General features: G+C 41.5%; 2 protein-coding genes across 2 annotated transcripts; one reads left to right on the forward strand and one right to left on the reverse strand.

Annotated features, from left to right (window-relative positions):
* Positions 1-13344: 13344 nt before the first annotated feature.
* On the forward strand, positions 13345-46079 carry LOC134176815 (DNA polymerase alpha subunit B-like). The gene is made up of 11 exons (XM_062643475.1): positions 13345-13382; positions 15657-15812; positions 17053-17115; positions 17174-17216; positions 18600-18757; positions 20020-20093; positions 20158-20254; positions 27676-27776; positions 32078-32140; positions 38229-38355; positions 45702-46079. Exons 1-11 carry the CDS (start codon positions 13380-13382, stop codon positions 45846-45848), a joined length of 1032 nt encoding a protein of 343 aa, XP_062499459.1. The 5' UTR covers positions 13345-13379; the 3' UTR covers positions 45849-46079.
* Positions 46080-57095: 11016 nt separating this feature from the next.
* On the reverse strand, positions 57096-70640 carry LOC134177031 (omega-amidase NIT2-like). Its single transcript, XM_062643731.1, has 10 exons — positions 70188-70640; positions 65595-65715; positions 61350-61438; positions 61199-61292; positions 60918-60992; positions 58409-58487; positions 58333-58348; positions 58180-58262; positions 57542-57597; positions 57096-57425 (listed from the first exon to the last, which is right to left on the reverse strand). The coding sequence occupies exons 1-10, from the start codon at positions 70638-70640 to the stop codon at positions 57325-57327; spliced, it is 1167 nt and encodes a 388-aa protein (XP_062499715.1). The 3' UTR covers positions 57096-57324.
* Positions 70641-72089: the final 1449 nt, after the last annotated feature.

The raw sequence follows: 72089 nt of genomic DNA on the forward strand, positions 1-72089 counted from the left end.
AACATTCTCTGCAAGCGTTTAGGTGCTTCATGAAGCGCTTTTTCTCACTATCATCTCGAGAGGTTTGTGGTCTGATTTGACGGTGACCGGTCTTCCATAGGTATAATAATGAAACCGCTCTATTGCAAAGACTATGGCGAGTAGCTCTTTTTCAATGTAATGAGTGTAACGGCATTCTGTGGGTGTGAGAGCACGGCTTGCATATTCCGCAGGGCATCCGTCCTGTAACAATGCTGCTCCAAGTCCTGTACTGGACGCATCGCATTGCACTGTGACTGCAATAGTTGGATCAAAATACTTCAACATCGGGACTTCACACAAGACTGATTTCAATCTGTCAAAAATGCCAGGTCGTGCCCCTTTGACCATTTCCACTCCACATCTTTGTGTGTTAGGTCTCGCAATGGCTTGCATAAATCAGCCAACTGGTCTGTGAAGCGTGACAGGTAATTCACCATCCCCAGAATTTGACGTACTTAGTGATGTCAGTACGACGCGACATCTCTGTAATCGCTCTGATTTTCTGAGGGTTTGCCATGAGACCATCACTCGTGAGCAGGTGCCCTATATATGCCACTGTCTGTCGCCGCAAGCGAAATTCTTGTCTTTGTTGAGCTTGATCCCAGTCTCCTTGCATTGGTTCAATAGAGCATTTAGTTTCTGATTGTGGTCTTGCTCTGCTACAGCAATAGTTGGTTCTTCACCTGCATCCAGTTTGTCCTCCACGATGACATATACGCCAGGCAATCCTTCCAACAATTGATGAATTCTCATCTGAAGTAGCTCTGGTGCCGGTGATACCCAAAAAGGCAGGCACTTTCACCAGTATCGCCCAAAGGGTGTACCAAACGTTGTAAGCTCTCGCGATGCTTCATCTAATTCTATATGCCAAAATCCGTTGCGGATGTGTGCTATGGTAAAACCTTTGCTTTCGCTAGCGAGAGCAGGACGTCGTCGTGAGTTGGCACCAGATAATGGCTGCATTTTAATACTCTATTCAATGGTTTAGGGTCCAGACAGATTCGGACAGTTCCGTTTGGTTTTTCGCTAGTACTAAACTTGAAACTCAGTCAGTGGGTTGGTCCACCTTTCCTATTACATCCAGCCGCTCTAAGCGAACTAGTTCTTCAGGCAACTGCTGCTTCGTAGCAAGAGGAATCTTTCGTATAGGTGCCTGCACTTTTGTGACGACGGGATTGACATTCAGGTGGAGTTGCCCTGGAAATCATCCCAGTTCACCCTTAAAGACTTCCTGATATGCATCCACTATTTGCTTCATGTCAGTACAACCCGACGACGACGTGCTAGCTCCTTCAGTGATGAATTGAATATGATCAAATTCAACTTTGACCAACCCATTGCCTGCACGCTCCTTGTGCCAAGAATTGAGGTTTGAGCCTTGTTAACCACTACAAAATTGCTGACATACGTTTCCTTGGTTTTTGGGTTTTCTATTGTAAGTGTCCTTACCCCGAGCGGTCGCATCTTGTGTTGACTATATATAGACAGCATCTGTTTGGTTGGCCATATCTCGTGTGTCTCAGGAAGGTCTACCTTTCTAACAACATTGCATGTCGCTCCAGTATCTAGTTGAAAACGGACGGGCCTCGGATTCCCTTTCATCAACAATGTTGCATAAATCCATAAATCTGGCGCTCAAACCTACTAGTAGAACGTGAGACTAAATTTACAGCTTCCACATCAGGTGTCAGTGTAACTGTCATTATTTGTTGTTTGTCAGCACTGTCGTCATAGAGCTATCTTCATGTGTCGTTTACTCGTTGTATATTTTCTGTGTCACTCCTAGCACGGGAACTTCCAGATCTCTGGCACACATGAGCAAAATGATTTTTCTTTCCACATGATATGCACGTTTTCCCAAAAGCTAAGCGTTTGCCTCTACCCCTACCATGCCTCAAACCACAATATCTGCAATCAAGAGAAGAGATCGTTGCTTTGGACTCCGGGTTCTTACCACATTTTGACTCAGTTTGACTAACTCCATGGATCTCTTGTTCTTCAGTCATAATTTTTATTTGCTGAACAGCTACTTCGCTAGTTTGACACAAATCAATACAACTGGTCAACGTGAGTGTTTTCTTCTGAAGCAGCTGTTTACACAAACAGCTATCACGGATGCTACACACAATCCTGTCACGTAAAAGTTCACTGTCCATTGGACCAAAGCACAGCGGCTGACAAGCTCTCTTATGTTTGTCGGATATGTCTCAAAACTGTCATGCGCTACCTAATCTCTTCTATTGAATACGTAGCGGTCGTAAATTACATGAGACTCACCAACACAATGTCATTCCATTAGAGTCAGAATCATGGTCATATTGTTCTTGCTTTCTGGATTGGGAAACTGCAAGCTGTTGTAAATTTTCAACGCATCTTGTCCCAAACACGTGACAAACGTTAATACTCTGTATGTTGCAGGCGCCTCTACGAGATTCGCAATGACCTCGTATGCCTCCCAGATCTGCCGCCAAGCCTTCCAGTTTTGCGCTAGGTCACCTCTTACTTTCAGAGGTCCAGGTGGCGGGAAGTACTCTGAGTCTGATGGGGCGTCGTTCTGCCATTCCAAGTGCAGGTGAGGCCTCCGCCTTTATACCTTACCGCCATCCATAGTCTTGTTCAGTCAAATTTTTTCAGGTTACGACTCACTTCTGACACCATGTGTCATTCTATTGTCTACACACAGAGGGCAGAGTCTGCGCATGTCCATTACCCAACAATGTGATTTTCCTTTGTTTTCTCTCTGAATAGATTAAAAATGCTCAGCTAGTGTTTAGCATCTTCAGGTATTTTCTGACCCTGTGAAGGTACTCGTCTAAGCTATGCGTGTGTGGAATGTCCATTTCGAAAATTGATAGTTGAATACAAAATTTTATTTTTAATTTATCAAAATTTGACATTATATGAAATTTCTAGAATATCTTAGAAAGAAACAGCACAAATTGCTATTGTAACATCAATTAATCAAACTTTAAAGCAATGAATAATATTTGAAAAACAACAAGTTTAGTGTTTTGTGTTCATTTTCATTTTTGTTATAAAATTAAAATTAAAATAGTTGACTTCCGGTTGGGTCAGGTAAGCACCTTGGCGGCTTCTTCTTGGTGCTTCTGTAATGTATTTTCACTACTGTTCGCATACACTTTGACATTTAATATACTCTTTGACATTAGAGTACACTCTATTACATTAGGGTACATACACTTTACTTTAGGTACACTCTAAGTGACAATTGACAACAAACCACTCAAATACACACTGATGAAATAGGTGTTAATAACTATGCAGCAGCGATGTAGGATTCTTTGCTGAAGCAAATTCTTGTTCAGTTGATGTGGCGTCTTTAAGTTTTCGATTGTACACTTGCGCTACAGCGATTTGGTTTGTATAACACACTTGCACTGATTGCAGGTGTAGTACAGGTGCACTTGTACGTCTGCCAAAGGGATTAGGGTTATGGCACAGGTGTACGCATAGCAAAGTGCACCTGCACTTGTGCTAAGCGCTAAGCCTATTAGCTTGTTGCAGCACAAATTACACTCAGATAACTAACATGTTAATTAACTGATGTATTAATTAATATATCTACAAATTGAAACATGGGTCTTTCTTGCCTTTACCATTTGCTGAACTACTGTATTCGCCCGTAATAATGCTCATACCGAAATAACACTCTTGCCTGTATATACGCCCGTGTGCGACAGGTCAGAACTTTCAGCCCGAAAAATGCCCATGCCCAACTGTACACAAGGATACGCATGTGCCGACAAAACAAAATGGAGTTCGCAGAACATTCGTTTCCGTCTGTGTGCTGATGTCAGTGTTGAGTGAAAGTGCTTACCGCTAGACTCATTTCTTTGTTGCAATTACCGATCCTGATGCTTTTGACGGCTTCAGACTGACCACTCTGGTTTGTGTGTGTAGTGTTTAGTTTCTGTGTTTATGCTGATGCTGTATGGATGCCAGTACTTTTGATCTTGGACCAAAATAGCGCCCATGCCCTAGTATACACCCAGAAAACGTTTCTTTTCTATATAGCCCAGGACGTTATTACAGACGAATATGGTATTAAAGCCACTGCTTCTCTAGATGCCTAATTTCAGTGATTTTAATGTAATTAAAAGACTAGGTGTTACCGGGTACACCACTGATTGCTACACTACCAGTTGCCATTTTAATGAACTAAAATGTTATTAATTATTGCAAGGCGCCATTCACGCTGTCCCCGGATGTTAATCTATTATCAATTGCAAACAAAAAAGTGTTCTTGATACTGTTCTATTATACATAAGGAGAACTCTCACCAAAATCAACAATCTCTCAGATGAAAGCTGTCACTTCATGACACAACTCTTTACAACCGTTTACTGCAGACGTTTACTATAACAGATAAATAAAGCATTGAAATTACTTGTGTAGGCGTGTTTAGTACCCGTATGATGATGATGATGGCATGTCCCCTGATAACAGTGATGACTCTCTTTAGTGTCCTCTGTGTCTCTGGTGGGATTTAACACCTGCTTTCGAACGGCATTCCTTGCCACAAGATTGGCAAACGAATGACTTGTTGGTAGGAACAATTTGTTCTTTCCGTTTCTGACGTTGAGCTTGCTGGTTAGCAAGGAAGACCGATACCTGTGCAGTTTTCAAGGCAAGGATCATGAGACATATTGAATCACTGCGTTTCCGGACGACTGCTACGGATATATCAAGAATGCCGAATGTGAATACGAATATATTATGAAGATCTGCCTTCTTGCCGTCAGTAGTTCCTCTCTAACATAAATAGTGCCGGAACGTAAAATGGTGTCAGTAGAGCTGTTTTTCATCAGACTTTCTAACAGAATTCCTCATTACTACGGCTTACCTAGAGAATGCACTTTTGCTTGAATATTTGTTTATCCTTGTTTATTTTAACATCCGAAGAGAAACGTTCAGCGCGCCATCTGGCATGTGCAACAGAAGACAATCCTTTTTTTACTTCCAGGATTGTAACCTTCTACCGATGAGTGGCAAAAGAAAGTGGGCAGATAGGATCGCTCTCATTTGCACACGCCAGGAAGTGCTCTGAACGTTTCTTTTCGGATATTAAAAGAAGAATGACAGACAAATACTCAAATAAAAGTCCGTTCTCTAGGTAAGCTATAGTAATGAGGTGTTCTCCTAGAAAGTCTGACGGAAACCAACTCTACCGACACCATTTTACTTTAGAGAGGAACCACTGCCGGCAAGAACGCAGATCTTCATAATATCTTCATATTCACATTCGGCATTCTTAATAAATTCATAGCAGTGGGCAGAGCTTAATCAACGAGGAAGCAGAGAGTGGGCGTGTGGGCGTTGCACATCACAGAAACATCACCCATTCTCATTTACGAAAGAGAAGATTACTTAAACTGATCGATTTGTCAACAAGTTATGTTTAGTTTTGTTGGACTTTTCCTTCAAGATCTAATAAGGCTGTGGGAGTTCAAAGTCATCATATAGAGGAGCACAATTGTGGAACAATATGTCTTCTACTTTACACCGATCTACTTCAATGAATTTATTTAAAAGACTGTATTTTATAACTTATGAGATATATTAGAATTTTGTACTGTATATAATATTAATCTATTTTCATTTAAAGACTTTTTAGGAAGAACAGCTATTGGTTGATACGATATTTCCTGCATACCTTAATATATCTATCTATTACATTAATTACAAAGTATTAGCTGACATTGTATGTAGTTTGTGGTATTTATCTAATGTCATTGTACTGTAAGTATCTGTAAGCAGCTGTGGTCACTGGCTCTAAAGAGCAGTTTACTAATTTGGGGTTTTAGTTTTCTGGTCAGCTTGCTGTGTCCATACATTTTGTTTGGCATGTTGTAGTCTTACACCTGTCAACATATAGCACGTACCGGAGGAAAGAGTGGAATCAGTTCTGCACACGCTCATTTCACTATAATCCATTCTATTGTGCAGGTTCTTTTATGGTGACTTGTTTTGTCTGTGTCTTTGTCTATTCTTTTCTTCAAGTCCAACGGCGATGGGTAAGTGGTGACGGGGGCAGTTGTAGAATGACAATGGAAGCCTTTAGCTACGACCCTGCATGTTGACGGCTCAGGTGTGATGGCCGTTCTGTTGTTGAATTGGAGTAACAGCACAGTTCATGTCCTACTTGAGTGTCTGAGCAGCCCTATTCAGGAATAGCACTGCTTTCTCCAATAGGAGAAGGGGAGAGAAAAGGATCTCTAAAGAAAGCTTACTCCATACAAACCTTGCTGGCTTACCGCGGTCAGCGGGCATTCGATTTTGCGGTCGAAAGAAAGAAAAAATGAATGATTGAAGTTGACGATTGCAACATGGAATATAAGAACATTACGAGATAGCAAGAATAATGTCAATCTTGAGTGTTGATCTGCAGTTATCGCTAGAGAACTAAAACGGTGTAATATTGATATTGCAGCACTGAGTGAGACCCATCTTTCTGGTCAACAAAGTTTTGAAGACGTTGGTGCTGGCTACACTCTTTTCATCAGGTGTCCCCGTTGGTGAACCTCAACAAGCAGGTGTTGGTTTTGTAATAAATCCAGCATTGTACTTAAACTTGAGTTCCTACCTATGGGTATCAATTCTCGTCTAATGTTGCTACGTCTAAATCTTTCTCATGGACGATATGCCACTCTCATTAGTGCATATGCACCGACTTTACCAGCTTCAGATGCCTTTAAGGAAGAGTTTTATGAAGAATTGACAAATGCTATTGACTCAGTGCCAAGAAGAGATAAACTTTTCCTTCTTGGAGGTTTTAATGCTCGCGTTGGTCGGGACTATACATCATGGTGCGAAGTAATTGGTCCTCATGGTGTAGGATGTAGGAAGGGAAAAGTGCAATGGGACACTGCTTCTCAGTACTTGTACTCAGTACAATCTAGTTATAACAATCACCATCTTTCAACAATCCAACAAGTATAAGACAACATGGATGCATCCACGTTCACATCATTGACATCTTCTGGACTATGTCATTGTGTGACAACGTGACCTGCGTGATGTCAGACAAACTCGAGTGATGAGGGGTTCTAATAGTTGGTCAGATCATTGGCTTGTGAGGTGCATGACATCTCTTGTCATCAAGCCCAAGCAACATCGGCGACGCTTGATGTCTACTAAAAAGTTGTGTGTTAAACGACTGTTCGTCAAAGACATTAGATGTCAGTTTCAAGATCAAATAGAGTATTCGTTGGCTGGTATGACAGAATCATCTGGCATTGACTGCTTTTGGATTGATTTGAAAACAAAGACCTTTCAATGTTCATCTGACGTTTTAGGTCATACCAAACGCAAACATCAGGATTGGTTTGACATGAATGAACCTACAATTCAGCCTCTCCTTGACAGCATGAAGGAAGCACACCTTGGGTGGATCAGGGATAAATTGACTGCTAAGAAAATAGCTTATACCAGCTTGCGTCAAAATGTGCAAGCTAAATTATGTTTTACTGAAAGAAACTGGTGGATGAAGAAAGCAGAAGATCTACAAGCAGCAGCCGACGAACATGACATGAAGCGATTTATCTCTGGTTTAAATCAGTTCTTGGTCCACAGTCTAGGAGTACAACACCTATTTTCTCTCATGATGGCTTAACTCTGCTTACTAAACGCGAGGACATTCTTCAGCGTTGGGCTGATCACTTCAATCTAGTGCTAAATCGTCCTTCTGTTGTTGATGATATGGTTTTAGATGACATTCCACAGCTGGCATGTGAAGATCATTTAGCGATGTCTCCCCATCCATGTAGATGAGGTTTCTGATGCAATTCAGCAAATGTCATCTGGTAAGGCACGTGGGTTGGATGGCCTTGCAGCTGAAATATTTAAGCATGGTGGTAGAATTTTGCTAGAAAACTATCTCAATTCTACTGTCTTATTTGGCAACATGAAGCGGTTTCCAAAGACTTCAAAGATGCTACCATAATCTATTTATACAAATGTAAGGGAGACCGCTCAATTTGTGACAATCATCATGGCATTTCACTTCTATCTACTGCTGGGAAAATCATGGCTCGAATTATTTTGAATAGATTAACCAAACATGTCTCTGACAATATATTGCCAGAGACTCAGTGTGGTTTTCGTTCACGTCGGGGAACTACCGACATGATCTTCACTGCTAGACAACTTCAAGAAAAATGTCATGAACATCATGGAGACCTCTACATAGTTTTTGTAGATCTGACAAAAGCATTTGATTCTGTCAACAGAAATCTCTCATGGAGGCTGCTCGGTAAAATAGGCTGTCCGTGCAATCTAGTCAATATCATAAGATCATTTCACCGACAATATGTCAGCTAGCGTCATTGACAGTGGAGCTTCTTCCAAGTCCTTTGCAGTCACAAATGGCGTTAAACAAGTATGTGTTCTTGCACCATTGTTATTTAACATCTTTTTCTCTGTCATGTTACATGTTGCCTTCAAGAATTGTGATAAAGTGTTTACCTTCAAACGCGCTGATGGGAACATTTTTGATCTTCATCGCTTTAATGCAAAAATTTAAGTCAGTGACATTCTCATACGTGACCTGCTCTTTGCAGATGATTGTGTCCTTGTTGCGCACACCATAGAGGATATTCAGTTCATCATGGATTGTTTTTCAAACACTGCACGACGTTTTGGGCTCACTGTAAGTCTCAAGAAATCTGAAGTCTTGTACCAATCAAAACCTGGGTCTTCTTACACATCTTCTGTTGTAAAAGTGTATGGCACTCCTTTGACATCAGTTAACAAGTTTTCTTATTTAGGAAGTACTGTCTCGAAACATTGTTGTCGATGATGATATTTCAATGCGTCTGAGTAGAGCTGGTGCTGTCTTTGGCAACCTGACTAGACACCTTTGGAATGAACATGGCATAACCACAGCCACTAAGGTCAAAGTTTCGAAGCTGTTGTGATCACCACTTTACTTTATGATTGTGAGACTTGGGCATTGTATAGAAGACACATGAAACAGCTCGACCAATTCCACATGCGATGTCTTTCCAAAATTTGAAAAATATATAATGGCAAGACATGATACCCAATACCGAGGTTCTGAAGAAATGCAGCATGCCTGGAATTGAGGTTTTACTACTACAAGCTTAACTTCGATGGTGTGGCCATCTTGTTCCAATGAAGGATGATAGAATCCCGAGGGCAGTGTTTTATGGTCAGCTGAAGGAAGGTTCTAGAACAGCAGGTGGTCAGAAATTGTGCTTTAAAGACACATTGAAATCCAATATGAAATCTTGTAATATTGATATATCCAACTGGGAAAGCTATGCGTCAGACAGATGTCTGTGGAGATCTTATTGCAAAGAATCTTTAGATCATTTTGAAGACCAGCGTTTGAAAACACTCCAACAAAAAAGGCAGGAACAAAAGACTATCTCTAAGAGTGGGAACTTCACATGCGATGTTTACGGACGCTTCTGCATGGCACGCATTGGTCTTTGGAGACACAAGCAAAGCCATAAATGAGTTTGGTTGTGTCGACCGCTCACTCCACCGTGTGTGTGTGTGTGTGTGTGTGTGTGTGTGTGTGTGTGTGTGTGTGTGTGTGTGCGTGCGTGCATGTGTGTGTGCATGTGTGTGTGTGTGTGCATGTGTGTGTGTGTGTGTGCATGTGTGTGTGTGTGTGCGTGTGTGTGTGTGTGTGTGCATGTGTGTGTGTGTGTGTGTGTGTGTGTGTGTGTGTGTGTGTGTGTGTGTGTGTGTGAGTGGGGCGTGCGTGCTTGTGTGTGTGTGTGTGTGTGTGTGTGTGTGTGTGTCAGTGTGTGTGTCAGTGTGTGTGTGTGTGTGTGTGTGTGTGTGTGTGTGTGTGTGTGTGTGTGTGTGTGTGTGTTGCGATAGCTCAGTTGGTTAGAGAGTCATCATACTGACTGTTTACATCCGGGACCTTGAAGGGTCACAAGTTCAAGTCACAGCGATGGCGAGCTACGGCATAATTTTCCAAGAAACTAACGCACTTTTGCTTTCTGACTCAGGAGTATAAATGAGTAGCTGGTCATTGACTGGGGTCTTAAGCGGCCATCAGCTGTGACGTGACATTAGCCACTGGGGTTTTGGTGAGACTTCGTGTGCTCACACCACAGTTGGCTTCACAAGTTGGTGCTCCTGCGAGTGCCTGGCCCGGCTCCAGGAGTTTGCTAGCGCAGGGCCAGAGTTCCATGAGTAGCACGCAGGGCCCAGCTTAACAGCTGGGGGCGTGACCTCTGAGGGCAGCTCCTGACATTTAGGATTTTAGGATTTTAGGTGTGTGTGCAGTGCTCAAAATAAGGAAAAAAGTTGGCTGGACATAAAGCTTGACCAAAGTAGCTTTTGACCAAACTTCCGCCAAATTTGATCAGACGTTCACAAAATGTGCAATATCATAATATAACATATAGTATAATATATAACAGCAGAATATTCAGAAGCAGCTACATTACAATTTTTTCAACTCCTTATTGGAAAATGGGAGTTTAAGAGACAAAGCTCGTCTGAACACAATTTTGTCGAACCATGCGGGGGCTTGGTTGCGGGCATTACCCAACCCCAATCTAGGCCTCACCATTCCTTCGCATGAATTCTCAATTGAGATCTGGACATGGCTCGGCATTCTGATATTTCCTTTTCCACCATCTTCTGTTTTATGCTGTTGTGGCGCTACTATTGATCTGTTTGGTGACCATCTAATTAGCTGCCCTAGAGGTCTGCTACGTGTTCAACGTCACCATGCTCTTTGTGAAGTAATATTCCAAGCTTTGCTTGTTAAAAACAAGCAGGTCAAAAAAAGAACAGAACTGCTCAGGTTATGAACTAAGCAGACCAGGAGACGTATATCATCCAGATTTCATGGATGGTCGACCTGGATAGTTTGATGTTACAATCCGTAACTCTTTGCAGCCTTCTATATATTGAAAGCAGCGATCTGTCCTGATGCAGCAGCAGAAGTAGCAGAATTTGAAAAAGATGCCAGGCATGAAGCCAATGTTACCACAGCAGGTGGTGTATTCTATCCACTAGTTTTTTAATCTCTGGGCTTCATATCATCTTTCACTTTAAAGACTTTGAAAGGGATATGTTCAAAGACACCAGCAATCAGTGGGATACCGTTTCCTCGAGCTTTCAAGAACATATTAGAACAGTTGTCTGTAAAAGCTATGGTGCTACAATGCCAAGATGTTACATGTATGTATGCAATTAGAAGTTTTAGATGTTCGTAGTTGGGATTTACCTACTTGACTTGGAAGAGCTGTTGGGAGGGATTTTGGGGTATTGGGGTATTGTAAAATAATATATATATATATATATATGTATTGATTTTATATATATTATAATTATGTATGCATATTAAATATATTCATAATGTATCCATACACATAAAGAGCTGTTGTCGCTGCTCTGTGGACTTCACGATGCAGCATCATGCACATGTACACTACATGTACAGTGCAACCAGGCATAACTGGCCATCCGGGAGTCCAAAAGTCAAACACGTGTAATTCAAATTTGGCATTCGCAATTGCGTTGAAATTTGGAGACAATGAGGAGAAATAAAATATCTTTCTATATTCAATTTCTTGTTGGAAAGTGATCTTCCTAAGGGACTCTCATTTGGGGAACTGTGATGTCGACGTTTTAAACATGTCGTCGTGTTTCTTGCTGTCAGAAAGACGCACGACTCTGAAATTTAGTCCAAAGCTTTGTTATATTGTTTTCTAAAAAACCATTGAGGCGATTTTAAAATAAAGCTTCTGCTTTGCAGATATTCATTGAAAGGGTCCCCGGAAAGGGTGTTGTTTACGGTCGTGTTTGTCCGTTGAACAGCAACTCTCGACAATGAACGTAAATGAGTACGTTATTCAGACAGTGAGGCAAAAATGATTGAGGCGATTTTCAAAAGACGCTTTCAATACAGAGTTATGACACAATGAAGTTGTTGTTCTAGTTGCTATACCTCTAATGCTAATAAAATAATTATTACAACAGAATCTTCACATAATGTGTAACACTACTTCAGTTCACTCAACCTAGATTACAGAGACAACACAAAACAATAAATTCTTCACATCTAGAGCTTGTCATCCGATCATGACGAGGAAGAGTAGCGAGCCAGTCACGGATCAGCTCGTCAAATCTCTCGTTCGTGCCAGAATCCGCATCTTGGCAGTCCATAAAAGTCGTAGGGTTTGTAAAAGTCTTCACACGATCTTCAGCAGAAGAAACAGAGAGCGACAGAGTGGACGTCTCGACGTCCCTCAAAAGGTGAGCCTGCTGTTTGTCGGCAAAGCCACTATTCGTCTTCGTTTCCACTCAGATAGAGCCCGCCGCCGATTCTTGAATACTTCTCCCTTGCAACTCCTATGCGAGCACTTCGCATTAGCCCGAACATGTAATGCAAATTGCGACTGTTGTGTTGTTATGACCAAGATGCAAACGTCTTTGGGGCAGAGTCGATTATGTCAACCAGTCAGAGATTAGCCACGTCTATTCATCAGCCAATCAATACACTGCATTTCTATCTTCTTTCCAGAATATTCCATAGGCCTATAATTAGATTACTGAAGAGACCTCACGGTAAGGAACACGTGTATGCTGGTGGCATTGCCATAGGTCCTCGGAATTCTGCTGTAGAGTGCATGAAAGTTATGGGCAGTTATGCCTGGTGGCACTGTACCTCTTTGGGCCCACTGCCTTACTTAGCCGTTGTCGTGTTATACAGGAACCGGGCACGACGTCGCAAGAGGGTCTGGTAGGAGGCTAGCCTTACTGGGATAGCAAGGTTGTTTCAGGTAACTTGAATTATTTAACACCTTTGGCACTCTTTCACTGTTTGCATACATGATTGTACTATTATATAATGCAATGAACGCAAACACTTAGAACTGATCAGCTTAATACTCTGTTTTCCTTAAAATTTTATGTTGGTTCTCTTCTCTAAATGCGAAAGCGCTTGCTGACCAAAAGAGGCAATTCCCATCACCTTTCACCATTACTGGTAGGTAACCAGACTGTGCTTCTTCCGGCAGAATTGATGCTGCAACGTTGTCCACTCTGAAGGAACGTAAAACAATTGTTGAGAACTCAAACGCAGCCATCAGAAAACGAAAGACAAGTTAAGAAGCTAAACTAAATGATTTGTGATAGCCCATGGCACCGATCATCAACATGTGAAACTATGCCAAGGGGCAAGCCTGCTACAATTGCACGGAAAGAGATGAACAGTGGCCTAGTTGCAGGACTCTCAACGGATGGCTGACCAAAGGACTGGGATGGCTGCCTTACCTAGTCACATTCAAGACCTGCACAACTGCCAGAAAATTGAATGCAACCTAACTAATACAACACCTAAAATGGTAACACCAGCTGTTTATTATTGTAAAACACCTGAAGACTTAAACCTGTTTTACCTTTACCTGTGACCACCTGTGATGCAGCAGACATAGGATACTGCCTTGTACATGTACATGCTAAAAGTTTCATGCTTGACAGTTTGCCCTAGCTTGTTCTAAGCTGACATTGATTAACAAAATGAAGATCCCTTGGCTACAGTTCAGATTGATTGACTAGGATGTTCACGCATCGATTCAGTTGCCCAGACAAATAGCAATATTGATCGGACATTCTTTGATGTCCGGCCGTTATTTTGAGGTGTGTGTGTGCGTGCATGTGTGCGTGTGTGTGTGTGTGTGTGTGTGTGTGTGTGTGTGTGTGTGTGTGTGTGTGTGTGTGTTTATGGTTTATGTTTTATAAGTTTGTCCTTGTGCTCTAACATTGTTCGGGCAAAGCCTGTGACTTTATGTTCATACATTTGTAGTTATGCTAAGATAAAATGCAGTTAGGCCACACCAAAAATTCTTTGTTTTGGGTAACATGGAGTAGAAAATTACTGTTGGTCGGTTGGATTTTTTTATTTTACATTTTTTATTTAAAAATACACACATTAAATGCATTACGTGGTGGCCGTTGATCATTTACAACGCATGAGCAATGGACCACACGATGTACAGTACACGGTATGTACCTTCACTGTCAAAGACACCAACCGAGAATACGAGTCCAGCAATGGTGACCAGACCATCCATGCCAGTGGCTGTACCGCCAGATCCATGCAGGTGTAGGTGGTTGGAGAATACGCTTCTCCGACGCTTTCCGCATCGGCATGTCGTTTAAATGCATGTTCAGCCGGAACTCGCTGACAAGTTCTCAATGCCGTAGCAACCTTCAAAACATGACGTTTACAAAACTCTAAATGCAATCCACCATCGTCATCCGGCACTGCATCATAGCGAATGCTTGGATCTGATGCTGTCTGCACAGAGTGCTTGCATCGTCGTCTGACGTTAAACCCTTGCGAAAATTATCTTTAGCAGAGATTATTTGACTTGCAGTATCTTAGAATTGACGATGGAATGACAGCCATCCAGAACTGTGACAGAATTGTTATACAGGTATGGCACGTACACTTACATATTGTTTATATCTACAGTACTGTGCAATCTTAGCCTTGTACACTTATGTGCATTGTGCACGACGGGAATAAGTGATAGATGTACATGCATGCAACATGTTCGAAGATACGTGCAGCAAAAATATTCAAAAAAACAGTCGAGGCAGCCTCCAAAGGCAGTTGGTTGGGTTACCCAAAACAAAGAACTTTTTTGATGTGGCCTTTTGTTTAGAAATGTTTGTAATACACAAGTGCAAGATTAAAGTTAAGCATTTTAGAAGGCATCATATGTTGCGCTCCTGCACGTTAAAATTGTTCGTAGGGGCACGAAAGTGTGCCTGTATTTTTTGTACTAGAAATTTTGTTAGAGAGATGAATTTGATATCATTTGAAACCACAGAATCTCTGATTTCTACCAGTGGAAATTTTAGAGATCAGTTTAGTAGGAGGAGCAAGTGACATGCAGGACATGTGCATATCGAAGTTTCCTTTAACCCTATCTTAATTTTTATTGTATTAAAGCTTTATAGCTAATTGTAACAACATAAATGGTCACAAGTGTCAACTGTACATTGGAGCATTGATTCACCCTTTAGCTCTAAGAAAGAGCACTTCTGGATCCTGACCGCTTCTCATTATCTACTTTTGTCATATTCTCAACACTAGGCCTTCCTTTGCTGTAATTGGTCTTTCCACATGAGCCTAGTAACTGGGTGTTTCATGTGACTCTGTCATATTGTAAAGGAAGGAGATTCCTTCTTAACCCTAACCTTAACCTTAACCCTAACTCTAACCCTAAAATTCCTTTGCTTTTACAACCTTACTGCTATGCTTGCATGGAAAGACTGCTGAAAGAGGACAAAGGCCTAGTGTCAAGGCTACTTTTGTCAGCCAACTCAACACAAATGGAGAATAAATGTCAGCAATGATGACAGCTAGAATACATGTGCAGGTGGAATAAGACTATCAAGATGTAGAAGGAAGACCTCGCAGGCGCTGAATCTCTTCCATTTATTGGTATACTCAAGTGCAAACAAAAAGTGTAGGAGCCCAAATTTGTGCCTTGTGGTCACTAATTTCTAATTCTGAAGTGTGTCCAAGTTTATTTTTCAGTGTGTTGAATTGTCACAATTGTAAATGTATATAAGTATAACAAATTTGATTATTGATCTATTTATAGGAGGTGTTAGTTACTGTGGGTCGCATTTGTTGTGATGCTGAAGGCAAAATGAATTCTTCTTCAGTGCTTTTGGAAGGCTCGCTGAAGACATCTGGTGGACAATCTGTTCATCTGAGCTTGTCAGGTGTTGAAGAGTACAGTTTGTTCCCAGGACAGGTGCAAATGAAGCAATGTGTGTGTTTGCACATGTGTGTGTGTGTGTGTGTGTGTGTGTGTGTGTGCGCGCGCACGTGTGGTGTAGCTCAATTGGTTTGACAGTCACAGGGTTGCCACACCTACGAATAAATTTGTGGTGTACGAATTTTTGCTGCAAAAAGCTGCTTACGAAAAATACAGGTGGGCCTACAAATAAATAGATTATCAAATATGCTGTGGCTATCTCACAAGCACAACGTCTCCAAGCTTTGTGTAGAAGGTGTTATTCTTCTTGCTTATGGCCAGTTTACTTCTTGCAGAACAGTTTCAGAATCTCCGAGACCATACTTTTGTGATCAAGCATCCCGTTTACGACAGGGGTGGGGTGGAGAGGTGGGGTCGTTTATGTGCTTCCAGACCTCAGAAGGCTAAAACCAAACCCAGATGTTTTAACAAACCCGGATGTTGTAACAAACCCGGATGTTGTAATAAACCCGGATGCTTTAGCAAACCCTGATGTGTGCGGAATAAATAATGGCTAAGATTTCTTTTCGTGAAGGATCATAAGGTGTTGACCAATGGCGAAATCCAGCAAATTTGACTCAGAAATGAAAGATCCTGAACTTGTAGCAAGTACACATAGCTTGCAATGGCTGATTTGTCTATTGAAATTCTGAACAGTAGTGGGCGTGGTTTCAACATGACCAGGTAGGCATGTCTCCATTAGTGACATTCCCCTACGAATTTTCGGTGGCAAGACTGTGGCAACCCTGCAGTCATCCTATGGAGTGAGTACATTCGGGACCTTGACGGGTTGCAAGTTCAAGTCACAGTGATGGCGAGCTATGGCTTGATTTCTTTAAGCAAGAAACTAACACACATTTTTTGCTTCTCTCGACTCAGGAGTATAATTGAGTACCTGGTCTTTGACTGGGGTCCTAAGCAGCCATTAGCTGTTTAGGGTTTAGGTTTAGGTGTGTGTGTGTGTGTGTGTGTGTGTGTGTGTGTGTGTGTGTGTGTGTGTGTGTGTGTGTGTGTGTGTGTGTGTGTGTGTGTGTGTGTGTGTGTGTGTGTGTGTGTTGTGTTGTGTGTGTGTGTGTGTGTGTGTGTGTGTGTGTGTGTGTGTGTGTGTGTGTGTGTGCGCGCGCGCATGTTCAGAATGTACCTGTGTGCAAATGTAGATGTTTGTGTACAAATGTATGTGGCTGCATGCCAGTTTCAATTTTTTGTTTATTATTGTTGGTATTGCATGTGTTGGTAGGTGGTTAATGTGGAAGGAAGGAATGGAAGTGGGACAGAGCTAGCTGCATCAACAATACAGGATGTTAGAGATTATTTTCTTGCTTGTGAAAGAACTTTGTCATTGTTGTAATATTTTGTAGGATGTGGCACTGGATCGTTTACCTCTTTCATCTCAGTTGACAGGTACATAGTATTGCAGCAATGGTTGATGTTCTAAGGGGCCAACTTGTGTTTGGTCAATTATGTGTATGCTGCAGCAACTCAAACTTTATACTGGTGTTGTGTAAAGAAGTTAATTATTGTTTCTTTAAACTCAAATAGTGCAAGATTAGAACCTTACAAGAAAATCGTTGACTGTAGTTAATGATATGTGATTTTGTAATGAAATAGTGCAAAGTTTTGTATAGAAGTTTTGTATAGAAGTTTTGTACAACGTTTGCTCCAAATGTGCACCAGTACAAAGTGTTGGTTGGATCAAATCATTGGCTGATCGATGTTCAGGAAGTTCTTATCAGAGTGCAGTTTGAGTGCAGTTTGAGCTTTTATTGCTGTGAAATGGAAGCAGTTTGCCAAACTTGGATGCCCATCCATGACTTGATTGTGTGAAAGTATTATATGACGTTTTGTTTCAGGCTGTTGTAGAGAAGAAATTGATATATGCAGAGGATATGATTTGTTTGTAGTGAAGTGCTCTAAGTGCATTTCATGGGTGTATCAAGAGATATGCTGTAATGTAGACATTGACCCTAGGCAGTATGTGTGGGTACAGCAAAGCAGAATACAAACCATTAGAGTCATTGCCGTTGTGGTTAGTGTTTTTTATATTCAGTGAATTGAACGCAAGCTAGATCAGTAAGTGTAGCGTGCGACTATTTAATCTGTGCACGCATGCGTGGACCATGAACGGCCAGAAAAACAAATGGAATGCAGTGCATGCACTCATTGTCGTCACTGGTGTTATTGACTGTGCCAGTCAATGTGATGATGTCTTTGGATGCTTTCAAGAGGTGTATAGAATGAGGTAGTGAATGTGTCCAGCTTTCTTCTCACGCTCTTCATGATGAATTAACAATGATCATGTTAACTAGCAGGTGTCAGTACGTGTGCAGCAGCTGTTCATTCGGTAACTAGCTAAGCTAGCAGCGAGGGTTTATCACTTTAGTGTTTTTATATTATAGTTAGAACTGACTTGGGTATGTAAAAGAACAACGTACAAGCACTAGAGTGCTTTGATGTATCAGCATTCTAAAAAGACTGAAATTTAGTTATGTTTGGTGAGCTACAATAGTTGAAACTAATGTTCTACATACCTAATTACTAATGATATAAGGTAGAGCTCGTTGTTTGCTTTTTGTCTGTCTTCGCCAGTTAGATCATTACTAGATGCTGAGATATTGCCAGAAAACATTGTAGACTACTACTATAATTAAACAGGCTAGGTTGAAGCTATTCTAAAATTCTAAACACATTTAGCCTGAGCTCAGTAGTGTGTGTGTGTGTGTGTGTGTGTGTGTGTGTGTGTGCATGTGAAGCAATTTGTGAAAAGTAGTTTTAGTTGTTGTTTAGAGCCTTTATCTGTTGTGGTTTCTTGTGGTCCATTTTCAACTTTTGACAACTTACTTGATGAACCACTGAATGAGCTGATTGGAACATTGGACTCTCAGCCACCAGATATTCTCATTCTTATTGGACCGTTTGTTGACGCAGAACATCCACTTATCAAGGTAGAACTATGCAGTGTCTTACAACAGAGTGCCATTTTTTATCCAAACAAGTTGGGACCAGATGATGTTCAGATAAGTGATTTGTTTGGATAACATGTAGTGCTGTCAGTACAGATGGCTACTATGACATGTGTAACATATAAGCCAATATCTGCTATGATCATAGCAAGAATGAAAAGCTTCTTCCTGACTTTTGTTTGTATTGTAGCTTCAATTTTGTCATGTTTTATTTTGTAACATACCACTGATTTTTGTTACCATTTTGAGAGCATGATAAGTGGTGTCTGGATAAATAATGCTCTACTGTGTTTTCTCCTCCTCCTTCTGCTCCTCCTCTTCCTCCTCCTCCTCCTCCTCCTCCTTCTCCTCCTCCTCTTCTTTCTTCGAATTGTTTATAGTGAATATTGAATATTGAATATTGTTTGAATTGGAAAAAGATTGCTGCTTTTATCTCTACGGATTTTGTACTGGTTTTAGTTGCTAATGGAATCAGGATGTAAATTATTTGCATTTGGTGGTTTCAATTTGTCAGTCATTTCTTATGTGCAAACTAAGATATGTAATGAATCAATTCAGGGTTCTCGCTACAGCGTGGTAGCGTGGCGCTGCACCACGCCCCAGTAGGAGTGCGCCTCGCTCAGAAATGGTAGATAGGAGTCCAAAGTCCTACAGCTAAGGAATGTTTGAAATTCCATACTACTGAAACTTGTACAAGATACTGTAGTACTTAGGAAAGGTGACAATAGCCACAAATCTAGACTCTTAAACATAATGCGGGAAAATAGCCGCGTTCCAAATGTACGCACAAGTGTTGATTGCAGCCCCGGATGGGCTGTCTCTGCTTCTAGTCTCAGATGCCTTTCGAGTGACCAGGAAACTCTTGTTCAGAAGTATGCTTAGCACCTAGAATCTACAGTACTCTATGGCTTTATGCGAAGCAACAACAGTGGTCCACGTCAATCACTGCCTGACTAGACAGACTTTCTGCAGTTTTGTCATCGCAACCGACGAACATCGCTATATTATAAGAAGGGCTTATTGCAATTGAAGTTGATTTCCTTGCCAGAGCACTTGGACAATGTAACACGCAATTGCGACAACGCAAAGTCTACATCACTTGAAATCGGCTCCAGTGTGCATGTCTGACTGTAAAGAGCAGACTGCATGCGTCGTGGATCCACCCATCCCACCATGCTCCCAGCGAGAACCCTGCAATTAATGTAGGTTTGATTATTACTCATACTGCAATCTGTTTCTTGCAGGACTCCAAAGTAAACAAAACATTTGATGAACTGTTTAAAGTAATGGCCAAAGACAAACTGGATAAAATGTTAAAGTAATGTGTCATGACAAGCTTGTTATGCGTAATGTGTGTTTGAGGACATCTTTAAATGTTTCAGGTGGAAAACATCTGTTTTGGTAGTGCCTTCTTTACGTGATGTTCACCATCATTGTGTATATCCACAGCCACCACTTCAGCTGGAAGATAAATATGAGGTTTAATCATTGGTGTTTTTTGTTGTAGTATGCAGCACATGCACCATAGCACTGTATGCAGCATGCTCCAATTCACACACACACACACACACACACACACACACACACACACACACACACACACACACACACACACACACACACACACACACACACACACACATCTTAAACTGTAAACTTTAGACCTTAAATGCAGCCATCAATACCGACGATGCTGTTTCATTAATAACAATGAGTTTTAGCAGAAATGCATGAAGACTGCTCACTGTAACATTTGTGTCTTTTGCGCTTCTGAAACGTCTGTTACAGTTTAAACAGACAATTTATTTGTTTCTGTCATAAATCAGTGGATTTCTTTTGCTTTCTCGTTTGTCTCTTTTTTCCTGTTAACCTCTTTGAATTTATTGTTCTATTGGAGTTTCACGAGCAGATGTCAAGTTGACAATATTTTTATTTGTGAACATTGTAACACCAAGAATGGAACAAATGCAGTGCAGGTGAAATTTAGTCAGCTTTCTGTCTTGTTGGGTTACAGCCCAAAAGTCCCAAGCATATATCATAGAACCGGGACGACGAGTGTACAAAACACTCTATCCTTTACTCAACCCATGATTTGCAAGTACTCTTTTTTCCAGATTGCAAATATCTTGCATGCTTTTTGAATATTTTCAATAAAGTCAGAATGGCAGTCTCCTGAGTTAGTCACAATTCTATCTAGATAGCAGAATTCAGGAACATTCTCAAGGATACAGCCATCAACTGAAATGGTTGTTGACCCAAGGACGGTTTACAGTAATGCCTCTGTTTTTCAGTACCAACACTGAACACTTTCGTTTTATCAGTGCTAACGTGCATTCCCCATTCTATTTATTCATGGATGATAAAAAGCATTTACCATTTGCTGCAATTCATTGCTGGAGGTATAGTCCAGGAAGAAGTCTGAAAATCTGCTCAGAAATCGACATCTGTTACCATATTCATCCAACAAGCCATTGATTCATATGTTATTGGTATACATACGTATAATCAGACTGCGGTTGTTGGCCATGGCCATCTATCAGGTGAAGAAGAAAACGTTCTTTCTGAGCGACTCGTTCTTTACTAAGGCACTTTGTCTCAGGTTACCAGTGTTAACTGTATGTGCCACGTATTGAGCTAAGGAACAGGCGATATGACAATATTGAATGAGAGTAGCTAGTTGGAAATAGTTGTGGAATGCAGCTGATGTTTGTCGTGACCATGACTGGAGAAACTTGGGGCACATTTCTTTAGTCTCTACTAGCTAATCCGGTTGAGGTTGAGGACCTGTACTGGATGAGGCAGCGTTCTTATGTTTCAACCAGAATTGGTGGAGCTCAACCAGCTAATCCAGCCATTTACTGGATTAGCTGGTGGAGTTCGGTTAAGCTTCACTGATTCTGGTTGAAGACATAAATATAGAAATTCTAACTTACCAGTAGATATCCACAACCTCAACCATATCAGCTGATAAAGAATAAAGAAAGCGCACTTGCAGTCTTACCAGGGAGATAGAGTGTTTTCACACCGACATCTGGACTAACTATGATTAGGCTAACTATGATTAGGCCAACATTTACGCAAGCGTGCTCACACCGCTAACTATGATTAGTAAGTCACGTGGGCACGTGAGTGTAATTAGCCTCCACAGTTTCATCCGCCATATCTGGCAAGAATTCGCGTGAATGGTCTGACGAATCCATTGCTTTTGGTTTTGAAGAGGGAAACATTTAGTTTTCTTTTCCTGGCAGCTCCTTCAGATGGCAGAAAGTTGTCACATGTACAGGCACGCACGTAGTAGACATCTGCCTGCACTTCTGTATACGTCGCCATGTCGTTGCTGCATTTGTACGTTTAAACATGCAACACTACATTAGAAACATCGACAGCATGCTCTTCTTGTATACTACCTTGTGTGCTAAAGTCAAGTGCAACCACTAATGCCACTAATGTGGTTGTAATACTACTCTTTACAGCGTTACATTAATCATGATTACTACCAGTGTGAACAAGTGGCATTAGTGCACTAACTTCAAACTAATGATGATTAGGCCCGGAGTGAACACGCTCATAGACCGATGGGAAGCTATCACAGATGTTGCTATCAGACCTATATCCATAGAAAGACTCTGCAATGCATCTCGAGCAGACATTCAAGAGTTAGACGAGACCGTAGTGACAGCAAGTCTACTGATAGTGATAGTGACAAAATGATACTCGATGACACGGAAACTTCTTGTGCCTGCTCCAGAAAAAGAACTCTTAAAGCTACTGCAGAAAGAATATACCGTTATCAGACTGCATGACTCTGCAGGCGCAATGGCAATTAGAGATGTTGCTACTGTCAGAAATGACGAGTGTATATTGAGAAAAGTGTCTGGACCAGATGCTATTGCAGCAGTGGCTCGTTACCACGGTTCCTGCTACTCTGGATTTACAGATAGATGAGGTTTGAAAAAGCTTCTAGAGAATCACATTATTGACGAAGACAGGCAACAAGGAGAAGACGGTCCTTATCGAATGCATTTGGACACATTCAAAGTGAAATTCAGATCGAAATAGTTGACAATGCTTTATCTGCTGCAGCGGTCAAAATGAGTGATTCCCAAAATTGCTACGTGGCCCTACTGAGAGAGGAAGGCATTAATGTACCAGACTATCATCTGCTCATTTGAAAGCAAGCTATACTTTCACTGTGTTTCAGTGACAAAATTCAGTTTGCCCAAACGTCAGTATGGAACACAAAGTTGTTGTTGCTGCTGCTGTACTGCGTGATATTCTCTACCAACAGCTTGTTCAGATGTTGAAGAATGGGTGTGCAATCTGACCAGTGAACAGAGGATGAACTAAACACCGAATTTGATATCGCAAGCGAACACCAACTGCCAGGCGAAGTTAGACAGCTACTTGATCAAGAGGGCAAAGCGCAGTGATGGATGTATCCAAGCGTATCTGACCTCACTGTATTGTTGGAGTTCAACTGTTTGAAGGATATTGTAAATGCTGTGTCTCCCTATGCCATGGCGACATTTGGGACTCCTATTTGGAAATGGTATGTACTTTGCTTCACTTTATTATAGCTACGTGCGAAGGAAATTGGTTGTGCATATCACGTCTGTCAGGAGTACGTTGCCATTTTCTTTGCGTACAACAGAGTCAACAACTGCCGCTACTTGATCGTTTATTGGTGGCCTGACACATGCCTTGACGCACACAAACAGCTCATGCGTGGAGAATTTGGAGTACAGCGATGCCATTTAAGTTCCTTTGTTTAGGTGGCTGGTGACCAGTACATTGAGCAGACAATAAATTGTGATACAAAGGCAAAAGTAGGCATTGTTGGATATAGTTTGAATTCTGTTGCCGTTCAGCATTGGATCATGACTGTGCACGAGAGCTTCTGTAGCTTGAACATGCACTCAAGTTCAACTTTCTAGGGTGAAACCATTACATCACTCTTAACGATTTACAAGCAGCTACTTTGAGCAGGCATAAAGCTTCATCACCGTCAAGAATTCAGCGAGATGGGTCTGGTGTTGAAGCTAATCAACATCGTCGAATTTTGGACAAATCCATTCATTGCCAGTGATAAAAAGAATTATAAATTTGGCAGCTGGAATTGTAGCTATGAGTGACCTTCAACAACATCTACTGTCTGTTTGCGACAAAGGTTGCTTAGCCCTAAACAATTTTTTCAAGGAGCAATTGGAAGTTTAAGAGTGTCTTTCTGTGCTGTCATAGTGCGCTTGAATTTGAAAGAATTTTTTGTATGAGTGCTGTTCTACAGTCCGCGTCAAAACTATTGACACATTTACGCTTGGAGGCGTGGCCATGGTAGTGTGAGCAGAAACGCATCTGTTTTCAGGTCATGTACGTTTTCTAGATAAAGAGAACTGTTGTGTATGCTTGTAGGTTTGCTAGACTTTAGAAACTCACAAGTGCGCATCAATAGCTTGTGTCCTACTTTCATTTTTTATAGCATTTTCGTAGCTAGCGTAGCTCTAGGCAATGGCGCTAGACGTGCGTTTGATGTATGCGGCAACAGATCACAAGGTGTGAGCAAGTGTCATTCCGCCTGGATTGTGCCTTCAAGTTCATGTACGTTTTGAGGCCTATGAAGTTCAACACATCCCTTGGTGACCGCCTAGAAGTTTTCTATTGGTGCAAGATCTGGTGAGCTAGCAGGCTAATCGAGAAACCATGATGCCCAGGGTCTCAATTTTTAGCTTCACTAGCTAGCAGCGGAATTTTCTTGGGCATAGTGTAACGATACTTGCGTCATGAAGTTCTCTTCTGCTGGTGGAAGAACTGACAACTTCCTATGCTGCCAGCAAATTTGTTTGCTGATTTGTTGTTCCTTGTTGCGTCATGTTCACTAATTGAAGCTGTTTGAAGGCTTTCAGCTAGATTTTTGGTCTTCCACAGGAAGCTCTGCATTTAATTCATTCTCTAGTATTCAGTCTTTTGAGAGTTCAGTAAACAGTAGAGCGAGAAACATGTGAAAGTTGGCAGATCCTAGATGGCTTCTTGGTACTGGAGCGGTGTAGTAACAGAATATTGCGGCGTTGTCTTTCATGACTCGTTTGATGATGGAACAGTTCTCTACGCGGATGCTCAGACCATGGAATAGCTTTTGCAACTGCTTTTCAGCTGTTTGAGAAAAATTTGGTGCAGTTTCTTAATAAATAACAAAACAAGAAAACTTTCCAAAAATAGTACAGGTAAACCGGAAATATGTCAATAGTTTTGACGTGGACTTTAGTGAAAGTTGGCAGCAAGGACATTATGATAAAGACGAACCGAGGAATACTTGCTCGTCTTGTCGTTCTAGCACAAAGGTGATCTATTGACCCTTGCAAGATTTGAGTTACTCGCTTGGTCCTATTCCATGGTGTCTAGCTAATGCTGACAGTATAGATTAGTGCCACAACTGTGAAATCGAAGGTATTGAGTTTACTTGATGTCGATACTGCTCCAGCAGAATGTGTACTTACCAAAGTCTGTGGTTTATCCATGGAATGGCTTTGCTTCAAGCTCTGCTGTCTTTCCCTAGCAACTCTCTTTGCTTGCAAAGCAGAACGAGAATTTTCACTTGCACAATGCAATGGAAGCCATTGGATAGCATTTGTAGTGGACCAGTATTACACTGTCTCCATCAATAATTGCAAACATGCCAGGATGTCTCGCAATGGATGTGTTCATGCTAACATGCTTTGTAGTGATCAGCCCATTCCATGGCAATGGTTTAATCTGAACTCTTCGTCTGTTGTTCCAGTGTTTCACAGGTATTTCTTTGTCACAGCAGGAAATGTGTGTTATTGTTAAGGTAACTGCAATGCAAAAATCAAAAATTTTTATGTTGGAAATTAATAGTTCTAGTTGCATACATGACAGGTAAAATAGTTTAGATTTTTGAGTTAAGTCTTCGTTAAGATATAGCAGGTCAAAGTTGCTTCTGGTTCCTGAAGTCCTGGTAACGCGTTATAACGGGCGTAGTGTAGTGTGACGTCACAGAGGGGAGACGCGTGTGCGTCTGTGTTTTCAGCGGCCTGCAAGAATGACTACATTTTCATATCCAAGGCAATGCTGCTAGGGTAGAGGGGACGACAGTCCAACTGGGAATGCTATGCGTCAGACAGATCTCTCTGGAGGTCTTATTGCATAAAGTCCTTAGAACTCTTTGAAGACCAATCTTTGAGAGTACTCCAACAAAAAGGCAGGAACGGAAGACTGTTGTATTCTCTAAGAGTGGCAACTTGGTTGTGGATGCTCCTGCACAGCACGCATCGGTCTTTGGAAACACAGGCAGAGCCATCTAGATGAGATTGGTCATGTCGACCACTCACGCTCAGTTCCTAGCTGAGCTGCACCGATTTTCAGAGCATTGCAAGTTTGGTGACAGTTTAGAAGTAATGTTACGGGATTGTGTGGTGTGTGGAGTTAAAACATTCGTCTCCAATGGCGTTTACTAGCTGAGCCTGACCTCACATTCCACAAAGTATTTGAGTTATGTAAAGCAGCAGAACTAACAGAAGGCAGAGAAGAGGTCACAAGGCATATCAAGAAGCAGGCAGCCACAGTTATGGCCTTGAGACACACTGGACTGAGTCGCCAGTCCTATGTGCACAAGCCCAGTGACTGCTGCTACCAATGCCATGGGAACACCTTGCCGAAGATTTCAGGTTCAAGATGGCTGAATGCTATTACTGTAACAGGTGCGGACACTTTGCTTTAACTCTTCAAAACAGAAGCAAAGCAGGAGCCGTAGCTAAGTCTAAGAACGACAGAAAGACATCCAAGTCACAGAAAACTTACCAGGCAAGAAAAGAAGAAGAAACTATGAACAAATTTTTCACCAATTCTGACAAAGAACTTCTCTCATTGTGGTGACATTGCAACTTGACAACACCAAGGTAAGTCAGTATGCAAGTTGATGCAGGAGCCTCTGCTTCAATAATGAGTGAGAATACTTACCGTCAGTTGTGGGGAGATAACGGTCCACAGCTACAGCAGTCAAATACCAACCATACTATGGGATCTATTACAGTTCAAGTGGCCTACAGGGATCAAAGGCATCAGTGGAGTCTATTAATCATCAAAGGAAATGGGCCAACACTTTTTGGACGGAAGTGGCTTGACAAAACCAAGCTTGAATAGAATACTATATTTGCCATGTGAGAACTCACCTATCTCTTGACAGTGTTTGGAGAGTCACAAGCTGAATTCAGAGAAGATCTAGGATTACTCAAAGAAGTGACAGCAACAATTTACGTGGAGCCGAATGCAAAGTCCAAGTTTTGCAAACCCAGGTCAGGTCGTATACCTTACGCTACAAAAGTGAGCAGGTGCTAGACAGGATGAAAGCAGCAGGCATCATTGAGCCAATAGATTATTCAGAATGAGCGGCACCAATAGCACCAATAGTAAAGCAATGTCGATCGGTCAGAATCTGCGACGATTACAAGGTAGCTGTAAATTGAGAAATTCAGAGAGAGACATATCCACTACCAAGGATAGAAGACTTGTTTTCCTCATTGGCTGGTTGGAAGCAATTTTCAAAGATTGACTTGGCAAACGCCTGTGGTGCTTATTTGTACTCTTGAGTTGAGAGAGGCAATTGTGTGCGAGTTTCTTGCTCAAGGAAATTATGCTAAATAGATTGCCATTACTGTGACTTGTACTTGCAACTCTGTAGGATCTCGGATGTACTCACTCCATAAGATGACTCTCTAGCCAACTGAGCTATAGTCAAACACGCACGTGCGCACGTGCACACACACACACACACACACACACACACACACACACACACACCACTTGCTCACTGTTTTGCATGAGTGTGATAAAGTGTACTCGCTGACAGTGTTTGCAATGACAGCCATTACACAAGATTTTCTTTACAGAATGTGTACTTTCTTTCCAATCCATCAACAGTTTCATTAAAAGGAGTAACTTTTGGCATTACATCAACTGATGTTTTATTCCATCTTGGCAACCATGAAATGTGAGTTTGGTTTTGTGGTTTTTTGACAATTTCTTCTGACCGAGGGCTATCATGTAAATTTGTGATAATAATGTAAAGTAAGTTTTACAATTAGCCGTTGACTGAGCCTGCTTTTTTGTGCTGATCATGTTTTATTAGGGCGAGCCTTGGCGAGACCCTTCCTATGTGTTGTGTACTGTGTTGAGATGTGTTTTTGGTTGAGTGACCATTTTGAGCCAATCACAGACATGGTGGTTTGTGATGTCACATGCAGGTGTAAGTGTAATAGCTGTACGGCTCTGCGGATTTGCACGCCATTTCCTCAGAACTGATAAGAAATGTGGCAAACTGGCTTGAACTCTTAGAGATGGCTTGATGACTGTGGCCCAATAATGCAAGTAAATGTGAGAATTCATCACTCTTACAAAGAAATTTACCCTATACCTATATGTTCATGTTCTCTTCAATGTCCAAATGCGTGTCTACGTTTGTCCGTGAATGAGCTTGATTTGAAGTGGACAAATTTACATAGGTAGATCAATATCTTTGTTAGAGTATGTACAGTGTGAGCAATCACTCAAATGTTTACCACAAAGTGGTTTGCTTTCTGCGTTGGGGAGGTGTAGGAATTAGTTTATGTTTAAGTAATTATATAAACTCGAATTTCTTTTACACAAAACCTTCTAATTAACAAATCACTGTGTTTCGTGTCTGTTATATATCGTTGAGGCTCAGCCTAACAATGTTTTCCATTTTAACTAGTTTAATGATCTTAATTGTAGCATTTGCAGTGTTTATCTCGTCTTACTTGACAAGCTTTCTGTTTGTGCCGATGGGAACTAAGATATTTTTAGGACAATAGCAGTGCATTTCTGTCTACTTGCATTATTATGCATGTTTGTAGTTGCACCAGCCTGTTGCTGTGTTCCACAATAACAATGATGATATGTGTGGAATTTGATGCATGCATAATGCAAGGTAGATTAATGGTAGATGCTGGTGTTAATAGTTGAGATTGCTGGTTGTGTCTGTTGTTTGATTTTTAATTAAGTACATGTCATATACTACAATATTTTATGAATAAAATAGATGTTATATATTTACTTCTTTTTTTGATTTTGTAATTCAACCGAAGTTCAAGTTTTAGTCACCTAAACATAGCTAATTTAAAAGCATCTTTGTGTTATGGTAATAATAATAGTAATTGATTGGCTAGCTTCATCTTAGATAAACAAGCATCTGCCTACAGTACCACAGCAAACTGGATACGATGTCGCATTGCCTTTGCCCTTCTCCGCACATCTTTTGTGTGTCTTAGAGGTTGCAGACACCGAAAGCGTAACATCAAAAACACCAGCTGTCCACTCTTGGTTGTTGCCAACAGCCGCCTGTCTGGTCACTAGTAAAGACGGTGACTTGATCTATATACATGAAACAAAATAGAGTACGTCTACAGTACTTGCATTTTTACTTTACGTCTTCTTTCCTTGAAATTGTTCTATAGTGTAATTTTTGTTAGTTTAATTGAAATAATAATAATATATTTTCTTTTGCACTTAAATAAGGCACAGTTCTTTATTGAGGGCAGGCATAAACTACACATTGACAAACTACATACACACCACTATAATCTATCCACTACATTACATACAAAGGAAAAAAAGAAAGACTAGAAACAAAAAGACGAAAGCAACTACATATCATAACTAAGGATAACCATATCTAGGTATTATGCTGTAAACACACTGAAAGTTGTTCATGCAAATGTAGTACTGCTTGACTGGTGGTCAGATTGATGTGTATTGCATGTCTCAGTGCAATAATCTTTAAAATCTTGAGACTGGCTTTATCTCTATTATCAATGGATGGGGAGAAAGAGTAGCCAACCGATGAAACTATTTTGATCATATTTATTGTCTTTTTTTAATTTTCCCGTTGTTACAGCTGCTCCTGGTTGTGTGGCAGATTTCGTGATGAATTACAGAAGGAAAGAATCTCTCACTGATATGTATATATCAGGCAAAGTATATAATAATACGAGAGTTTTCTTCTTGCTGTTCCAAATCACAATGTCAGGTCATTCTGTGGTACAGGCGATATGTGTTGGACACTAAAATGAACAGATGATTAAATAATGAACGCATGATCAAACAAAAAACACAATCAGGTGGACCAGAAATGATGCGTGTTTAAATGGGAAACATGGTATCTTTATTTGAGTAAAATTAACAATTTATAGAATTTTACATGTGAAAGGCAGGGAGTGAAGGTTGTGAGAGATTGGAGTGTACATATTCTTAATTTCTTGTTTGCTACCCTTAGCTTTCATGATTGGCTAATGAAGAATTTGATGTTATTTGTTGTATTTTTTGGTTTTGCATAAAAAATAGCTGTGACTCAGTCACTGTTAGCTGTGCATAGTAGATTGTCTTTATCTTTAATTAATTGCACAACAAGAAGAGTATGCATGTGTAAGCATGATATGTGCATGCACGCACGCACGCTAAGCTTGATACAAAGCTTAGAGGCATTGTAGAAATTTTTGCTGGATTAGCAACAAGGTGACAGTGTGGCTGCAATATGAGCTACTTGTTACTGCCTCATCCTGTATTTTTGAATGGTGTTAAGATCATCTTTATGTGAGATAGAATGGCTGTTTTTATCAGTGTATTAGTGCATCTAAATCCATGTACCCAAGCGGCCAAACAGTGTTTCTCAATGTGTTAGTTCATCTGAATGCGTGAACCCAAACGGCCAAACAGTGTTTCTGCCAATGACAGAAAAGCGGAATCAATGAAAACTGGCCTAAAATCAGACACTTTTTCAAATCTGTGTTTGCCAGAAAGTCGGAATTGCAAATTTACGAAAATCTAGAAAAGCGGATTTGCAGAACGGTGCTTCACAGTACCCAAACGGCCAAGTAGCTTTTCTGTGTTTTGCCTATGACAGAAAAGCGGAATCACGCTAAGCGATAAGTTGGAATTCCAGATTTACAGAATGCAGAAATGCTGACTAGCAGAATGACACTTCATGGTACCGAAGAGGCCAATGCCATTTTAATACCATACATCAAACATTGTCTTGCGTTAGCCTCGGCTTCCCAGACCCGTGTAGCACCAATTTAAAATTGGTCTCCACGGAGGGTATGTATCTATGAAACTGAACACTAATGCTGGTCCTAGGACCAACCACAATATATTGAGAAAAGCGGTACCATCCCAGACTTGCAGAGGTCGATTTTAATTTGCACTACACGGGTCTGGGAGGCATTAATTCTAAAAAAGCTTGGCTAGCGTGGCCAGACGCTACTCACCATCATACTTCTGAGGCCTAGTAGGGTCTGGCTACGTGAGACTACATCAAACGCCAAATTGATTGATCGGGACATATCCATGTGGTCGTTGTTACATGGTTAGATTTGCCACCTCTCAGTGACATAGCAAAGAACACTACTGTATTATATTGTCAGTGCAAGTTACAGGGCGTGAAAACCGATTGATTTGGTCCGGCTTCAGAGAATTTCTTTTGGGGACCAGGTTGGACTTAATTAACTTAAATATCGGTCAACTTCAACAGGCACACTGTCAATGATGAAAGCAACAGAAGTCCAAAAGATTTCAAGTTAACTAGCTAAATTAGAATTATGACAAACAGTAGTCACACTTTCTACTACAAGTGCCTTAAAATGTAACACAAGTCGAGGAGAATGTTGGCCAGGGGATGTTGTTCACACTTCATGGTTGAAACTTTTGTTGGCTGTTTGGGTGCACCATGAGTTGTAAAATTTGTAAATCTGCAATCATGACTTCCTCGTCAACACAGATTTGCAGAAACTCTTTAATTTTACGCCTTTTATGTGATTCTGCTTTTCAAAACACAGAAAGCCATTTGGCTGTTTGAGTACCGTGGAGTACCGTTCTGTAAATCTGCTTTTCTAGATTTTTGTGAATTTGCAATTCCGACTTCCTGGCAAACACAGGTTTGCAAATAGTGTCTGATTTTACGCCAGTTTCAGTGATTCCACTTTTCTGTCATTGGCAGAAATGCAGAAACGCTATTGGCCGTTTTGGTACATTCATTCATCTGGTTTGAATAAGCTTTACTAGTAGTGTGTATTGCAGAAATTTTCAAAACCTAAATTAAGTTGACTTGCATGCTACCTTTGAAGATTCCTAGAGTCTTCAACATAAACATTATCATCATCATCATCATACTAAGATAGCAGATTGCCTGTTCTTAATGTCTTTGTAGGTTTTATCATTTGTTGTTTTCAAGAATTTGTTGATGCTTAGTTGAACCATGTGTCTTTTGCTATTTTGTAGAAACAAAGGAATAACTGGTGATCGCTTGGGACGATTGTGCCACCATCTGCTCAAGCAGCAAAGGTTACTTAGAAATATTTCTAGTTAGTTTGTAGGTTGTCCTCCAGTATTCACTGTTTGAAAAAGTGGTCGTCACTTGACGACTAACTTGTGTTTTGTGTCGACCAAATGGACTTGCAGGGCTGCCTTCCTGAGGACTAGTCTCGCGTAACCAGCTCCCTCCCCCTTACTTTCAAAGGCCATTATGCAAGACTACTGACAACTGGGACCGAGTCGCCTGATGTCTTTCCAGGAAAAACTTTTTTGTTTAGATAGAGAAAGCATCTGAGCGTTTGACTTTATGACAAATAGTTGCTGTTACGTTGGGGCTAATCTATCTGTGAGTCTTAATTCCTCACACGCGATTTAATCACTATGTCCACTGAGAACTCTAGCTAAAGAACAAGCTCTTCGGCAGTATCTCGAAGGTTTAAAATATAATGTAACGAAAGACCACACAATATGTGTACACAGAAATTGGTAGGTTTAGTTTCTGCGCCAAGCCCTACCTATTAAACGTGTCTTCTCTTCGCATGGCTTCAGTTGCACAGAAGCTCCTACCAGAGGAATCAAAGAATTTGACATCTGTTGCAGTATCAGAGATACTGCAACAGATCAGATGGTGGTGTTCTTTGGCAATGAACACCACCACATTGAAATGCATCTTCGTACAGCTCTTGAGCTACTTTTACATCAATAGCATTACGTTGATCTCTGCAAAGAGCGTTTGTCTTTAGTTTTCAGAGATGGTGAACTCTCATACGCCTGCTGCCTCAGCGTCTTTTTGTCTGAACAGAGACGCACGACTAGACTGCCAAGTGTACAGTACTGTACTGTACTGACACACTAATTAGCACCAGCCATAACAATGACCACATGTGCTGCATTCCAATTGTCAGGTACAGAGGTAGCACTGTAATTCTCCACATGCGTGCCACGGGTTGAGTTAACTAAAATTTTAGTGAATTCATGTCAAAAGCAATTACTGTAGTATGTAAATTTGTAGTACTGTTGTCTTCAACAGCCATTTTAAATCATCACATCATCACAGTAGGCAAGTTAATTGTTGATATCGCTGATCCAATTGATATTTTGAAAATTTAATATTTTTGAGGTTGCCAAGCTGACGACTGTGCCAGTTGCAAAATTTTGAATCTGAGTACTAGTATATTTCTTTTCAACTTTGTTAATTTGAGGCCAAGTTTTTGAAGAAAATTAGTGTTTAGGGTTGTGATTGTTGAGAAAGGTTTAGGGCTATGATAGCCTTGAGAGAGGTTTTGGGCTAGGATAGTCAATATTTGAAATTGCAGTGCTCAAATTTTGATTTGCAAGTACTGTGGCTGCAATGACAGCATGAGCTCAGTATACACACCTATTTGTTATAACTATGTTGACATTGTGAATAGTTCATCTTATGCAACTTCAGCTTTTGTGCAGTTGCTATATTAATGTTCAAACTTTTGTGTTTGGTCGGTTCACACAGGCTTGACTTGATATAGACTCACTTGTTATTACACCCTCTACAATGTACGCTTGGTAACATACTAACCAACTAGTGCTATCTCACAGCCTAATTACTACATACCATGCCGGCTAGGTCATCTATGCTAATCTAACTTAGTGTCATACACTGCACTACTCTCCCTTTAGTTTTTACGATACTTGAGAGGTAACTGTCTGTTCTCTTGAGTTGGATGTCTCCTTTGACTGATCTTCTGAGGTTCTGCAGCTCCATTGTCTGTGACTGGATCTGTACAGTAGGTGTAAGTGTACTTGCTGGAAGTGTAGGATCTTCTAACATTGGTAATGATGAATCCGGTACAACTGTAGCTGGCAAGATATCTGGGTCTTCTGCCAGAATCACTTGTGTACTGGTCACATCTCTTGTTATCAAGTGATCAATATGCACATATCTTACGTGTCCGTCTACATTTACTACATAAGATGTTGGTCTCAGTCTTTGTGTCACTAGTCCTGTGAGCCATTTGCTTCGACCATCCCTTCTTGGATTCCAGACAGAAAAAGTGTCTCCTGGACATATTTCTCTTACATTGGTTGTAGTCTGGTTAAATTCTTCTCTTTGACGATCTCTTATCTTTTCCCTCAGCTTCCCGTTTCAACAGACTCAGCCTCGTCCTAAGAGAACGTTTCATCAACAACTCAGCCGGAGTTTTTCCAGTCATCTCGTGTCGCGTAGTTCGATAATGAAGTAAAAACTTGGACACTTGGTGACTCCATGTTTGCTTTGATGGCTTAGACTTCAAGCTATTATTTAATTCCTGTATCTTCCTCTTCACCTGTCCATTCGTGGATGGGCGATATGGTGGGGTACGTTGATGGTGGATGCCATTTGAGCGCATCAATTTACTAAACTCCTGTGATCGGAATTGGGGTCCATTGTCAGTTAGCATACAATGTGGTATTCCATGAGCCGCAAATGTTCTCCTCATACATTCTGCTGTCTGGTAAGCAGTAGTATTCTTGTGTAATTTGTGGACCTCTGGCCACTTTGAAAAAGCATCTACTAACAATAAGCAGTGTCTTTCTTTGTACTCCGCAAAGTCTGCGTGGACTCGTTCCCAAGGGCCTTCCGAGTATATTCAAGGATGTGGTGGCATTGATGTTGCAGGTTTATGCCGTTGTTCCTGACACGTAGAACATGATCTGACTATACACTCAATATCTCTGTCCAAGGCAGACCACCATACAAACCTTCTAGCAATCGTCTTCATCTGCACCATTCCTATATGTCTTGTGTGTAGTTCTGACAATACTTGTTTTTTGTAGTGAATATGGAATCACTACCCTTCCTCCGTATATTAGACATCTCTCTGTCACAGATACCTCGGTTGTTCTTTTGGCATAACTGTGAAGTTCAGGCGACACATTGGTTGGCCATCTCTCTAGAGTATACTTCAATACTCTGCTAAGGATTGTAACTGGCAAAACAGTATCCAAGTAATTTATATGATGCGTAATTTCGTTAGGATCGATTGCTTCCACAGGCAGTGGAAGTCTGGATAGCATGTCCACTTTTTGATTGTTTATTCTGGAAGTAAACTCTAAATCGTAGTCATACGCGCTCGGTACTATTGCCCAACGCTGCAATCTAGCAGCTGCCAAAGTCGGGATCCTTTGTTTCGGTTCTAATATTTTAAGTAAAGGTGTATGGTCTGTCACTAATGTAAACTTCCGTCCGATCAAATACTTGTGGAACTTTCGTACACCGTTGATGAGAGCTAAAGCTCCCTTTTCCAACTTTGCATAACCCCTTTCAGTTGAAGACGACGTTCTGGATGAGAATACAATTGGTTGTTCAGTTCCATCTGGCATAGCGTGCGTTAAACAAGCCTCAATTCCTTTTGGCAAGGTGTTGCACTTCAGTTGTAACGGTTTTGTTAAATTGTAATGTATTAGACAGCTCAATTTCAGTAGTTTCTCTATGCTATTTTTGAAAGCTCGTTGTGGTTTCTTCCAAACCCATGGTGTTATAGACTTCTGGAGTAGTTTGTACAAAGGTTGGAGGGTGGTTGAGATATTCAGTAATAATCGACCATAGTAGTTGAGTAAACCCAAATAAGACTTTAACTGAGTTACGTTCTGTGGTTGGGGAGCCTCTCTAATTTCTCAATACTTACTCTCCAATGGTTGCAGTCCCTTCTCACTAATTTATTTGGCCCAAATACTCCACTTCTGAAGTGTTGAATGTGCACTTCTCTTCTTTTAGTCGAATACCTCTCTTGGTCGGTCCATCACAGCGTCTAACCGCTGGTCATGTTCCTCCTGACTACCTACTACTGCCAGTATGTCATCTAAGTAGCATATTCATCCGGGAATGCCTGCTAAATTTCATCCATGGCCATTCACCAAATAGCCGATGCAGATGTGATTCCAAGCGGCATCTTTGTATACACAAAGAGTCCTTTGCTAGTATTGATCTTCAAGTATGCCTGTGAGTCTGGGCTAATCTTCATTTGTTGGTATGCCTGTTTCATGTTCAAATGAGTAAAAACCTCTTCCCCTTGCTAGGGTTGAAACAGGCCTTGCGGATTAGGCATTGGGTAGCATTCAGTTTCTAGGTAAAGGTTGACACTAGCTTCGTAGTTACCGCATACCCGTATTGACCCGGCAGTCTTCCTTGCAACCACAATAGGTGATGCCCACTCGCTTCTGTTAATTTGTCGAATTATTCCCTTCTATTGTAAACGGTCCAGTTCTTCGTCTACTTTTTGTGTAGGGCGTAGGGTACTGGTCGCGGTCGGTAAAACTTTGTCACTGCATCCTGTCTTAGTGTAATGTGTCATTTGTATCCGTTCAGTATTCCCATTCCCTTCTCAAACAATTGGAGGTATCTCTTAGTATAATTGGTACCCAGTGTCTTCTGTGGGCTAGTTGGTCCATCAATCTGAAATAACGTGTGCCAATCCAGACGGATCTGTGAAAGCCAGTTTCGCCCCAAGACCATTGGTTTGTTTGGACTTCAACAGCTACCATTTTCTCACTTGCGGTCTGGTGGCCCAAACGGATTGGAACGTAAACTTTCCCCTAACCGTCAGTGGTTCTCCGGAGTATGTCTGAAGTTTGACTCTACTGTAACTTTACGTGAGTCAGAACCCAGTTGTATATGTACGCAGGTATCACAGTCATAGATGACCCGGTATCTACATTCATTGTCAATAACGCTCCCACAACTTCCACAGTGACTATTGTTGAGCTCTGTTTGTCTGTCATAGTATATATCATACTCACCTCGTCGTCTTCTTCGACTTGGTTTTTGGTGTCTGGGTTTCGTCGACTTCAATGCTTGTTTGCGGTTCTGAAATCCCAAGCCATAACTCGCTTGATGCTTCTGGCCGGATTGCTTCCGTTTCCTGCAAGCTTTGCCGATATGACCCTTTAACGTTGCAAACCTGGCAAGTGGCGCTCTTGTACCAACACTTTTCAGAGTCGTGATTGCGTCCGTCACAACGATGGCAAACACACTCTTTAGCTATGCTATCCCCGTGACTGTACCGCCTACCTCCAGAGGCTTGCATTGTAAGCATTGTCTCTGCTGCTTGGTCTGTCTGTTGACTTGATTGAGGTTCTCCTGGCAACAATTTCAATTCATGTTTTGCGGCTACGTGCTCTTGAGTTAGCAACAGTGCCTTTTCCAATGTCAAGTCTCATTCTGCTAGGACCTTCTGCTGTAGGCCTTCATGTCGCAGACCACACACCAATTGATCGTGTAACGCTGTGTTCAGGCTTTCTGCGAACTCACAATCTTTTGCTAGGTGGCGTAGTTCTGCGAGGTAATTTGCAATTGATTCGCCTTCTTTCTGCTGTCTCTTATGTAATTTGAACTTTTGACAATGATTATTATCTTCCTTGGTTCATAGTGATTCTTCAGCAATGTGATGAGTGCGTCGAGGGTCTTGTCTTGTGGTTTAGCTGGACTGACAAGGTTTGATAATAGCGAGTACGCTTTCCCTCCGGCTGTTGTGAGGAATATCGCTTTCATTTTGTTCACATCGCTAATGTTGTTGGTGGTACAATAGAGCAGAAAGCGTTGATCATACTTGTCAATCTTGTCTTCTGGTTGGAGTGGTTCCATACTTTGTGTGGCTCTGCGCCATCCTTGTCGCCAATTTTGCGTTTCGTTGGTTCTCACAAGCTCGACGTGTTATAGACTCACTTGTTATTACGCCCTCTACAATGCTCGGTAACGTACTAACCAAATAGTGCTATATCTCAGAGCTTAATTACTACATACCATGCCAGCTAGGTCATCTATGCTAATATAATTTAGTGTCATACACTACACAAACGTTTGCATTTAACTAAAATTATGTATGTCACAAGTTGTAGGTTATGTGGTTACCAGGTGCTTTCAAGCATCAAGCTGTGCAATTTCATCATTTTGTATTCACTTTGCTATGTTTGTGTTAGTTTTCATTTTTCAAGGTTGGGTACTGTCAATGAATAAAGCTGTTTCTTGTAGTTGTCCGGTTTGAGGAACGTTATCATGTAGATCACAATTTTGATGAAATTTTATTTTACAAAATGTCTGAAATTATTGTAGCGTAGTTAAATTGTGTCTAGTTGTGTTTTTGAGATTTGTTTATTTGTTTAGCTACTATCCTTTGTATCCTCCTCATAAATCAGTCAGTATTGATTACGAGCAATTTATGTCATACGGAATGATGCCTGTTGCTCCTCATGTTCTTTTACTTCCATCTGATTTGAGAGTGTTTACAAAGGTTAGTTGTCTGTGTATTCACTGGTTTTTTGCACTGTGAATAGTCTTTGTGTAACGAACTGTAAGTTTGTGTATCTGTCTGTTGGCAGTGAGTGCATTGGTGTACCAGTCACCCTTTAGCAAACTTGTAGCCTTTTAGGTTATGGCAATAGATGTATTACAAGAGATTGAACTGACATAGAACCATGCAAGATAGAAGTTGTTCTTGCATATAATGTGGCTGTATGATGTCAGTATTTTGTATGCTAAGATAAGCATGAGCAACCATTACTTTACGGAAGATTCTGGCTTTTGCTTGGCAGTTGAATAATCAAAAAAGCTTGCAATACTGGATGTTTACAGCAGTATCTCATCTGTCTATACTTGTCCATGATTTTTGTGCAATTATGTGCTAAGTCACTTGTGTACGTCTCACTATTGTTTTGTATGAGGTGCTTACACTCCTGGCCAGGCAGTATTGAATATGTACAGTTCAATATGACTTTGGATGGTTTGAAATTATAACGATGACATGTCTTTGTGAGCCTAGGAAATAAACATAATTTTATTTTTGAAATGCAGTACACATTTACCTGTTTATCATAAGAATGCATTTTTCTAACTCTGATATGGTCAATATGACCATTTAAATGTGTTTTATTAGTTGTTGTAATACTAAGTATGAAAGGTGCCAGACTGTTGCTGTCATCATCTGTACAATGTATTTATCACTCCATGACAACTATCTTGATGTCAACATCAGTTTGGTTGCCATTGAGTCAGTACAGTTTGTTGTCGTGTGTGTCAGTATATACCCATTCATGATGGGCAATAGGAGTCTTACCCCATCTTGGGGTTTGCCAACCTAACAGGTAAGCCCAGCCGGTACATGTTTCTGTACAGTTCATATGATGATGGATGACTAGCCAGCTTGATATAAGTTGATGCCATTACGTTGACCAAAAAGTTTGAAACTGAAATGGCATGGTCTTGGAGTAATAATCATCTGCATAGCTTGACGTTCTACCATGGATACATCCGTTTGAGTTCAATCTGAATTTTGAACTAATTATGTGTTGTCATCACCGTCTCAGTAGATTTCGCCAGCAAGTAAATATAAATGACCACCAGGAAAGCACCGATCTTCATTGCCAACTGTCAGATCACAAACTCCTCATCAACAGAAACAAGTCTAGTCTCACAGCTATAGCCGAATATACATTGAGAAAGAACTGACAGACTCTAGCTTTTCAGGCTATAGTGGTCTAGCTACTGACATGGACCATGGCTGTTTACAAGTTTAACAAATAAGATTTTAGAGCTACTGCTACTGCTATATACTACTACTGCTAATTAAGAGACCGACAAGCGGCCCTCAACAATAGCTACTGCAATGCTACCTTTGATGCAGTTGCTGAAAAGACAGGTAACTGCTGCTCTGAGAAGTGAGTTGCCGAGTCGACATCTGACCCATAAGACGTTTTACTTGTTCCTCCAGTACAAGATAGAACAAATTGAAGTAAAGGAGGCATGTTCTATTCTTGTGATTCGTTGTTCATACTTGCGTCTCTTCTCTTGCTCATGTTGTGGGTAGCATGATTCTAGTGACAATGACTGGTATGTTGGAGAGTTTGGGTTGAATACATGAACATCAGAGAAATTTTTCTCAAACCGTCCACCCCATACTCCACTGGCTACTATGTCTAATCGTGCCTCATCTTCTCTGATAAAGGAGCGACCAGACAGAGTTTCTCTGGTCAAAGGCTGTAAAGTGGGTTCAGTTGAGACATCATGGCAGACGTCGTCCAATAATTGTCCAAAGGAGTCTCGAACTTCATTGTGTCGTATTGATATGAATCCACCTTTCATGGCAATTCAGAGCATGATCAACTGTAAAGGAAGCACCACAAGGACAAAGCTCACTCAGATGTTGGGAACGCCATCCTAATCTGGGATGAATTGCATCTCGAAAAGCAGATTTATTGAGGAAGAACCCATGTTTGTCTAGAGGAAGTACAGTTAACCAACTGGATGCACCTTTTTCTGAGCAAGTTCAATTGTTCTTTTTGGATTTGAAGGTAAATCATCCAGCAGTATATCAGCTTTTGCTTTGGTTGCATGTTGTTTCAATCTTTGAATGTACTTCTTTATCGAATTTTGTTGGTGGCGGACACCAAATAGGTCAAACTACTGCTGAAGAATGCACTCAACAAGTGGAGCGGTTGTGTTTTCAAAATAGGAAAACTCTGTCACCATTGATGTAGGGTTTGGTATTCCGAGACCGCCAAGCCGGGCAGGAAGGGCCATCAGGTGTCTGATATCATCTCTTGGACTGGTGCAACCCGTGAGAGCCAGAATGAGTGTGTTTCTGTTGCTAGTTTCCAGTGGTTCTAATGTCTCAGAGGTGAATTGACTTGACCTGAGAGCATAAGTTCTTTTTCCTTGAAGTCTATGGATTAGTTTTTCTTTGAAGTCTATGGATTAGTGCAGAGTAGGCAGCATGTAGCTGAGACTTGGCTATTAATGCAAATGTTTCAATCTGGTCAATCCAATAATTGACTTTTGTTTTTTGGAAGCTTTGAAGGAAGGCTGCAGATCCTGGTGGTGCTTCGAGGTAACATCGACCAGTAGTTGTGAGGTTGATGTTTGTGTTCTGAAAATCTCACGAGCCTGGTCTTCAAGAATGAGGTTTAACAAGCAACCAGGACTTCTTGGCATTAGGAAAGTAACCAAATTTTGGACTCATTTCTTGTAATTGCTTCCACCATTCAAAGATAGAGTTTATATTTCCTCCAACTGCAGCATCATCAGCATATCAGACTTGTCGACTGCCATCTGTTTTTATTTTTTATGAGTGGCACAATGGCCAGAGCATACAGAGCCATCGCTAAGGGATCTCCCTGAGTAGTTCTTTCTTGAGATAAAATTGTTTCACGTCCAAAAAAGAGCAAAGGTTGTTGTCAGTAGCAATTGACAAGCATGGTGTGAATTGCAGGGCAGGAAGTAGAGATGTTATGTAAAGCTGCTTGTCTGTTTAGGTTGTTGAAAGCGTCTGTAGCATCAACCAAAAGAACGCTATCAGCATCGGCACCGTCGTAGATTTTCTGCATTGCTTGCACGGCTACTTCACAACCTCCTTGTTGTCCAAAACAGCTGTATTGCTCCTGTTACTGACTGAATATCACCTCCTATTACTGATAAGATGGCCTTTCCAATAACTCTGCGAATGATTTCACAGACACCAATGGGTCGGACGCCTGGATTCTTGTTCAGTGGTATTAAACGACAAGCAAAGAAAGCATCAACTCCCTTTGGATCTACACATTCAGACGCTAAACGCCTTGCAAATAAAGCAAGAGCATTGCGCAAGAGATTGTAAGAGCCCTTAAAACTGTTGCAAAGACGCTTCAACATAGCAGCGTCCATTTCTGATGGACCAGCTGATTCAGAAGACCGAAGTGCGATCTTCCGAATAAGTGAACCATCTATTGCGCGAAAGAGTATGGCATGGACAGGCTCAGTCTGATCTGAAGGGTTTGTCATGGCATCGCAATGTGCTTGGGAAGAAGTGGGGTGTTTGTCTCTCAATGTCTGACGAACAGAGATGTTTGAGTTAGGAACCACATCATCAAGAGAAAGCACACCTGATTACTTTTGATCAGTTAGAAGTCACTTTGCTGTCTTGATGTTACCTCTTTTCATGAATGTTGCAAATTTTTTAATAGGCTCCGTCCCCATTGTCAGACTAACGTTCTTTATAGAGATTGTTGACAAATGAGACTGGTTGGTTTTGCATTCCTTCATTAGATCTTCAATCTTACCTGCCCTCCATGCATTCAAGCGAATGTAGTCCCTACAGTACTACTGAGAGACATAGTGTATTGGAATAAAGTACTACGTACATATACTATGAATAAAATATACATACACTACTACTTTGCCTCACTAAGTAGATTGTGACGTTGACTTAAGTAGGTTTGTTTAATTAAATGGATTGATAGTGTTGTATTGAGTACCATTGTAGTAGCTTTTGTAGTATGGATATGATCGGTGGATGCATTTGCTGAGTACAACTACTACTACTACTACTAGTACTGCTACTACTACTGAGGGACATAGTGTATTTGAATAAAAGTACTACGTACATATACTATGAATAAAATATACATACACTAATGTGTCCACAAAGTTTACTACTGCGACTGTAAGGCAAACACAACAACTAGGTAGCGACATTCTGCATGCCCAGAGACATGATATATTCAATTAACAGTAAGACAAACCACTCTCAGCAGAAGCCAAGAGTATACTGTTGTTAGTGATTGGGTGCTTTGTTTTGGATCTGCAACCCCTGATACACATAACTGCAGATCGAAGTATTGCGAAGCTTGGTCGACATCTGACCCAGCACAGTGTTGTACTGTAGGCCATTTCCTGCTTTTCTGAGACGAGAGATGATAGTCGTGTCAGGAATGTTGATGTTAAATTGCTTGCTCCTTCTGTGCAAGAGAATATCAGTGGTGTGAAAGAAGCTTGTTTGACTTTTCTGATTCAAGCTTTGTATTTACGTTTCTTTTCTTGCTTTTATTTCCTATACAGAGATGATACTGCTGATCATCTATATGACTGAGCGTGAGGATTAAAGATTCTGACATCAAAGTATGTTTTCTGAAATCTACCACCCCAGAAACCGCACGCAGAGATGTCCAGCCTGGCTTCATCATCAGTGCTGTTACTCTTCTGAGGCAGTATCTCTCCAGTCAGTTTTTGTAAAATTGGTTGTTTCTGGACATCATGACAGACATCATCCAACAGGTTAGCCACAATGTCTCGAGTCTCATTGTGCCTCAGTGTTGGAAATCCACCAGTAGGACATGAGAGTGAGTGATCAACTGAGACATGGTATTCACAAGGGCAGAAATCAGGTAGAAATACTGGTTGCCAGCCATAGCGTAGACATATTGCGTCGTGAAACTCAGATTTTTTCAGAAGAAAACTATGTTCTTCTATAGGTAGAGCTGTCAGCCACACAGAAGCACGTTTCTCTTTGGCTAAATCAACAGCACGTTTGAGATTTGTATTGAGGTTGGCAGAAATTTCCTCATCAGTGACATTGATGACAAGATTTTTCTGACGTTTGACTGAGGCTTTCAATTCGCTTTGTTGTTTCTACTACTGCTGCTGCTGCTGCTACTACTACATCTACTGTACAAAATATGTGACAAAAAATTAGAAAGAATACATAAAAACTCTCAGCAACAGCAAGAGAAACCTGCTTGTAGGTTCCATGTTCAATTTTCCTGTTTTTCATCTTCTGAGACACACGATTGATGCCTTCAGCAGCAAAAGAAGAAGAAGAGTTTGCATTGAAGCCAGCTCATGTTGGCATCTTAATGTGTTTGATGTTTCACAGATGGAATTTGTCTTTCATTTTTCCCAGTTTCTTGTAGCATGGCAAATTTCCAGTATGAAGACGCAGAAAGATTGAAAATGACATTTTAAAATGTCTTCTGGAAACGCTTACCCAAACCACATGCTGATATGTCCAGTCTGGCTTCATAGGTATGGCTGGTTTGCACCCTTAAGGCTGTCCAGCAGAGCTGAAGAGGCCAACTGCTAATAGAATATCAGGCTTGATAACACTGATGATGACCTTGCTGATGATTCTGCATATGCAATTGGATGTATTTAATGCTTGAATTTTTTAGAAGTGCTAAGCTTACAGCTTAATAGGCTTGAAAGACCAGCAGGGTCAACAAATGATGTGGAAATTTGTTGAGCCATGCTTGCAACAGAATCACAAAGAAGGTTGGGAGGAAGCTTCACATTTTGTGTAAAGATACTTCTAGTCAGCAGCAGACAGACTGGTACAGAGACCGGAAAAATCATTGCATTGAAAGACTGTACAAGATTATCTCTACTTGGTCAAATATTATTGGATGAAAGGAAGGAGGTTGGTTTTCTGCTTTGATAACAGCTTCGGTGAAAAGTGGAGCAGCATCTGGGTGTTCTTTAAAATGTCTCTAATTGACTGACTGATGAGATTTCGAGAGTCCTCGGAAAGATAGTCACCAAGACCACAACCATCATTACAGAGAAGCCTGTTATCACCTTTGATATCTCTTTTCTTTATGCATGCAGCACAAATTTATAGGACAGATCAGAATTCAAGGAAAGCTGTGAGTTACTTGTTGTGTTAGGCAGATATGCCTAGATTGTTCTTGCTTGCAGCAGTAGACCTTGGATATCCTTCGAACTCCAAGCATCCAAAGTATCAGACAAGCATTGCTACATGTTCATGATATTTTGATTACGTGATTATTGTTATTAATTTTTGTCACACAATGTTCAAAATTTTATGGCAGATTTAGTCATCATCTTGGCAACCTCACCAAAATTTTTGTTGTCAAAGAGTTACAAATTTTACATATATTTCATAATATCAAATAGTTGGACTGATTTTTCTGGCAAGTAAATGAAATCCTTCGTTGGAAAGTCACGAGAAAATTCCTCCAATGCCTGCACAAGCAATATCGCCGGAATTAGTTTAAAATTTTAATTAACGTAAAGCATATATCCTTTCAATGCAGGAGCAGGCCTAGACAATGTAGAAGGTTCCAAAAATGAGGCAGCGTTTAGAGGATATTGGAGAAGATTGTCCGTTTTTCTGCAATGTGCAAAGTAAAAGTTATCTTTGAAGTCCACAACATATCTGTTAGCTGTTGATTGGTTGTGAAGCTTCTGCAGCTGTCGTGAACCTGCCCACAATTAAGAAAAGTGTTTGGTTTGTAAAATTTTCATGTTTTTCCTGCTAGTACACTGGTACACAGCTCGATTTGTGATGCTGTCACTACAATGTGGAGACTGCACAACATTTGCAGGATCATATACTAGTTGATTCAGAAACCGTGCAGCTCCGCATATATGGCTACATTTGTGATATTCCTGGTAAAATGACACCAGATAGAGCTAATTATGGAGCCAAAAATGTGTTCTTGTTGGGTGCATGTATCAGCAGCTGCTGGGCACAGTAGAACTACACAGCCATATCTAACAATAACTTTTTATCTAACTTCAAATGGCACCACTCTTCTAATCTATTTATAGAGTAAAATGCCTTGCAACTACTTGCAATTTCTCTAGCCTCACAATATATAATATTGTTATAACTGTACTTAAGGGGCAGGTTATCTGAAAGTTACTTGCTCTATTGACATTGTACAACGAAAGGTAGATAATTTCTGCAAATGGTAGGTATAAAACACAAACTTGACAAAAATTGTTATTACAGCATTCTAATTTGATCTTTTATTTGACACATTTTACTGTTGCCGTTTTTCAACCTTAGCGTACATTTTTGTTTTGCAGGATGTGGCTGGCACTCTGTGTGTAAACCCAGGTCGGCTTGCAAAACGCCATGGGGGTGGTACATATGCTCGACTAATGATATTTCCGGAGACAGCAAGTCATGGGAGCATCATCAGCAGCACTGTTGCAGATGTAGTCCGAGTGTGACTAATTGTAACTTTGTTGATCAGTTGGATAGACAAAATCCATCTGTCATTCATTTGCTAGCATTGATGACCCAGCAGCGTAGCCTGCATTCCGTGATTGGGGGGAACAGATCGTATCTCTATGTTTGAAGATTAATAGTGTGACTGCCGGTAATAACTGCTTATGTACGTTTATGTGTAATGGTACGTATAGGTATGCATTTATACTGAGTCTTAGAAGGAGCATTCCGGAATTATGCGTTAGGCTGCTGGCTCCGTTTTCGCTCGCTAATGGGAAATCAATAATAATAATAATAATAATAATAATAATAATAATAATAATTAATACCGCCGTGGCTTAGGGGTTAGCGACAATGGCTACCACTCCATGGTTTGGGGGTTCAAACCCCTGTGACGACAGTAAATTATGAAACTTGTCTGTCTTTCTCTCTCATGTTTCTCTAGCTTTATCCGTGAGACTATGACTCGTTTCAGTCGTTAGGGAGTTTCTGTGGTCTGGCGAACGGTCCGTTGACAATGACGTTCAGCGGGTTCCTGGTGGTCGTTGATGTCCACTAGGCGTGCTGTACCGATGTTCGCGGTCACCGTAATGCCTGCAATCTATATCGAATTGGCTAGTCATTGATCGCTGCGTGGACTACACAGAAACATGTACCCCACTGGGCTCACCTGTCGGGTTGGTGGGCGCTGAGATGGGGGAAAAGACCCCATTTGCCCATTATGGAGGGGCATAGCGACACATAATAAGTCATGTTTCTCTAGCTTTATCCATGAGATATAGACTCGTTTCAGTCGTTGGGGAGTTTCTGTGGTCTGGCGAACGGTCCGTTGACGAGGACGGTCTGCTTTCCTGGTGGTCATTGATATCCACTAGGCGTTCTGTACGAGTTCGCGGTCATCGTAATGCCTGCAATCTATATCGAATTGGCTAGCCATTGATCGCCGTGTGGACTACACAGAAACATGTGCCCTTCTGGGCTCACCTGCCGGGTTGGTGGGCGCCCAGAGGGGGTAAAGACCTCACTTGCCCAGTATGAGGAGCATAATGACACAGTCATCTACTTTACATGGATGATCTGAACCTGTATGGCAGAAACTCTGATCAGTTGGATGGGTTGTTGCACACGGTGCGTACCTTCTCTGATGACATCCAGATGAAGTTTGGTCTAGACAAATGTGCTGTTGCACACTTTGTCAATGGCAGGCTATCTGGACAAAACTCTGAAGTGACGGTAGGAAAAACGGACACTATCAACTGTCTGGAACCGGGTCAAGTCTACAAGTACTTGGGTATAGATGAGAGTGACGGTATTCAGCACAGCGTGATGCGGGAGAGACTCCATCGTGAGTACTTCTGCGGAGTGAAGGTGGTTCTGGGACTGAGTTGTATGGTCGGAACAAGATTCTAACCATCAATGGGTTTGCACTACCGGTTCTCACTTACAGTTTTGGCGTCATTCATTGGGGTGCTCGGACCTGCAGCGGCTCCATCGACGGACGAGAAAGCTCCTTTCTATGCACGGTGTCCACCATCGTTCTGCAAGCGTTGACCGACTGTACACTTCTTGCAGTGATGGGGTAGGGGGTTACAATAGATTGAGTCGACATATCAATCTTGTATTGTGAGGCTGAACTGTTACCTTGCCGACAGTTCTGATCCTTTCACTCAGATAATACGGGAATGTGACTCCGGAAACTCTTCACACTCGATCAAGCGCATGGCTTGTCGCTTTACTGCACAGCTTAGAAGGAGCCTTGCTTCGGACGACAAGTCGCAGAGCTTACACAGGCATGCATCCATCTCGGTTGAAGGTGGCTTCGAGCAAGCGCCTGAAACAGATGCGAGACATTACCGTACGTATTGCAGTTCTCTTTTTGCGGTCCTGGAGCGGGAAGCCTATGCACGGGCAGTATCGCCGTCTCACTGAGCAACCGCCTGTGGACATGAAAGAGACCTACGGATGGCTAAAGGCAGCAAATCTTCCTCCTGCAACTGAGGGACTGGTTGTTGCTGCTCAAGATCAAGCTCTTCGGACTCGGTACTATGAGCGCAAGATTCTACATCGTGATGTCAGTCCTACTTGCCGCATGTGCAGTGTAGGCCTGGAAACAGTCGACCTCATTGTGGCAGGCTGTAGTGCTTTGGCACCGATGGACTGCACTGATCGACACAATCAGGTGGCCTCCATCATTCACTGGGATGTTTGTCGCCATTTTGGGGTTCCAGTGGAGAGCAGATGGTACCGGCATCATCCTGATAGGCTTGTGGAGACGGATGACATTACTATGACGTGCGAGAACACCATCCCCACTGCCAGGAGGATCAAAGCCAATCGTCCAGACATCTGTCTCAGAAATAAGAAGACAAACACTTGTCTTCTTATTGAAATAAGCTGTCCTGCTGATGGCAACATTGGCAAGAAACATGCTGAAAAGTTGGCGAAGTACAGCGACTAACGAGTGCAGATAAGCCGCATGTGGCATTGTCGAACACTGGTGGTTTCGGTGGTCTTGGGAGCTTTGGGCACATTGCACGCAGGGAGGGCGGGCGGGCGCGAGGGCGTGTCATGTGCTTTCTTTAGGTCCACAAAACGCGCGAAGAGTGGTTGGTGAAATATATCAGTTAATCGTGAAGCATTATGTTCTGCTCTAGAGTTGTTACATGGCTTTACCATCCAAGATATTGAACATCTACGGCTCTCGATCCCTAAAGACACCAGTGAAGCTGTGTGATGGTGTTAGAAAAGGTACTATGTTGGCACCCATGTTAGGTAACTATTATTCTGATGTGGTTACAGTGTGGAAACTAGGGAATTATTTTGGCTCGAGCCTAGGTAGGACTAGGCTCGACTGTCCAGCCGGTCATCTCCCCCCGCGGCGGAGAAAGACCGGCTGGAGACATTCGCCACTCAAAGGAAACCTCTGCCACTCTATCCTCCAATCAGGATTTTACACGTTTGGTTAGTGTTTGTGCATGCACGTGTATTTACGATAACTGCTGATAGCAATGCCCGTCGCTATTGGCTCTCTACTAATGAATGGCTTTGTAACTGAGTAGTCAATTGCTTTTACCGTCTGATATCACATTTTGTTATCGTGTGAGCTACACCTGCATGTCGTCTTCTCTTTGTCTTCCTTTTCGTACTTGAAGGACTACGCAGCGCATGCAAAACAACTTCTAGTCCCTCACGGTGTCGTACGTTGCATGCATTGAACGAGTAGACCATCTACAAAGCGTGGTACTTGCACTCAACACAGGGCGACGTGCAGAGCTATGATTTGCGTACATTGCGGTCGACCTTTGGTTGGCCTCTGTGGTAAACTTTGAGTCTAGCGATCTTAGAACGAGAGACAGACAACGAGAAGAGCTGGAAAGAGTCGACATGTTGTTCGTAGACTTGGATGGCACGTGTCGAGAGTACACGTACTTGCGTCAGAGCGAAATTACATTAGCAAAGTGCCAATACCGACGTGCATCCGTATCGAGGATGCACAAACATTGAACGGCACTCTGATTGGAGGAAAGAGAGTCGGCGGTTTGTTTGAGTGGCGAATGTCTCCAGCCGGTCTTTCTCCGCCGCGGGGGGAGATGACCGGCTGGACACTCGAGCCTAAGGTAGGACATTCTTGATGGTGTTACGTGTGTGGCATATGGTAAGTTAGTATTATGTTACCTGTGTGTAATTAGTAACAGTGTAGTGCAATAATACAATCCCTACTGAGCCCGCAGACAACATGGTGTCAGAATAGTGGGATTATGGCAACGTTTCAGATAGCGCCGGCCGAGCAGTTCTATTTCTCTCAGCTGGATAGTTGGCGTCTGGATCAAGCGTTTTGAACGATTTCGATTGGCTTCTGGTCTTTGAGAAAAGGATAAATCCACGCAGATAGCCACATTAGTATATTCGATGGGCTCGAAAGCAGAGTCTATCTTAGCTACCTTCACGTTGACGGGGGACGAGCGCAAAGCGTACGACTCTGTCAAGCAAAAGTTTGATTGTCACGTGAAGAGAAGGCGTGAATTTTTGAACGTGTAAAGTTCAAGTGTAACTGCCCTACACACCTTGTCAGAACACTGTCAATTCGGGGTATTACGTAAGGAGCTAATCAGAGACCGAATGGTTGTGCGACTACGCGATGCAAAGCTATCGTAGACGCTCCAAATGGACGCAGACCTCACCCTCGATAAAGCCATTACGAGAGCTCGAAAAAGTGAGTGGGTGAAGATGTAACAGACTACCGTTCGCAGACATCTCTCCGTGGAACCGCCCATAACACCTGATACGACTGGCGTGGAGACAATACGCACGCAATGGAATGCCTCTTCCAAACATTCCAAACGGACTTGTTCCAGAAGGCTACTACCTACAAAGGCTTGAAAGGCAAATCCTTCATCCCCGCTACTAAACAGACAGGAGACAGCTGTTCCAGATGCGGACAGAAACCGTCGCATGATAGAGCTGCGTGCCCAGCAACAACGGCGAAATGTCATAAGTGTGAACGAGTAGGACATGACGCGCGTATGTGTGGGAACTATAACAGGTGCTTGGATGACCACAGTGAAAGTGAACGGGAGAGAGTCGAGATTTAAGATTGACACTGGTGCAGACGTTACGGTGATACCAGACAGAGTGTACAAAACAATCATCAGTACGCTAAACTGCAAACTGCTACCTGACATTCACTACGTGGTCCAGGAGTAGACTCGTACACCCAGTCCTCTTCCTCGCGCGCGCTCCACGTGTTTTGTCACGTCTTTTTTGTTCCACTCGTTGTCGGGAACAAAAAGCACGTGACAAAACACGTGGAGCGCGCGAGGAGGAGGAATGAGTACGAGTCTAGTCCAGGAGGACATGCATTAGATGTGCGTGCCTCCAAGTCAAAGTGTTGGCCACACAACAAGAACTATTTGTGGTGAGAGGAATGACAAGATGTTTACTTGGCAGACTAGCCATAGAAGCTCAGCAAGTAATGAAATGGTGTGAGCCAGTACACAAAGCTGAAAATTACTAATCTGGCTGATGTTCAAGCTGAATTTCCCAATTTGTTTAAAGGCCTTGGAAAGATGAGTGAAGAGTACACTATCTGTCTGAAATCAGATGCACAGCCATTTGCTTTGTCAACCCCAGACGAATACCTATTATCCCTTTGATGACGAAAGTGGAAGATGAGCTGCTGAAAATGCAAGTCAAGGAAGTGATTTCGAGAGTGGACCGACCCACTGACTGGTGTTCAGGAATGGTTGTAGTTCCTGAGACAAAGGGTTGAGTGAGAAATTGTGTTGATCTGTTTAAACTCAACGAGAGGGTGAAAAGAGAGATTACTATTACCTTCAGTGGAACACACTCTAGCTCAGTTGCAAGGAGCTAGTGTTTTCAGCAAGCTCGACGCAAATGGTGGTTTTTGGCAGGTACTACTGTCAAAGGAATCGGCTTTACTCACTACGTTTATAACGCCATTTGGTAGATTTTGCTACAATAGATTGCCATTTGGTACGCCGGAGTTATTTCAGAAAAGAATTAATGTCAGAGACACTCAATGGTTTACAAGGAAGTTTGTGCTTGATGGATGATATTCTAGTCTTTGGGAAAACACAAGCAGAACATGATCAACGTCTTCGGAAAGTCCTAGAGAAAATACAACAAGCCGGTCTTACACTTAACCAAGGAAAGTGCATATTTTCAACTAACACAGTGAAATTCCTTGGCCATGTTGTTGATCCTTCTGGGATTAGAAGTGATCCCGACAAAATTAATGCAATTAAGGAGATGCCAGAGCCGTCGACTCCAACAGAAGTCAAGAGATTTCTAGGCATGGTACACCAATTGGAAAAGTTTCTTCCAAGATTAGCTGAGAAAACAAGAGCCATTGAAAGCCTTGATTACCTGTAAGTCGGAGTGGATGCATGTGGGGAGACAGTCAACATCGTGCTTTTGAAACAATCAAAGAAGATGTCTCAACCACCGGTTTTAGCTTTATTCTCCAACCAGACCAACAGCTGTGTCATCAGATGCATCAGCATATGGTCTAGGAGCCGTTATTCAACAGAAGCAAGACAATGGAGAATGGAAACCAATTGCATACGCATCAAGGTCACTTACCAGTGCAGAAGCTAGGTATGCGCAGATAGAGAAGGAGGCGCTCTCTATCATATGGGCTTGCCATCGATCCCGTAAGAATTTACTGGGAATGTCATTTCACGTGGAAACGGATCATAAGCCGTTAGTATCATTGCTGAGTACAATCAGGCGTTTGGAAGAACTACCCTTATGAGGTCAACGATTCAGATTACGACTGATGCAGTATCAATTAACTATTTCTCATGTACCATGCATGTCGTAACCTTCATACTCCAGATACCTTATCAAGGAGTCCAGTCTGCGAAAATCGAGCAAATTTGCAAAGCCAGGATTTAGCAACAGCATCTAACGATTATGTCGATCAAATACTTGATTCTCTACTAGTGCAAACAAAAACTTTGGCCAAACTAAGAGAGCAACAAGATGCAGACGAAACGTGCTACTGTGCTACCAGCTGAAGCAACTGTGTAGGAACGGTTGGCCGCTTAGACATAAGCTCAGAGGAGATATCAAGAAATTCTGGGCAATTTCATCAGGATTGTCTGTGGAAGATGGCCTATTACAACGTGGTAGCCGACTGGTTATCCCTACCTCGATGCAAGCAGAGATTTGCATAAGCTTCATTTGGGACACCTTGGCGTTACCAAATGTAGAGAGAGCACGATCAGCAGTTTGGTGGATGGGGGAAGTACGCCACAATTACAGGATAAGATTGAACGATGTTCAATACGCAGCAAACAACGTCCGATACGGTCGAACCTTTGTTGCCAACTGTTTTTCCTAGTCGACCGTGGCAAAACATTGGGTACTGATTTGTTCGAGTGGAAGGGGAAGTCTTTTCTACTAGTCGTAGATTACTACAGATATCCTGAAGTTGTTTCCTTGTGAAACACATTATCCAAAGAGGTGATAGACAAATGAAAGCCATGTTTGCTCGGCACGGCATACCAAAGGAGGTCAGATCAGATAATGGTCCTCAGTACGCCTCGGAGATATTCGCACAGTTTGCAAAAGACTATGACTTTTGCATACAACGAGCAGTCCGTGATACCCTCAATCGAATGGAGAAGCCGAGCGAATGGTACAGACTGTGAAGAAACTTCCAACAAGAAGTAAATATCCTAACCAGGGATTGTTGTCTTATCGTTCAGGCCCATTATCAAATGGATACTCTCCGGCGAAACTTCTAATGGGTAGACAACTGAGAAGTCTAGTTCCAACTACACCAGCTACTCTTCACTACCTAAACGAGTCCCGTACAGAGAAGTACAAGTAAAAGAACAAGTTCAAAGAGGAAAGACAAAGGAGAGATTTGACAAACACCATCGAGCCAAAGAATTACCACCATTATCTCAAAAAGAAAACGTTTGGCTTCCTGATAAATCAGAGAGAGAGGGTCAATTCTACAACAGTCTACAAAACTGAGATCGTATACATCCGTAGAAACAGACGACACATAGTAAAGATCATCATCAACAAAAAGAACCAGTACCAGAAGAACTGAATAACGATAAGAACACAGAAGAACCAACACCAACAGAAAGTCCAGTGCCACATCCACGTTTAATCCAACCAGGACTAACAACAAGAAGTGGTCGAGTTGTGAAGCCACCACAGAAACTAGCTTTATAATTTAAAGTGTGACTATAGAGTGCTGAGTGTTAGAGTTACACAAGTTTCAGTTAGATGTTTTGCTTTCAAGAGCTGGGAAAGGGGATATGTGGCATGTGGTAAGTTAGTCTTATGTTATCTATGTGTCATTGGTATTATAAAGAGTGGAGTGCAATAATACAATTAGTCAAACCCTACTGAGCCCGCAAACAACAACATGTATAACTAAGTGCCTCCCCTACTGTAGCCATTTTGCATGCAATTATTAATAACCAACTTCCAGGGAGAAATGGCGTTAAAGGCAACTAAGGTTTTCTCTGGATAAAGCACGCTAGGATAACAGAAACACCACTGGAAAGGTCATCACGTGCTAAAAGACAAGGTTTATACTATCATCTATGCGCACCGATGGGTTTTGTGCAAACACATCCTAATACTGGTGCAATATTTGGTTGGACAAACACATTTGGTGGGACATTGTCCTATGTCCTACCGTTATTTTCCACACTGCGGTTAACATGTCTCTGCAGAAGCGCCCGGGGAATGGAATTACCATCTTGTTCAACACAAAAGCTGATCCAGCTAGTGGGGAACAGAAACAGATAAGAGATCAAACCTTGATCTCAGATCTTGCACGAGTATGCAGATCACACGTGTCTGCTCAGCAACTCCATGGATAAGTTGGAGATGTTATAACGTCTATATCTGAGCTGGAACTAAATGGGCCTTCCATCAGTGCCCAAACGACAAAAATTCTAAGCATTGACTAAGAACAACAACGTCCAATAAGAGTCGGTTTACAGAGCACAGATGAGCCTGTCTGTAGATGTTGTGGAGAAGAGTGAATACTAACACCAACAACAACCTCCAAGAAGAGTCCAGATCACAGATAAGCTTGTAGATATTGTGGAGAAGTGTGAATACGTAGGAAGTTTTATCATTATACCAACTCTTCTTTATGGCAGTGAGGCTTAGACACCTCTGTCTCAGCACATCAAGACTGCAGGGTCTCTGCATGCGTTGCTTAAGAATCATCTTGGGCATATCAGTAGATGAGAGAAGCAGAGGAATACTGATGTTCTGGTTAAGGCAAGTATTTGAGACTGTGGAAACAATGATCAGGAAGAGAAGGTTTTAAGGTGGCCAGGCCACCGAGCCAGGATGGAGTCTCACTGTATTCCAAGGCACCTGCTGGTTTGCAAGATTAAAAGGGGTAAGCGTTCTGCAGGCGGCCTGAAGCTGAGATGGGTCGATATTTGTGAGCTCAACAGAGATGCACATTGCCCAAGATTGTGTTAAGTGGAGATCCATTAATAGTGGACGCTGTATATGCAGTAACAGAGTTGAATGAGGAAGCTGAGAAAATGGAAAAGATGAAAAAGACGAGAAAAGAAAGAAAGGAGAGAAAGCAAGTATTAGATCAAACCGACCTACAGTGTTCTCAGCCTGCATGGTTGCACCATTACAACACAAACAAGGCAGGTCTTATATTTTTCAATCACAATGACAGAAACATGGAGCATCAGCCCAAAAGATCTCTTGTCACGGCCACCAAAACTTTAATTTAATTAAAGCAAGGCTACATAGATGACGTTCTACTACCAAAATCCGAACGGACTCAGAGATTACATCGAGGGCAAGAAAGTCTACCGATTAGTCATCTTACCGAGTACGTACATCTGGGACTTTGAAGGGTTGCAAGTTCAAATCACAGTGATGGCGAGCTATGGCTTAACTTCTTAAGCAAGAAAACTAACACACGTTTGCTTCTCTCGACTCAGGAGTATGAATAAGTACCTGGTCGTTGACTGGGGTCCTAAGCGACCATCAGCCGTGGCATGACATCAGCCACTGGGGTCCTGGTGAGACTTTGGGTGCTCACACCACAGTTGGCTTCACAAGTCGATGCTCTTGCGAGTGCCTGGCCCAGCTCCAGGAGTTTGCTGGCGCAGGCCCAGCTTAACAGCTGGGGAGGCGTGACCTCTGAGAGGCAGCTCCTGACATTTAGGATCTTTTAGATGTGTGTGTGTACCAGGTTTCTCCAAGCGGTGAGTCCCAGTGCTGTCGAATTTTGCTCGCACACCAGAACCTCGACAGTGAAGGTGTCGCCGTGTTGCAAATACATATGCATATTTACGAAACCAAGAAAAGTCAAACTTCTATAGTTGCCATATTATTACTAGTAAATGAAGCTGTGTTTACACCGTCGCTTCAGAGCTACGAGCGCGCGTGTGTGTGTTTGCTTGTTTGTGTGTGTGTGTGTGTGTGTGTACATGCGTGTGTGTGTGTGTGTGTGTGTGTGTGTGTGGTGTGTGTGTGCGTGTGTGTGTGTGTGTGTGGTGTGTGTGTGCGTGTGTGTGGGTGTGGCACGTGTGTATTTATTATAAATATTAATGTACATTTTATTAATTTTTGTCTATTTACTGTCATTATCATTATTTATTCATTAGCTTGTTGCTTGAATGTATAATTCTTTGAAAACACCAGGATGCGTCGATGTGATTAAAGATAATTAACTAAATATCATCAATTCCCACACTACACTTCGAATTTAGCACAAGTGACAGAAGTGACGTTGTGTGTGTGTGTGTGTGTGTGTGTGTGTGTGTGTGTGTGTGTGTATTTATTGTAAATATCAATGTATATTTATTAAATTTTGTTAAATTATTGTCATTATTATTAATTAATCATATTAATTATTAGCGTAATTGATGCTAGAATGTAAACGGCAATTCTTTGAAAACACCTGGATTTATCAATGTGATTAAAGATAATTAACTAAATACCATCAATGTCCCACACTACTTCGAATTCACACAGCTACGCAACTCCTGCACGGCGCGGGCTTGTTATCCACGTTATGTCTCAATTCTGCATGTATAGCGCTCTTGTATCACTGGAAGTTAATAAATTAATTAACTATTGAGATGGACTATCAAATTATCATACTTTTATTGAATCGTCGCCATCTTTCTTTCCGCTATTTCGTTGTAGCTAGAGATCGGTGTACGTCTCCTAGCTGCATAGAATATACTGTGAAGCGACATCATGTACATCTAGCGACCGGATCCAGAAGATATTAATTAAGCAGCGTCAACGTTTCCTACGAATCTTTCTTGCAAGACGACGACGATCGTTCATCATCAGTCCTACTTAGAATATATTGCTCTCTTGAAGATCGCGGATGACATGTTGGTGGTGCGTATGCAACGGTGCCTAGCTAGATGCATGGTCCCATGGGACCTTCGCTTGGCTTCTTGTAGAACGATAAATTCGTTTGTTTTGCGATTCTTTCGTAAAAGTAACAAACACGAACAACTATTACCTGATCTTTAGTTTGCGCTTCTCTGTTTGACGACAGTTTGACCGTAAAATGGAGGTTTACGACATCTCGGCTTTTCTGTCATAATGCGCGGGATTGTTACGTCACCCATTGCTGGTGTCCCAAAAGACAGCTGATTGGCTCAACAAATTCCCGAGAGTGATTCACGCCGATATGTTATGGTTACGTCATCTACGTTTCGCGTCCCAAAACGATTGCTGATTGGCTCGACAAACTCCCCGAGTGTGACACACGCTTACAAACAAACAAACATAGGTACATAGCGACATACCGACAGACAGACCGGAAGTCAATTCAACCCGTTTAGAGTGAGCTTCTCGCGAAGCAGTCCACCACTCATTGTGGTGTCCTTCTTTTACGCTCGTAGCTTAATAGATTGATTTGCACTGATAAAGTTTCACTAGGCCACTAATAATATATGTCAGTCTGAGAATTGAAACAAACTATTGAGTTGACGACTGAGAACAAACAGTCGGATAGACAGAACTTTGTCGTTGCTCTCTAATAGGAATAGCTGAACGAACATCTACCACCTTTGAAAGATCTAGATAAGCAAAAAATAATGCCCAAATTTGCCTTAGATGATTTAATGTAACTATATAAACCATGTGTTCAAGATTGCACATTAATAGTTATCTCACCACAAGCCAATGTTCTAACCTATATCAGCATAGACAATAGCTTCCTGATGATCTGTTGTAGCAATCACAGCACCCCTATGACAGTAGATGCAGTACTACAACATTCAAATTACTAAAAATCAGTATCAACTGTAATATATAGCAAACAAACAAATTCCTGTAAGCATAATTAATTCATATCAACACAGAATTTGTAAATGTCTAATTGTAAGCTGCTAAAATATCAAAACACAATCAAGCAACAACACTAACACATGCTTCTGAACAAAGCAGACAATTTTTTGACCAAAAATCTGCAAGTGAGGTTGTACCAAACACACATGCAACAGCATCACTGGGACTTATAAATCCAACTTTTCATAATATGGCTGCCTCCATTTCTGTAAATACAGAGACACAGTACTCTACACTGTAGAAACACTAAAGCAACTCTTGAGAGGGCATCACAGACAAAATTATCAAGGTGGCAACTCAGTAATCTGTCAGGTACAACCATTTGCCTTTCTCAAACACAGCCAAGCAGTAACAACAGTGAAAAAGATAATTTTGTAGTGCAAGAAGTATAGAAACATGGCTGCAGCCAAAACAATAGTTTGTGTAAAAAGCAGTAATACCAAGAGTAACATATTAGTTGCATAAAGATATGCCCTGTCTTACCATGGATCAACAACAGTGCTATGTCCCCAAGCAACATAAGATGCTGATTCGTCTCTTGCAGGAGAAATTCCAGCAACATAAACCTACAAAGGGAATCATTAACTGACTAATTATCAATGCAATGCAGCATTACACAATGAGAATCAAGTCAACCTGGTTGTCTACAGCTCTAACAAAAATATAAACACACTTAAAGCAAGACCACATAAGGCCTAAAATGATGTCGTACCTGGCTCTTAATAGTAGTTCCCAGTGCTGTGGCCCTGTGATCATGTTGAACGCTCCAGGGTAGACCAAAAATCTGCAGCCTACATATATTTAAATCTGCATGATAATATTATTGGAAAGGTATATTTTAATTGCAACTTAATTAACTGGACGTTTTGTAGACTCCACCATATAAAATTACTGTTAGCCACTTTAAGAAACTTAATGAGACCAAATTCACAGCATCACAAACCATTTGAAAAAATCACGTGAGTGTTGTGACTCAACAAAATGCTATATATCTGAGCAGTTTTGATACACCGCAGAAAACTCATCAAGAACATGAAACATTGTGTCACATTGATTTGCATACTATGTGACTTGAACCACATCGAACCTACTAATTTGGCCAAATTTTTGCAAGACTTTACTGACTAAAGTGGGATAATGCAGTGTCATTAATGAACAGATCATGTGTTTGAATGGCTGTCTTTGAGCGTGTGTGTGTGCAAATACAATGCTGAGTGTTGCCTAAAGTGCTAAAACATGATATTTCTTTTAGTAGTCGCTCCACAGTAAGCTACTCTACAACAAGAACTCTTCAGCAGTCTACCTAAGTGGAGACTCTGGTTCATCCCTGCAGTTAATTGAGATGCACCCTTCTAAGAACTTCCCCAAAATGTATGCGAGGTCCTTGAGGAAAAAACTCAGAACAGAAAACCCTCGAGCTAAAGCAAGGAAGATCATTCCTTCCCACATGATAGTGCGAAGATTAAATGCCGCAAAAGTGGGACTTGAACTGACACCCCAATGATACGAGGCCAGCAATAACTTCAAGTGTACGAAACCCCTTCCATATGAACTTCCGATGATCCAACTTCTGAAACTAGCAAATAGTAAGTCACATTGTGATACAAAACAGTGCTCATTGACTCCTCTTATCTGCAAAAGTCAATATCATTGTTATAGTGTGCTTGAATAGATTAATGCATCCTTCTGCTGTTCTTCGCATGTCCTCTTCAATAGATATAAAGAAATGTCACTATAACAGGATGGAAGTGTTGTGGAAATTGTAAAAAAATAGTAGACTTTTCATGAAAGCACAGCTAGAATACCTGCATCTGTATCATAGTAAGTGCCTATAATACACTTGCCTGTACTAGCGTCACTAAGATGTAAAACAAGATGTAAGTCAACTAACTGATAAAAATCACCTTAATTAATGGCCCTATGAAAAATACGTTGCCGTTATGTCTATTCCATTCTTGGCAACTGTAGTACTCATCTGTGACTTCGCAGCCAACAAAATAAATGTTCACATTGAATCTTAGCTATTTTCATAATAAGGCCGCAAATGATGTTGAATAAATGTGTGTAGGATAAAATTGTGTTGGCAATTAATTTAAGTCTACTTAGTTAGTGTAAATTTGTTAAAAAGTACGTGGCCCTGTCTGAATTGCTTTCAGGTCGTTTTTGGACATGCAACAGCTCGGTATTTAGTTTACGTCTACTAGTGCAAAAACAGTTATACCAAAACATTTTCCATTCTACAGACTCAAAAAGAAGAATATTTCACAACAAACAATTACTGGTCCCACATGCTGGGGTTTCCTTACGTATTTGTAGGAAGTTGGCAGTTTGTGCACCACCACATGTTACAATAGAGTTAATTTAGACAGCACTTAGAAACAAGTTTTCCCCAATACTTGTGTTCTCTGCTCATATGACAGAATGTATCTGAGCCCAGTAAGCTGCACATCATAACAAATTACTGCACTGTAATACTCGATCTTTATGGCACTGAGAAGCTAAAAGGCTAATTGTACCACAATAAAATGGCACTAAAGTCTGTTCGAATATTAGAGAGGACGTGGGAAAAACCCGTATCTCCTGAAGTGGACGTCCTAGCAGGTTGATTCCAACATCATTGGAAAGATCACAAAGAGGAGGTTCCAGATCAGTTAATGAATACTGTGATTGGTTCTTTATTACGACACAATTTGTAACTTCCTGTATGACAAGCGCTTGGCCCTGCCCTCCTCTTGCATTTACACCAGGTGTCTGATAACTTCAAAGCCACCGCTATAACGCCCACTACTTGAAAGCTGACGGGGACATACTTTGAACTATGGATTGATTAGTAAAACAGCTGCAGCTAGCAAGCGTATGTAGTTGAGGCATTGGTTGAACCTTTGAACCTAAGTTCATAGCTAAACTGGAACCGTTTATTTCACTAGACGGAATTAACAACGCCCATCTCTGCTCTTCAATTCCTTATCTATTAACCGCAGTTCCCACGTCCTCTCCAATAATCGAACAGACTTTAGCTAGCTAGACATACTAGTCAGGATTAAGAGTATAGCTATAGAAATCAAGTATGATGTTCCTCTCTAAACATGAAAATGAGAACCCACTAATTGAATAACACTCAATCTATAATTGTCATATGAACGTCACTTAACAATTCGTTAGAATATATTCGTACAAGATGTTAAACAGGAGACAATACAATTGAACACAAACGTTCTTACCTAACGCTGAGTATGCATGTGCTAGCTCAGCAAACCTCACATCATAGCAGATACCAATGCCCACTGTACATGACTCTACAATGAAGAGGCAAATCAACAATAGATGCCAGAGATGGATAGCGGCATATACTGTCAAGAAATGTCATTTACTCACCCAATGCACAAACCAGGCATTACTTTACAAAAATATCATTCAAAAATTGTCTACAGTATTAATGGCACATTGGCAACTGTACTATCTTCCATTCCTGACTATATGCTTATAACATTCAAATACATACCAATATCAAACATTGTCAAGGACTGTCCACAGCTTAGCACATCAGACTCTTTAAATGTGATTTTACCAGGAATGTCAATGTCAAACAAGTGAATCTATGAATTCAAAATGCTTTAACATCATGTTAACACCACCAGAAATTAATTAAGAACTTTTCTGTGCTTGGCAATCATCTGACCAGTTGGACAAAAAACAGTGCAGGTGTTATAAAAAGCATCTCCATCTTTCTCGGGAATTGAACCTACACAAAAACAAACAGCTAGCACACACATACAATACTGATTTATGGTCATCATAAACAATAACCAAGAAAAAAGCATCACTACAAAGTACAGTGGAACCTGAGAACTATCACTACCCAATTAATGGACTGTCCTTGATCAACTGCCCCTAATTAAGGTGGTCCCAATTGTCAGACTGGCACTTGTACACGTACACCATGTATGCAACACAATGACAATCCAACAATTTATTGTACTAATGAACCAGATCACTGTACATACATGTGCACGTACATGTAGCCAATCACATGAAAGCAACCAATATCGTACATCAGAAATAGTTAAGCAGTACATCCCGTATGTAAGAAGTTGAAAATGTTGGTAGACACCCCGGATAGACGTCAATTGTCTCTTCCACTTGTAGCAGCAGCTCTGGCCCAACTTTATTAGGCAAAGATGCATGGATTCGACAAGTATCCCTCCCTCCCTCCCTCCCTCCCTCTTATATATATATGAAATATTTTTCAACACATACATGGAACTCAGTAAAACAAGTAAATGTAACACTACTGTAAATGTAAATGTCAAAGTAAAAGTCTAGCTAGCTCTAACATTACTCACAAAACGCAAACAAGGATAACTCTTAACTAAAACTTACAACACCAACACAGACATTATAACACTCTAGGTAAAGTCTAGTCCAAAACACCTAATTACTTCAGTCTGTTCTTCATTGGGCTCATGTGGTCATTTTCCGATAATAGAAGATATCTTCTGGTTTATGATGTCACAGTTCTGTCTTTGTAAAGTTAGACGCACGTGACGCCTCGAGGAATTAACAAACTGGCTGGATGACATTCCAGGTGTAAGAGCAGCTACTTTTGAGGCATCGAAAAGAATTGATTCTGCATCGTTACTCCATCGTCCAACTACTTCAATGGCAAATGGTCGAAAGAGATAACCTAAATCGGTGGATTTTGTAAGTACTTATTATTTTTGGCTCGCTCTCTTTCTGCTGCTGCTGAGCACGAGATGCAAGAACTCTTTGTAATGTATAAACCGTTGCCAGAGAATTTTGATTCTTCAGATTCTGATTCAGTTCTTTCTTCTCAATTAGTCAAATCTGTTTTATGTTGCACCATATTTCCATGCATTTAGCTGCATTACTAGGATGCTGGTATTTCCGGGGTATACTGACATGTCGGAGAAAGAGAGGTGATTGGACCAACCTCCCTAGAGACTGGACCCATAAGATCTATGCTGCATCTACTCTTAGATATTGATTGAACTAACATAAATAAACACTCAGATGTATACATTTTCATCTACATGTAGTATAATCCAGTGACTGGCATAATTACAGATCCACCTAGATAAATCTAGTGCAGGTGACCACAACCATAAATTGAATTAAAGTTTGCGTAAGTTCTGCTTCACTAATCTTGTTGCATTTGACTCCTGCAGATAGAGTATTAACAACACATTTTTACGGTTGGTTTATCGTTAAATATATGCTTTCCTGAACTTTTCATATGAATAAAAGTGAGAATGGGTCGCTTGGTGCCTAACTGACTGAAACAGTAGACTAAAAAAGCTATGCTTTCTCTGAGATTTGTTGTGACTTTTATAAAAGCAGGTTAAATTAAGTTTATTGTAACTAATGACATTAAAAAATGGTTCAGTACTTAGTGGCCTTTTCCTTTGCTCTCTGGATCGCCGCATTCCTCCTGGGAACACGCGCTATCAAGTTTTTGACCATGTCTTGGGGATCCCTGTCTATACGCGTTGCCTACTGCTTCCCAGTGTGGTTCTTGAGTTTCAAAATGGTGCTGATTAGCGGTGACCTTCAACCAGTGCCACAGCTTTTCATCTGGATTGGCATCGCATTATTTCAGCACATACATGTATGATACTTACTAGAGCGTGACAGATGTCAAGTACGTGTGTCAGAAAGAAATATGGTTTAGAAGTACACTATACAAACATCAAAGTCGTATAATACAACCAATATTATACAAACATCAAAGTCGTATAATACAACCAATGTCACCACTCATCGTATGATTTCTGAAGGCTCTTTCTTGTGGACAGTTGATACGCACACTGTCAACGTGTATCATTGGTGAAAGCCAGTGATGAAAGGCACCAATCAAGGCTGCAGTAGCCGGTCCGGCTGGTCCGGCCATGCTGGACCACTTTGTCTAGAGTGAACGTTAGCAGAGGCGTAACTCAGGGTCGTAGAAACCGTCTGGTCGGTCTGGTTTCGGCCTAAATATCTTTCAAAAACTGTACTTCAGACAGCTACGATCGCCCAAAACTCCCAGTTGAAATATAGGTGATTAAATGATGAACATATGTAGTTGAAACAAAACTAAATTATAGCATCTTGATGTATTTACAAGGTCATTGTGTAGCCACGTATTACAGTAATTGTTGGTAAACGAGAGTAATAGTGGGGCAATGCTTGCTGCTACAATGCCTGCAACGCACAAACGAAGACAACAGCATGCTTGGGAACTAACTTTACTCTAGTTACTAATGTGATTGACTCTTGCATCTGTACAGCGAGGTAACCAGTTGTTCTAGGATTTCTAAGATATGATGACAGGGTTCTAGCCAGGTTTTCAGCAAAGTGTGGTGGTAGGGCGGAGCTTCCTAAAAGGGCCATAGTCCTTTGTAAGGGGTGTGATTTTGACGTGGCTATGATTTGTCAAAAATGTAGCCCTGGTGAGTTTTTTGTGACTTCCTCTGCTTATTAATAATTAACCTGGTCAGAATAACTTGGCTGTTTCTAAGATGATCTTTGGGGAAAGAGAATTAGCTGTTTGCATATCAATATTTTGTAAGCGACAAGCATGTCTATATAGAAATGCCACATCCTCATTCAATTATGATGCCTCCCATTTAGTCATCATGCTTTGTAATAAGATCTGTTAGAGTAAACAACACAGAAACAAAAGCACAGTAAATAGACAGTAAATGACACAGTAAATAGCACATCTGCTGAGGCCAACTGGAATGTTCATTCACATGGCGTGGCGGTCAATCCCAAAGCGTGGCGGGCATCTCATTTTGAGAAGTAAAGTGTGACGGCCCGGCACCCCTTAGTATGCCTGGGTAGAACCCTGGATGACAAGTACATTGGTGTGATTGTGGCCGATTTCCGTGTGCAGCAGCTGGTGTAAATGTGAGTTGTCCCAGTAGTGATGAACATCAATCACACAATGCGTGGCGACATCTGTCGTACTACGCGATTTCAATTTCCGTATGGTGTAGTACTCCTAACTGTATTTCTTTCAGACACGCGTACATCTGTCAAATATATCATATGCACTAGATAGGTGGCTAATTGCGATCGATATCATATCTCCATTGACATGAGCGCATGCTTAGTCCTTTCTTTAGACATCAACATCGACCACTAAAGAGGTCTTTAGTCTTCCGGAATGCAGCATATAAATCTTCAAAGGCAATTCACCACAGGCATCCCCCCTGGAAGTATGATGGAGGATAGGGTCTGGCTACGCGAGACTATGTACATGCCAAGAACCTGTACGTATATCTGTTTCCAATGCAACGAAATTTTACAACCTACAAAGCCGTATTAGACAGTTTTATATGATGTAAAATGAGCGCATTCAATCACAATCGTGTTTTATACATAAATCTGCCTCTAGTTTAAGTGAAATGTGTCTACTATCTAAACTATCATTACCCGTAGCACAGAAGCGCTAGGGTACGGTAATGCCGGCTGGTCACGTGACATATGTATAACAGACTAGACGATTTGCTCTGCCTATTGTGTAACACGTGACCAAATAAATAATGAAACTATTTATTGCCCATGTCATAGGATTCTGCTATTTGTGTGCTCTCTGGTCTGGAAGTTCGAGGCTAATGTCTCTACTTCAACACGTAGTCGTTTCCTGTAACCGAACACATACACTTTGCAACTGACACTAAGTATGTCCCTAGTGACTCTAACTGCCAGAGTAGAGGTAATGGGTCTTATGGGAGATCCTTGCAGTTGGTCATTCCCATTCAATGTAGAATGTTTGACCCCTACTTTCCACAATGTTCAAGCATAATGTTTGTAGTTAAATAAACCACAAAAATAATAATGTATCAAGTAGCTGATAAAACTAATCAAGTAATTGTCACAAACGTATAACCTACCACCAATAAGATAAATGTTATTCTCCTTTGCCAGTTCAGCCAGAGTTGCTACAGTATCACCAGAAGTTTCTTCAGAATAAGAAGAAAAGTATTGAGTTCCATATGGTGAATTAAAGCATTCCTAGATAACATACAATAAATATATATTAGACATATATAATTTCTATTATTATTAGTCATAAAGTATATTTCATTCACAAAATTAGCAGCCCTAACAGAATTCTCATAGAGTTATCCAAAATTCCCATTGATTGGATTGTTGATGGTAGTATCCTGTTGAAGCCATTTCGACAGTCCTGTTGGACCCCGTGTTACTTCGAAGACGTTACTGCCGTTGCAAGGAACAGGTGTATAGAACTTGGCATCTATTTGACAAGAATCTTGTTCAGAGGGGAACTGATTATTCGGATAAGTACGCAACTGCATGTGACTTCCACATTCATGCTGCATAGATATATACCAAGTCACAACTCGAGTTGATTCTGACCATTTTGATGGTCCCGCTTAACATTGTCACTTCGAAGACGTTGCTGGCATTACAGGAAACAGGTGTATCGAACGTGGCAGCTCTCTGACGAGTGTACACGGGAAAACGATTGTGAGCGTTTCTCAAGACCCGGATATAAGCAAAAATATGTTCCCTTTCTCGATGTTGCCCACAATAAAGGACATGCTTCGTGTGTACCGTCCAACGTCGAGAATGTGCAGTTTAACTTCGGTGCAGATCCGATTTGCCGCTACGGTGATATTCACGCAGGAGCGGATACGGGTTCGAGGCGGGTTCTGTCGGGAGAAAGTAGAGTTGTCGCGAGAGAAGTCCGGAATACGACAACAGCCTCACTTTTGACCTCTGGATTCGGCGTGTGCAAGCCAAATTCGGTCGATCGGACTCACACTCCTTGGAGATCCTGATTTACACACACACACACACACACACACACACACACACACACACACACACACACACACACACACACACACACACACACACACACACACACACACACCACACATACACACACACACACACACACACACACACACACACACACACACACACACACACACACAGCTCTCGTTTATATATATATATATATATATATATATATATATATATATATATATATATATATATATGATAACATTCAAGGCTGGGATATCTCGTCTAGAATGTTAAAAAGATCTAGCCTCCACCCGACAATCCGAGCACGCGTGGCAGGCAGTGAACTTCCTGTCTATAGTATGATGCCACTTTCACAACGGAACAAAGCCCACCCGAGTCGAGTCGTCAAGAGGGGTCCCCGACGAGTCGAGCGTGAGTGCAGGCACAAGCCAGTCGAAATGGCACCCGTCTGGCAGCGTTGGTGATCCAATCCATCCTAGCCTCGCCATAGATGCAGTGTGGATTGCAGCCCTGGATGCGCTGCCATCACCACTACGTCTGGTTCGGTACCGCCCCTTGCAGTCAGTGCTAATCATGTCTCTAAGGAAATGATCAGTATCAGTTAAAAAGTGCACTTTGTTGGCGTAGCAGATACAGGAAATGACTATAGCGCGGGCTCCTGGCTAATTAGCGTGCAGTACATAGGCAGCAGTCCAATGCATTGCAGTAAAGGCATATGATGTATTGCAGCTACAACTGGGAACCTGTGTACAGGTTCAAAGGCATATGATGCACTGCAAGTGCCATTTCTATCTGCCATTCCACTGCTACGCTCCTAACATAGCTGCAATCTTCTACCAACGTTTGACAGCGGCCTAAAATTGCAATGCCGGCTAGTACAGAGGCTAGAACAATGCCAAAGTCCAATCAAAAGCTCAGTTCCTAGCTCATATCATTAGTATGACACGCGCTGAACAATTAGATTACATACTTACTCCCGCCCAGAAAGTAATACCGAACCAGACATAGTGGTAATGGCAGCACATCTGGGGCTGCAATCCACACTGCATCTGGGGCAAGGCTAGGGGGGGGGGCGTTCGATTGGGCTCTTTCAGCCCCTTCCAGAAGAGCCTGGAAGAACACGCCTCTCTTCCAGCTCAGCGATGGTAGAGACTGGAAGAAGGGCATGCTCTTCCAACCAGCGGCCGAGTCGGTAGAGGTGGCTCTTCCGACTATAGTGGCATGGCAGAACTGCAGGAGTTGGGAGAGAAGCTTGCACACAGTCCCTCTTCTGGAAGAGCCCAATTGCACGCGCCCTACATCCATCCACCCATCTGCCGCACTCATGACTTGTCTACTTCCTGTTTATAGCATGATGCTACTTCCTGTCTATAGCATGATGCAACTTCCCTCATGGTCAGGACAGATGGACGGAAGCGGCGCTAGCGCAATTATATATAGATCCTATACTACAATATGCCAAACCTCACTTCCGTCTGTATGTATGTCTGTAACGTGCGGATCGACATGACATTGCTCTTGGATTGTCACAAAATGCGGCGGGCGGCTCGCGATCGACCGTTTGAGATAAACGGTCAAGTTGGATTTTGCCTAGACTGCTTCCGATGGTCAGAATCGAAACTTTGATGGCCTAAAATGAGATGCGCTAGAGTTTGTTATCAATTAACCGAGTATTCGGATGTGACACCTGCTACTGTACGCAATTCTTTATTCCTACAACTGGCCAAGTGCAAGATGCGTCCGCTGCAGTCAGAGTAAGCCAGCTCACTGGGCTGCGTCCATCCGTGTGTCACAAGTGGCGTCATTCTCCACAAATAGATCACGCATAAAATTATTATAATATGTAAGCAGAGTCTGAGATTAAGATACTAAAGACAAAATTCTGGCTTGAGTAAATACAAAATGCAATGTGCTGGCTGGAGTGTGTAAGATGCATAGCAATAAGACGCATATATGGTACATTCTAAAGTGCACTAAGTAAGCGTGGTTACAAAATGCTAGCGCACACTAACAATTATTATTCTAACAATTTAGGACATTGAAAACTTGCCAAAATAATGGACTGGCAAAATTCATTTTTGCATTATCCTCATCTAATAAGTCTAAACGTGCAAACTGCTACCGCCCATAGTGCAGGGTAACGGTACTTATATATAAATACATACATACATACATTTTTACATGGTAATTGCTACATCTTCTACAGATGAAAGCCGTCTCTATTTCTCAACACAGCTGTTTCATTTCTACATTCATGGCCTCTGAGATGACTCTTGAGACCAGCCTTCAAGTTCATTGGTATCAAGCATATTTGACATATGAACTCCGTTGTTTTGACTGCATTGATTGGATCGGGATGCTTTATAGCTTTCTTGTGTACCAGCATATGCCGCTTCAGCTCAGATGCTGATTTGTAGGTTTCCTTCAAACTACACAGGAGTTGTTGCCTGGCTGGGGAGGTAGGCTGGCATCGTTAGCTTTTCTTCTAATTGTTCTCATGGGCCTTAAGATGGTTCACATAACCTGCCTTTGACAAGAGCACACACTCACACACATCACACTTCCACACTAGCTTGTTGGTTGGCAAGTCTAGCAAACAAACAACCTTTTCGAAGACCACATTTGAACTTAGCATGCTTGACTCGCTCATTCTCGAAATTGCTGCATCCTTCCTTAATGGACTTCCTCCAATCTGCACGACTCAGTGCCTGTTCTTCCCATTGTTGCACATCTATGTGTAGTACCTTCAGGTTTTCCCTTAGATTGTCCTTAAGAGCCTTTGAATCTCAATTTTGGACCGCCTTGATGTCTCCTTCCTTCTTTAAGATGTCCATACATACAAAAAGATGTTTAGGGATTCTTGAATCTGGCATCCTAATCACCCGACCAGCATACATAAGTACATACATATACATTCTGTTTTTTAAAGAGTCCATAAGACTCAGTGATAATACGGATTACATTGAAACTAGTATACCACAATTTTTCGTTCAACTAATCGTAACTATAAATATATGATGCAACTATTGCTTGAGGCCGCAGTGTCTGTCTCTTCGTGTAGTAAGTTGTTAGCAGCACACTGAAGTAGATCTTTTCTTTTCGACTTTTCGCTAGTAAAAGTTGCTCAAAAATGTTGGTACTTCTTGATATTTTTACCCCATGTTGACAGAGATATTTTTGTGCAATTTGTAGAATATCCTGCCATTTGCAGCAGTCGATGAAAACATGGTCAACAGTATCTTTTTGCGTGTTGCAGGCCAAACACACCTCATCATCACTTAGACTACAGATAAAAAGTTTGTGCTGTGTTGGCCATACCCTATGCAACATTTTCCAGAATATGTCTTTTGATATGATGTCATTGAATGCACTGATGGTATTAACCAGAGTTCTTTCCATTGCATCTCCGAAATTGACATAACAGCATTCCACCTCTCATAACAAAGGGAACTTTCTGTAAACGAGGCTTAGAAATGTTCATACGCTGTCTTTGTTGAGGCATCTTGTATTGGAGTAGAACTATTTCTATTCATAAATAAGTGTAGCTCCAGCATCCATCTATTCTGAAAACAGCATGATGCTTTTGGCAGAGTCCGCCAGTGCTGAGGAATGGTCCTGTCTAAAGCTGAATATACTGAATAAAACACTGTATTTGATGGTAGTCTCAGTTTACTGTAAACGTCATGTACTGTTATGTATCCGGACCTTGGCTGATTATGTTCATCTGTAATAAGAGCATTGCCCCACTGTGCTTTTGCACATGCTTCTTCATAGAAATGTGGTTTCACTGGCTTTCTTGTTCCTCCACATTTCTGCCACAGCTTTAGCAGATGACGGTAAAAGGGTGGTAGTACTGCCACAAGCCGACATGATGGTTCCCAGTTAGCTGCACTGAAAGCTCGTATCCCTAACCTGTATAAACCCCCAATATTTCGAAACCAGTAGAAATGATAGTTCATCCAATCTGTGTAAACACTTGCCGTGAATAACCTCTTCAGACTCTGAATTTGAATTACATTTATCCTAGATGGGAGTTGTGCTACATCTAGTCCTCCAAAATCCTTTGATGCTATGCACACTCCACGCTTTACAAGAGACTGACGCTTCTGCCAGACAAATGACCAGATCGCATTTTCAAACATTTTCATTAGGTGCTGTGGCATTGCAAAACATGTGCTGCGTAATATACCTTGGACAGGGCAAATCTTTGCAGCACTTTGGACCTCCCGTAACTGGATAGATCTCTTTTCCCACACTGCTACTGCTGTTTGAAGTCATTGTAGGATATCCTTCCAGTTCGTCGACACCGTATTGAAATAGGTTCTTGAGTATGTCAGTCCCAAAATTCTTATGCTTTCTGAGGTCCAGTCTATTTGTAACGGTGCATCTTGACGTGAGTGCCAAGATCCTAGCCATACTTCTTTGACTTTTTTCTTCATACGATTCAGTCTTGCTCCTGCTGCCAATTCATATAGTTGTAGCTCCTCATTGAGAGCTGCAAACTCTCGTTATTTAAAACAAAGCAGGTTGTATCATCTGCATATGCTGAAACTTTGACTGAGTGCATTGTGTCTGACACGTAAATTCCTTCTATTCTTACATTTGCACGAATAGCTTAGGCCAAAAGGTTCTGCACTCAGCACATACAGCAGTGGTGACAATGGGCAACCTTGGCATACTCCTCTTGGTAGTGGTACCTTGGCGATCAGGAAATTATTTACAATGACATGGGAAACGATATTGTGATATAGAAGCCTGATCCAGACAATAAAACTAGGACCAAAACTAAACTTCTCCAGTATGGTAAATAAATATCGCCAGTCAACTCTATTAAATGCCTTCGTTTAATCAAGAGAAATAGCTTCACAGTGCTGAATGATGTCCCTGACTATGGCACAGTTGTCAGAAATAGTTCTCTTTAAAATGCAGCAAGTCTGATTGAGATAAATAAGTTGCGGTAGAACATGCTTGAGACGGTTGGCTAAAGCTCTAGAAATGATTCTATAATCTGTATTCAAAAGACTGATAGGCCTCCAGCTTGAGAGGCTCTTGCAATCTCCACCCTTGTAAAGTAATCTAATAACACTCGTTCTTTGACTTGATGAAAAAGATCCTGAGATGTTGACTTCATTAACCATTTGAACAAGGTCCTCTTTGAGGCAATCCCAAAATGCACGATAAAACTCAACAAGCAGTCCATCCAGTCCCAAAGCTTTTCCTGTCTTGAGCTGTCTCATGGATCTAGTAAGTTTCTCTAATGACAGAGGACCCTCACATGAAACTTGGTTATTGCCATTTAATACAGTATCTAGCTTGCTGAGAAAGTGTCATCTGGCATTGGAGCAAGTTGTCTCTTGTTGATATATATATATATAGTTCTCCGTAAAAATTACATCCGTTGACAGCAGTTGGTTTGTGTTTTTGCCATTCCAATGTCGGTTTTCAATTGACAGAATTGGTGTTTACCGGCTTGACGTTTCTCAGTTGAAGCAGAGGTTTTTGTGATGTTTCCCCATGTTCCTGCCATTCTGTTCAACAGCGTACATGATGTCCACAGATTTCTTCTCTGTCAAGTTTTGTCAACAGAGGCT

This window comes from Corticium candelabrum, chromosome 3 (assembly GCF_963422355.1).
Source record: "Corticium candelabrum chromosome 3, ooCorCand1.1, whole genome shotgun sequence".
Lineage (NCBI taxonomy): Eukaryota > Metazoa > Porifera > Homoscleromorpha > Homosclerophorida > Plakinidae > Corticium > Corticium candelabrum.

Bases quoted from the DNA above. Each gene is read 5' to 3' on its own strand.
- LOC134176815 (XM_062643475.1), top strand. The intron at 17,116-17,173 runs GTTAGAGATTAT...AATATTTTGTAG, and splicing joins CTGCATCAACAATACAGGAT to GATGTGGCACTGGATCGTTT. The intron at 17,217-18,599 runs GTACATAGTATT...GTTGTTGTTTAG, and splicing joins TCTTTCATCTCAGTTGACAG to AGCCTTTATCTGTTGTGGTT.
- LOC134177031 (XM_062643731.1), bottom strand. From the start codon at position 70,640: ATGTTTGAAAATGCGATCTGGTCATTTGTCTGGCAGAAGCGTCAGTCT. The intron at 61,293-61,349 runs GTTCTTAATTAA...TTGAATTCATAG, and splicing joins TGATTGCCAAGCACAGAAAA to ATTCACTTGTTTGACATTGA. The intron at 57,598-58,179 runs GTAAGACAGGGC...CTACTGTCATAG, and splicing joins AGCACTGTTGTTGATCCATG to GGGTGCTGTGATTGCTACAA.